This window comes from Aegilops tauschii, chromosome 7, assembly GCF_002575655.3.
Source record: "Aegilops tauschii subsp. strangulata cultivar AL8/78 chromosome 7, Aet v6.0, whole genome shotgun sequence".
Taxonomy (NCBI): Eukaryota; Viridiplantae; Streptophyta; class Magnoliopsida; order Poales; family Poaceae; genus Aegilops; species Aegilops tauschii.
Window position 1 is genome coordinate 90,692,581 of NC_053041.3, and position 72,089 is coordinate 90,764,669.

General features: G+C 44.1%; 3 protein-coding genes across 5 annotated transcripts; all 3 read right to left on the bottom strand.

The window, feature by feature from the left end:
- Positions 1-17,177: 17,177 nt before the first annotated feature.
- LOC109784389 (uncharacterized) lies at positions 17,178-19,082 on the bottom strand. 2 transcript variants are annotated; one of them, XM_020342976.4, is made up of 3 exons: positions 18,939-19,082; positions 17,730-17,828; positions 17,178-17,616 (listed from the first exon to the last, which is right to left on the bottom strand). In XM_020342976.4, exons 2-3 carry the CDS (start codon positions 17,810-17,812, stop codon positions 17,487-17,489), a joined length of 213 nt encoding a protein of 70 aa, XP_020198565.1. In that variant the 5' UTR covers positions 17,813-17,828; positions 18,939-19,082; the 3' UTR covers positions 17,178-17,486. The 2 variants fall into 2 exon arrangements, 1 of the variants encoding a protein (XP_020198565.1); XR_005764559.3 differs by having other exon boundaries at positions 17,421-17,616; positions 17,726-17,828.
- A 2,016-nt stretch (positions 19,083-21,098) lies between these two features.
- Positions 21,099-35,939, bottom strand: LOC109784392 (pullulanase 1, chloroplastic). 2 transcript variants are annotated; one of them, XM_020342981.4, is made up of 27 exons: positions 35,650-35,915; positions 35,318-35,462; positions 35,156-35,208; positions 34,932-35,040; positions 34,688-34,824; positions 34,391-34,587; positions 34,135-34,284; positions 33,970-34,030; positions 33,762-33,882; positions 33,469-33,559; positions 33,244-33,337; positions 32,912-33,007; positions 32,382-32,522; positions 32,083-32,133; positions 31,757-31,827; positions 31,564-31,656; positions 31,123-31,213; positions 30,265-30,336; positions 29,981-30,106; positions 29,733-29,789; positions 29,197-29,271; positions 28,642-28,730; positions 23,154-23,231; positions 22,856-22,994; positions 22,169-22,278; positions 21,887-21,986; positions 21,099-21,534 (listed from the first exon to the last, which is right to left on the bottom strand). In XM_020342981.4, the coding sequence occupies exons 1-27, from the start codon at positions 35,884-35,886 to the stop codon at positions 21,427-21,429; spliced, it is 2,892 nt and encodes a 963-aa protein (XP_020198570.3). In that variant the 5' UTR covers positions 35,887-35,915; the 3' UTR covers positions 21,099-21,426. The 2 variants fall into 2 exon arrangements, with proteins under 2 accessions (XP_020198570.3, XP_045086687.1); XM_045230752.2 differs by having other exon boundaries at positions 33,762-34,030; positions 35,650-35,939.
- LOC141028118 (uncharacterized) lies at positions 26,287-27,964 on the bottom strand. The gene is made up of 2 exons (XM_073506009.1): positions 26,690-27,964; positions 26,287-26,411 (listed from the first exon to the last, which is right to left on the bottom strand). The coding sequence occupies exons 1-2, from the start codon at positions 27,849-27,851 to the stop codon at positions 26,365-26,367; spliced, it is 1,209 nt and encodes a 402-aa protein (XP_073362110.1). The 5' UTR covers positions 27,852-27,964; the 3' UTR covers positions 26,287-26,364.
- Positions 35,940-72,089: the final 36,150 nt, after the last annotated feature.

The window sequence follows — 72,089 nt, forward strand, 5'->3', positions numbered from 1 at the left end:
TTCCTATGACTATGAGATTATGCAACCCCCGTTTACCGGAGGAACACTTTGTGTGCTATCAAACGTCACAATGTAACTGGGTGATTATAAAGGTGCTCTACAGGTGTCTCCGAAGGTACTTGTTGGGTTCGCGTATTTCGAGATTAGGATTTGTCACTCCGATTGTCGGAGAGGTATCTCCGGGCCCACTCGGTAATGCACATCACTATAAGCCTTGCAAGCATTGTAACTAATGAGTTAGTTGCAGGATGATGTATTATGGAATGAGTAAAGAGACTTGCCGGTAACGAGATTGAACTAGGTATTGAGATGCCGACGATAGAATCTCGGGCAAGCAACATACCGATGACAAAGGGACCAACATATGTTGTTATGCGGTTTGACCGATAAAGATCTTCGTAGAATGTGTGGGAGCCAATATAAGCATCCAGGTTCTGCTATTGTTATTGATCGGAGACGTGTATCGATCATGTCTACATAGTTCTCGAACCCGTAGGGTCCGCACTTAAAGTTCGATGACGGTTATATTATGAGTTTATGTGTTTTGATGTACCGAAGGTAGTTCGGGGTCCCGGATATGATCACGGACATGACGAGGAGTCTCGAAATGGTCGAGACATAAAGATCAATATATTGGACGACTATATTTGGACACCGGAATGGTTCCGAGTGAGATTGGGATAATACCGCAGCATCGAGAGGTTATCGGAACCCCCCGGGAGGTATATGGGCCTTAATGGGCTTTAGTGGAAAGGAGGGGAAAGGAGCAAGGGAGGGGGCACGCCGCCCCTTGCCCCAATCCGAACTGGGAAAGGGAAGGGGGCGGCGGCCCCCCTTCTCCTTCCTTCTCTCCACCTCCTCCTTCCCCCTTCTCCTAGTTGGAATAGGAAAGGGGGGCAAAACCTACTTGGAGTAGGATTGCCCCCCCTTGGGCGCGCCTCCTCCCCTTGGCCGACCCCCTCCTCCTCCCCCCCCCTTTATATACGGAGGAGGGGGGCACCCCATAGACACAACAATTGATCCCTTGGATCTCTTAGCCGTGTGCGGTGGCCCCCCTCCACCATAATCCACCTCGATAATATCGTAGCGGTGCTTAGGCGAAGCCCTGCGTCGGTAGAACATCATCATCGTCACCACGCCGTCGTGCTGACGGAACTCTCCCTCAAAGCTCGGCAGGATCGGAGTTCGAGGGACGTCATCGAGTTGAACGTGTGCTGAACTCGGAGGTGCCGTGCATTCGGTACTTGATTGGTCGGATCGTGAAGACGTACGACTACATCAACCACGTTGTGATAACGCTTTCGCTTTCGGTCTACGAGGGTACGTGGACACACTCTCCCATCTCGTTGCTATGCATCACCATGATCCTGTGTGTGCATAGAAAAACTGTTGAAATTACTACGTTCCCCAACAGTGGCATCCGAGCCAGGTTTTATGCGTAGATGCTATATGCACGAGTAGAACACAAGTGAGTTGTGATCGATACAAGTCATACTGCTTACCAGCATGTCATATTTTGGTTCGGCGGTATTGTTGGATGAAGCGGCCCGGACCGACATTACGCGTACGCTTACGCGAGACTGGTTCTACCGACGTGCTTTGCACACAGGTGGCTGGCGGGTGTCAGTTTCTCCAACTTTAGTTGAACCAAGTGTGGCTACGCCCGGTCCTTGAGAAGGTTAAAACAACACTAACTTGACGAACTATCGTTGTGGTTCTGATGCGTAGGTAAGAACGGTTCTTGCTAAGCCCGTAGCAGCCACGTAAAACTTGCTACAACAAAGTAGAGGACGTCTAACTTGTTTTTGCAGGGCATGTTGTGATGTGATATGGTCAAGGCATGATGCTAAATTTTATTGTATGAGATGATCATGTTTTGTAACCGAGTTATCGACAACTGGCAGGAGTCATATGGTTGTCGCTTTATTGTATGCAATGCAATCACCCTGTAATGCTTTACTTTATCACTAAGCGGTAGCGATAGTCGTAGAAGCATAAGTTGGCGAGACGACAACGATGCTACGATGGAGATCAAGGTGTCGCGCCGGTGACGATGGTGATCATGATGGTGCTTCGGAGATGGAGATCACAAGCACAAGATGATTATGGCCATATCATATCACTTATATTGATTGCATGTGATGTTTATCTTTTATGCATCTTATCTTGCTTTGATTGACGGTAGCATTATAAGATGATCTCTCACTAAATTTCAAGAAAAAAGTGTTCTCTCTGAGTATGCACCGTTGCGAAAGTTCTTCATGCTGAGACACCACGTGATGATCGGGTGTGATAGGCTCTACATTCATATACAACGGGTGCAAAACAGTTGCACACGCGAAATACTCAGGTTAAACTTGACGAGCCTAGCATATGCATATATGGCCTCGGAACACTGAGACCGAAAGGTCGAGCGTGAATCATATACTAGATATGATCAACATAGTGATGTTCACCATTGAAACTACTCCATCTCACGTGATGATCGGACATGGTTTAGTTGATTTGGATCATGTGATCACTTAGATGATTAGAGGGATGTCTATCTAAATGGGAGTTCTTAAGTAATATGATTAATTGAACTTAAATTTATCATGAACTTAGTACCTGATAGTATTTTGCATGTCTATGTTTGTTGTAGATAGATGGCTCGTGCTGTTGTTCCGTTGAATTTTAATGCGTTCCTTGAGAAAGCAAAGTTGAAAGATGATGGTAGCAATTACACAGACTGGGTCCGTAACTTGAGGATTATCCTCATTGCTGCACAGAAGAATTGCGTCTTGGAAGCACCGCTAGGTGCCAAACCTGCTGCAGGAGCAACACCAGATGTTATGAACGTCTGGCAGAGCAAAGCTGATGACTACTCGATAGTTCAGTGTGCCATGCTTTACGGCTTAGAACCGGGACTTCAACGACGTTTTGAACGTCATGGAGCATATGAGATGTTCCAGGAGTTGAAGTTAATATTTCAAGCAAATGCCCGGATTGAGAGATATGAAGTCTCCAACAAGTTCTACAGTTGCAAGATGGAGGAGAATAGTTCTGTCAGTGAGCATATACTCAGAATGTCTGGGTATAACAATCACTTGATTCAACTGGGAGTTAATCTTCCGGATGATAGCGTCATTGACAAAATTCTTCAATCACTGCCACCAAGCTACAAGAGCTTCGTGATGAACTATAACATGCAAGGGATGGATAAGACGATTCCCGAGTTCTTCGCAATGCTAAAGGCTGCGGAGGTAGAAATCAAGAAGGAGCATCAAGTGTTGATGGTCAATAAGACCACCAGTTTCAAGAAAAAGGGCAAAGGGAAGAAGAAGGGGAACTTCAAGAAGAACATCAAACAAGTTGCTGCTCAAGAGAAGAAACCCAAGTCTGGACCTAAGCCTGAGTGCTTCTACTGCAAGCAGACTGGTCACTAGAAGCGGAACTGCCCCAAGTATTTGGCGGATAAGAAGGACGGCAAGGTGAATAAAGGTATATGTGATATACATATTATTGATGTGTACCTTACTAATGCTCGCAGTAGCACCTGGGTATTTGATACTGGTTCTGTTGCTAATATTTGCAACTCGAAACAGGGACTACAGATTAAGCGAAGATTAGCTAAGGATGAGGTGACGATGCGCGTGCGAAATGGTTCCAAAGTCGATGTGATCGCGGTCAGCACGCTACCTCTACATCTACCTTCGGGATTAGTTTTAGACCTAAATAATTGTTATTTGGTGCCAGCGTTAAGCATGAACATTATATCTGGATCTTGTTTGATGCGAGACGGTTATTCATTTAAATCAGAGAATAATGGTTGTTCTATTTATATGAGTAATATCTTTTATGGTCATGCACCCTTGAGGAGTGGTCTATTTATATTAAATCTCGATAGTAGTGATACACATATTCATAATATTGAGGCCAAAAGATGCAGAGTTGATAATGATAGTGCAACTTATTTGTGGCACTGCCGTTTAGGTCATATCGGTGTAAAGCGTATGAAGAAACTCCATACTGATGGAATTTTGGAACCACTTGATTATGAATCACTTGGTACTTGCGAACCGTGCCTCATGGGCAAGATGACTAAAACGCCGTTCTCCGGAACTATGGAGCGAGCAACAGATTTGTTGGAAATCATACATACAGATGTATGTGGTCCAATGAATGTTGAGGCTCGCGGCGGGTATCGTAATTTTCTCACCTTCACAGATGATTTAAACAGATATGGGTATATCTACTTAATGAAACATAAGTCTGAAATATTTGAAAAGTTCAAAGAATTTCAGAGTGAAGTGGAAAATCATCGTAACAAGAAAACAAATTTTCTACGATCTGATCGTGGAGGAAAATATTTGAGTTACGAGTTTGGTCTTCATTTGAAACAATGCGGAATAGTTTCGCAACTCACGCCACCCGAAACACCACAGCGTAATGGTGTGTCCGAACGTCGTAATCGTACTTTACTAGATATGGTGCGATCTATGATGTCTCTTACTGATTTACCGCTATCGTTTTGGGGTTATGCTTTAGAGACAGCTGCCTTCATGTTAAATAGGGCACCATCGAAATCCATTGAGACGACGCCTTATGAACTATGGTTTGGCAAGAAACCAAAGTTGTCGTTTCTTAAAGTTTGGGGCTGCGATGCTTATGTGAAAAAGCTTCAACCTGATAAGCTCGAACCCAAATCGGAGAAATGTGTCTTCATAGGATACCCAAAGGAAACTGTTGGGTACACCTTCTATCACAGATCTGAAGGCAAGACTTTTGTTGCTAAATTTGGATCCTTTCTAGAGGAGTTTCTCTTGAAAGAAGTGAGTGGGAGGAAAGTAGAACTTGATGAGGTAACAGTACCTGCTCCCTTATTGGAAAATAGTTCATCACAGAAACCGGTTCCTGTGATGTCTACACCAATTAGTGAGGAAGTTAATGATGATGATCATGAAACTTCAGATCAAGTTGTTACTGAACCTCGTAGGTCAACCAGAGTAAGATCCGCACCAGAGTGGTACGGTAATCTTGTTCTGGAGGTTATGTTACTAGACCATGACGAACCTACGAACTATGAAGAAGCGATGGTGAGCCCAGATTCCGCAAAATGGCTTGAAGCCATGAAATCCGAGATGGGATCCATGTATGAGAACAAAGTATGGACTTTGGTGGACTTGCCTGATGATCGTCAAGCCATCAAGAATAAATGGATCTTCAAGAAGAAGACTGACGCTGACGGTAGTGTTACTGTCTATAAAGCTCGACTTGTTGCAAAAGGTTTTCGACAAGTTCAAGGGATTGACTACGATGATCTTCTCACCCGTAGCAATGCTTAAGTCTGTCCGAATCATGTTAGCAATTGCCGTATTTTATGATTATGAAATTTGGCAAATGGATGTCAAAACTGCATTCCTGAATGGATTTCTGGAAGAAGAGTTGTATATGATGCAACCGGAAGGTTTTGTCGATCCAAAGGGAGCTAACAAAGTGTGCAAGCTCCAGCGATCCATTTATGGACTGGTGCAAGCCTCTCGGAGTTGGAATAAACGTTTTGATATTGTGATCAAAGCATATGGTTTTATACAGACTTTTGGAGAAGCCTGTATTTACAAGAAAGTGAGTGGGAGCTCTGTAGCATTTCTAATATTATATGTGGATGACATATTATTGATTGGAAATGATATAGAATTTCTGGATAGCATAAAAGGATATTTGAATAAGAGTTTTTCAATGAAGGACCTCGGTGAAGCTGCTTACATATTGGGCATCAAGATCTATAGAGATAGATCAAGACGCTTAATTGGACTTTCATAAAGCACATACCTTGACAAAGTTTTGAAGAAGTTCAAAATGGATCAAGCAAAGAAAGGGTTCTTGCCTGTGTTACAAGGTGTGAAGTTGAGTAAGACTCAATGCCCGACCACTGCAGACGATAGAGAGAAAATGAAAGATGTTCCCTATGCTTCAGCCATAGGCTCTATCATGTATGCAATGTTGTGTACCAGACCTGATGTGTGCCTTGCTATTAGTTTAGCAGGGAGGTACCAAAGTAATCCAGGAGTGGATCACCGGACAGTGGTCAAGAACATCCTGAAATACCTGAAAAGGACTAAGGATATGTTTCTCGTTTATGGAGGTGACAAAGAGCTCATCGTAAATGGTTACGTTGATGCAAGCTTTGACACTGATCCGGACGATTCTAAATCGCAAATCGGATACGTGTTTATATTAAACGGTGGAGCTGTCAGTTGGTGCAGTTCTAAACAAAGCGTTGTGGCGGGATCTACGTGTGAAGCGGAGTACATTGCTGCTTCGGAAGCAGCAAATGAAGGAGTCTGGATGAAGGAGTTCATATCCGATCTAGGTGTCATACCTAGTGCATCGGGTCCAATGAAAATCTTCTGTGACAATACTGGTGCAATTGCCTTGGCAAAGGTATCCAGATTTCACAAGAGGACCAAGCACATCAAGAGACGCTTCAATTCCATCCGGAACCAAGTCTAAGTGGGAGACATAGAGATTTGCAAAATACATACGGATTTGAATGTTGCAGACCCGTTGACCAAGCCTCTTCCACGAGCAAAACATGATCAGCACCAAGACTCCATGGGTGTTAGAATCATTACTGTGTAATCTAGATTATTGACTCTAGTGCAAGTGGGAGACTGAAGAAAATATTCCCTAGAGGCAATAATAAAGCTATTATTTATTTCCTTATATCATGATAAATGTTTATTATTCATGCTAGAATTGTATTAACCGGAAACATAATACATGTGTGAATACATAGACAAACAGAGTGTCACTAGTATGCCTCTACTTGACTAGCTCGTTAATCCAAGATGGTTATGTTTCCTGACCATAGACAAAGAGTTGTCATTTGATTAACGGGATCACATCATTAGGAGAATGTGTGATTGACTTGACCCATTCCGTTAGCTTAGCACTTGATCGTTTAATATGTTGCTATTGCTTTCTTCATGACTTATACATGTCCCTATGACTATGAGATTATGCAACTCCCGTTTACCGAAGGAACACTTTGTGTGCTACCAAACGTCACAACGTAACTGGGTGATTCTAAAGGTGCTCTACAGGTGTCTCCGAAGGTACTTGTTGGGTTGGTGTATTTCGAGATTTGGATTTGTCACTCCGATTGTCGGAGAGGTATCTTTGGGCCCACTCGGTAATGCACATCACTATAAGCCTTGCAAGCATTGTAACTAATGAGTTAGTTGCAGGATGATGTATTACGGAACGAGTAAAGAGACTTGTCGGTAACGAGATTGAACTAGGTATTGAGATACCGACGATCGAATCTCGGGCAAGTAACATACCGATGACAAAGGGACCAACGTATGTTGTTATGCGGTTTGACCGATAAAGATCTTCGTAGAATGTGTGGGAGCCAATATGAGCATCCAGGTTCCGCTATTGGTTATTGACCGGAGTCGTGTCTCGGTCATGTCTACATAGTTCTCGAACCCGTAAGGTCCGCATGCTTAAAGTTCGATGACGGTTATATTATGAGTTTATGTGTTTTGATGTACCGAAGGTAGTTCGGGGTCCCGGATATGATCACAGACATGACGAGGAGTCTCGAAATGGTCGAGACATAAAGATCGATATATTGGACGACTTTGGAAACCGGAATGGTTCCGAGTGAGATTGGGATAATACCGGAGCACCGAGAGGTTATCGGAACCCCCCCCCCCCCGGAGGTATATGGGCCTTAATGGGCTTTAGTGGAAAGGAGGGGAAAGGAGCAAGGGAGGGGGCGCCCCCCTTACCCCAATCCGAATTGGGAAAGGGAAGGGGGCGGCGGCCCCCCTTCTCCTTCCTTCTCTCCACCTCCTCCTTCCCCCTTCTCCTATTTGGAATAGGAAAGGGGGGCAAAACCTACTTGGAGTAGGATTGCCCCCCCTTGGGCGCGCCTCCTCCGGCCGCCGCCTCCCCCCCCCCTTTATATACGGAGGAGGGGGGCACCCCATAGACACAACAATTGATCCCTTGGATCTCTTAGCCGTGTGCGGTGCCCCCCTCCACCATAATCCACCTCGATAATATCGTAGCGGTGCTTAGGCGAAGCCCTGCGTCGGTAGAACATCATCATCGTCACCACGCCGTCGTGCTGGCGGAACTCTCCCTCAAAGCTCGGCTGGATCGGAGTTCGAGGGACGTCATCGAGTTGAACGTGTGCTGAACTCGGAGGTGCCGTGCGTTCGGTACTTGATCGGTCGGATCGTGAAGACGTACGACTACATCAACCGCGTTGTGCTAACGCTTCCGCTTTCGGTCTACGAGGGTACGTGGACACACTCTCCCCTCTCGTTGCTATGCATCACCATGATCCTGTGTGTGCGTAGAAAAACTGTTGAAATTACTATGTTCCCCAACAGTGCTCCTGTGCATTTTCCGCGAAACAAGCATTATAGATACTTACCTGGCGACCATTCGCTTGTTGGCAAGGTTTTTCATGGCAATTTTAGTTGTAGGGAGGTGACAATTTCTTCAGACTAGCATGGCAATTTCCTCTAAGAGAAGGTTTTTTTTTCCTTAAAACTGTCATGGGAGGTGACATTTCTTCAGACTTGCATGACAATGCCTACCTAGAGAAGACATTTTTTACAGAACTGTCATGGTTTGATCTTGACCAAACGACTGTGAGGGCGTTCGCTGGGGGTTCCTCCCCAGCAAACGTTTGCCAGATTCTTTTGGCCAACTAGAGCCGGCTGATCCCCCTCACAACATTGGTTAGCTTTATCTATGTCTACCATAATCTGACCAATGGTAGAAGAAGAGGAGGAAATAGTTCACTTGTTGAGCACGTGGACTCCCTATTGGTAGATTCACGGATATCAATTGATCTGAGTTCTATACATGAAGATAGTTCTGTTTAATTCAATTTTAGTTCACAGAAAGAAAAAAAGTGCTCAAGATCCATGCCGCATGCACATATCTGAAATTCATATTTTTAGAGCATGGCTACTATTTTTCCTCAAAGAGAACAAAATGTGTCATTCCTTAATGAAAATCTGCATGCATACAAAAGGCATGAACATGTGTAATATCAATTATTTAGAGTGTTGTGTTCAGAATAAAATAAAATTATTCAAGTTTTTTAATATTAAAATCGTATTTAAACGATTTATATTGCTTGCAAAAAAAATCATAGGCTCACATGCCTTTAGATTAAGGATATGCTATGCAACAGTAAGCTATAAGCGATAGTTAGGAGAACAGTGCTATCCCTAGTTCACCAGGGTTCAAGATCTAAACTTGACATTGGTGCTTGCATTTTTCTGGATTTATTTCAGGCATCTTTACGATGTGTGTTCAGTGGGAGGAGACGTTCCTGTCGACTACAAAGACGTGTGTGTCGACTTCGTCAATCTCAAGATGATGTGCCGGCTCAGTCTCTCGGAGGTGTTCATAGAGATAGAGTGTGATGTGTGTGTGTTTATAGAGTGAGTGTATGTGCGTATGTATGAGCGTCTGTGTTTGTAATATGTTAGAAAATCAATACACATATAAAATTGGCTCCTATGATCATACAAATAATAGCCATGGTTCAACCGAAAAAGACTAATGGAGGGCGCGCTCCATGGAGCCCGTATTCAATTCATTACATATACATTGTAAGAAGACAATATTATGCACACTCATATACACATATACTAACTACTTGCAAAATTTTATAATAATATATTTTCATATGTGGCATACCAAAAAAATACAAATATGTATATCAAAATGGCCGGTTTATTTTTGTTGTTGGGCTGAGATTTTGCTTTTTTTTTGCGTAGCTTACAAATGACCATAGTTTTGAACGGAATTTTACAGACCCGTAATGAATATGTACAAGTTTCGGAGTTGTTTTAAACTTTTAAATACATTCTAAAATTTTCAGGGAAAAAGGGCTCCATGCAGTCCGTCTGCTGAAACTTTGCACTCTGGTTCAGCCAGCTACTCCATCTGTAAAGTAATATAAGACGTTTTAGATTTAGTCATCTAAAACGTCTTATATTACTTTACAGAGGGAGCATTTCTCAAAGTTAATTGCCAATATAGATCGCCGAGTTGGCGAGTCTGATTTTCTTGCGAAAAGCAAAATTAACAACCCTTGAGGGACGACAATTTCGCCGCCGGTGCGATCATTGCGAGTCCCGTGGAAAATCCATATCTGATTTTAGAACATTCAAGAGGCAATCTTTGCTTTGGATCCTGCACAAAATTATTTGCAAATTGTCATTGCTTTCTGCCCCCCACTTGTAAACTGCTGGGTTAATTAAGCTGTGATCGACTGCCATGGATGCAGAAAGGCTCCATCTTTCCCCTGCTTTCAGCAAGCATTGTCCCTCCCGAGCACGCATGTTTTGTGCCTCCACCTCCAAGCCACCAAGAGAAAGAAAACAAAAGCAAATGCCCGGTTTTGCTAGCTAGGCAGCCTGGCCGGTGGCTCATCTCCCCCAAGTGTCACATAAAGTATTTGGGCCTTGTCCCCTCCCTCATCTACAACCTCCCTTGGATTAGTTGGATTGTTCTGCCCAAAAAGTCTCCCCCTTCACCACTCCTCCTCCTCCTCCAGAAGAGAGAGAAAGTGAAGTGAGATGAGAGAGAGTGAAGAGAGAGAAGAGAGAGGAGAGAGGGGGAAGAGAGAGAGAGAGAGAGGAAAATGAGGAGGGGAAGGGGCTTGGAGTAGTGTTGAGGGCAGGCTCTATATTCTTCTTGGGATTGGGTCCTTAACCTCTCATGCACCAACCACATCTCTCCTCCCCACCCCCGCTGGTATAAATAAACCCTCAGGCTCCCCTCTTCTTCCTCCACCCCCCACACTCACCCATGCCCCCAAGCCTAGGTAGAAGAACCACCTGCTAGTATCTCCTTGCAGCTCTCCCGTAACCCCACACTGTGTCTGTATGGCTCTGAAGCCTAGCAGGAAGAAACAAGTGAAGAACCCTAGCCTCCTCCCCTTTGTCTCTAGCATCCCTAGTCAGTTTTGGATGCTAAATTTCCTTGTGAGATGTGTGTGGCCCTCTTTGCTGTCTTCCACAGCTTTCTTGAACTGCATCTGCAATTGGTGGATGCTAGCTTCTGCTCGCAAGATCTGCAGTTCAATAAAGCTGTGGGAAATTGCAGAGAGAGACCAATTGGACAGCTTCATTGGCGGATCATTCACCAGCTTCTTCAGGTTTGTAGATGCACGGTGGTTCTTTTAAGATAATTCCACATCATGATGGAGAAAGTAGGTATATACAGCCAGGATTGTTGAAAAGGGTATTTTGATTTGACAGCGAGATGCATGTGTTTGTTAGTCATGGCTACCTGCCTGTGATCTATGTGCCACTAGATTCAGTTTCCTGTGGTTAAGTTTCTTAATTACTAGTGTGTCTTGTCCGTGCCCGTAAACTGCCGTTTCTTGCTAATTTTGCTCCATTTCTCCATGTCGCCTTTTTAATTGTGATCTCCTCCGGAAAGTTTGGCATCATCAATTCCCTTTGCAGATGCTTCAGATTTTTTTTGAAGGCCTCCTTACTTTACTGTGAATAATAATATTAAGGTGTCATCAGTTCCTTTTGGAGGATCCTGTTAATTTCCTTTTCTTCTTGCCGATGACATGACACTTGTGTTGATGCATCATGATGTGGAACTTCTAATCAGCCTGAAGCTGATGAATAATCCACCTTCTCCATCATGATCTGGAGTTTAGCCAAGTTATTTGAAATCATGCGCTTATACTTGTGGTGATGCATAAAACTTCTAATCAGCCTCCTTAGAAAAATAAATCCTTATCTTCACACACACGTCTCAAAATTAACCGCCAATTGTTGATGCATAAGCTTGTAACCACAAATTGTTAGAATTAACAGTTTACTGATCTTTTCCACTATTTTCTGAATTTACCTCAGTAAGTACACATTTTGTCAAGCAATTTAAAAGGGAAAAAATGGAGAGAAAGAAAGAAAGAAAGCGGCTTTCTGAAACCAAAAAACTGTTGGCCGCCGTGCATGCATGTTGGGCCGGTGAAACTTGAATAAAGGGGCTTTGCAATGAGTAGTTCTTTTGCCCGGGTGAAAGGAAAAAGGTGCTGCAAAACAGCATGAAACCTCAAATCACAGCAGCGCTTTTCTTTTCTTTTCATTTCTCTCGAGAAACAATCACAGCAGCATTGCAGCAGTACGCTTGTTCTCCCCATCCTCCGCTGCTGCTGTCCGCACTGCACCGCAAGAGAAGAGAGAGGCCAATCATACTGCTGCTGCTCTACCCAGTGGGCAAGCAAGCAAGGCCAGGCCAGTACTGATACTGACACTGACGGATGGGACCTGCATTCCTGGTGGAAGTTCCATGGCGAGCTAGGTCAAGGAGGCTTCCTTAAATGGCCATGCCCTGCATCCCCTTCCCATTGATTCTTCTTTTCACTGCCCCCCCTCCCTGTGGCTGTGGTTGTGTGAGTGAGTGTTCATGCATGCTGTGGCTGTGGCTGTGGCTGTGGTGGCGTGTGGCTTTGTGTGTGGTGCTGGGCGACGCCACTGGCTGACAGACACGGCCTCTGAATCTTGCCGCCCCTCAACAGTCCTCCTCCAGTCCAGGGCCAGGGCCAGGCCGGCCATGAGGAGATCCGATGCCGCTGGGGAGATCTTTCACTGTGGATGGCGCAGGGCAAAAAAGGCTAGTGGCTACATACACATATTCACTCACTTATTCAGTCAGCAGAGAATGGCCAATTATTCAGGGTTTGTGCTGAGCCGCTGCATTTGCTTTGGCTCAATTATTGCAGTAATGTAATATGGGAAAAAATGCAGGCACAGTGGGGCACTGTGTTTGCATGAGGGCCACTGAGGTGCATCAATGGATACAGGTTAGCATTTGGTGCCTTGTGGTGATTAGTTGCCACTTTGGCCTCGGCATTGCTCTAAGAAACAGAAGCCTGAACATGGCATGCGTGCTTCCTTGCGGTGTTAAGGACCCCAGCACAGCTGCAGGGAGCACTGCACTGATCAGCACAGCTTGTCCTCACAAGCACATAGAATTATTTTCTCTATATCCCATAAATGTAAGTAAGGTTATAGAGGTGCTAAAATTGGGAGGGCGAAGAAGAAAGAGGTGTATGTATAAACACAGCAAGGTGTAAATACATACATAATTCAGGCTCATCATACATAATTGGGTTGAGATGGATGTGACAAATGATGAGCTTCTCTTCCTGGCCTAAACTGTGCAGACACAAAGCATCCGCCCCAGGCCCAGCTGATTAATTAACCCACCGCACGCCACATCCCATCACACGCCACTGTGCACACACACATACACATCTATCTAATCCCGGAATTCTTTTACTGAAATTAAAGAACTACCACTGCTCTGAAGAAAGAAGTTTCTACAGAGGTCTTGCGGACCAAAATTACCTCGTCATGGAAATATTCTCTGTCTGTCTTGCATCAGCCATCTCCTTCTGCCTTCGAATCCCTGCAAATGTCTCTCCGCAGGACCATCGATCACTGTCAAACTCAAGCAAGCATGCACATGTAATCTTTTACTGAACCTCCGGCGTACGTACGCACGCACGGCATATTCCTCCCTCCCTTCCTTCCTCCACAGGGAAACCGGCTGAAGTCACGGCCTGTCTTCTTCCCCGACGCAGCAGCCCGCCATTGCCACTGCCGGAGGTTCTTTTCCGTGGAAACCGACGTCGAGGAAACCACCGGGCTGACAGCGACGAGATGGATCCGTCCGTCCGGCGGTACAAAACCGAAAGGCGAAGGCGGGCGGAACTAACCTCTGACCCGACGAAGGGGCTGGCTGAACCTGGCGCGCGCGCGCGCGTGCGTGCGCGCGTGCAAAAGCTGTTGGCTGATGAGAGGGAAAGCGGGAGGCTGTCAGAGGGAGGGACGGGGCAGGGCGTGCACGAGCGGGCGGGGAGGGAGGAGGACCCCAGCTTTCCGGGCTGCTCCTTGTACCGGCCTGCTCATCGCTGCTGTTTGTTTCTGGCGCTTGGATGGACGCCATTGATTTCCTCTGGCTCTGGGACAAGTGCACGAGCGGCTTCGCAGGATCGCAGTGGACGGCTGACGGAGAGGATGCGTGGATCGATCGTGCGCTCGTGGAGCAGCACATCTCGACGGATCGGCGGGAACAAAAATTTCATCTCACTTTTTTTTAACCGGCGGCAAAAGATTTGCCTCATTACAATGGTCTCCAATTTTTTTGCACTCGCGGCGATCCAAAGGCGAGCTTTTCCTTTGATGGCGTTGAGCAAGATTGGTGGCGGAGTGCTCTTGTGACGAGACACACGGGCATTCCTCTTGTTTCATATGGACCAACTAATGAGCATTGCGAGGGATGGCATGGCCTTTCGATTGGCAGTGTGAATGTCGGAACGGTTAATCCACCAATCCTTCACGGATCTCTCAAGGTGCCAAGTGGAGGTGTCGATGCTCTCGAGGTGTAGCCATTCGTTTGCTAAGTTCCGAAGACGGATGGTGAAGCGACACAATAGGTGTGCTCCGGATTCTTGTTCCCGCTTACAAAGAGGACAAAGACCACAATTTGGCCATCCTCGCTTTGCCAATCTATCGGTGATTCAAATCTTATCTTGAGTGGCCGACCAAGTAAAGAACTTGACTTTTGGGGGCGCCCAAGCCTTCCAAACAGAGTTCTCCCTGTGAGAGTAGAAAGTTCTTCTGAAGGATTGTGCCACATAGGCAGAGGCCGCGAAGCATTGCCCATTGCTTGTGTGCTCCGGCATGATGTCGTCCTCGGCATGCTCATCAAGGTGGAAGTCATGAATGGATGTCCATAAGGCCACAAATTGGTGGATGTGCTCCAAAGTAAAGTTGGCTGATATCTTGTCCTTGGAGACCCAAGCATCCTCGAAGAGAGCCTCCTTTATCTTCCAATTCTTTCTAGTAGAAGCTTCGGATATGAGAGGGGCAATCTTTTAGGCTTCCGGCCAGTGATCCAAGGTGCATCCCAAAAAGGCGCCTTGGCAACCTTCCCGATGGTGATTGATGTGGAGGCATAGAAGAGGTTAAGGTCTTGCTTGTCACAAGGGTTATCCATGCCGACCCATAGATTTGATGACTCCTTCCACTCATACCACAACCATAATTTTCACCTCACTTGAGTTTGCTTAACTACCATGTTGTTATTACTAGCTAATTGCTCACGCGTTGCAACTGGGGCACACATACTCCAATGATTCAACACTAATCGTTTCCCATATATACTTTAAACCCTCCATATTCTAGATTTTGGTAAGATTTGATTTGAGTATGGGTAGGGAAATACAATAAAAGTTTTGATTTAGGTGAGGTTATGGTAAGATTTGAATTTGATTTGGGTATAGGTAGGGAAAGACAAGGAAATTTTTGATCCAGTTGATGTTTTCATGAGATTTGCTTCGATTTGATTGAGTTAATGTAGGACATAGTTTTGACAAAATCTGATTGAGTTAATGTAGGACATGATTTTTAGTAGGACAAGAAAAGAAAAAAATACCGGTTTCGTTTAGATTATTCCAAACCAGGGGCACGGAGAGAAAAAACAAGTAGAGGGATGTGGAAAAAACAACCAGGAGGGTCGAACGAACCGATCGGTTTTTAGTAAGAGGGGAGAAAAACTAGTGTGGAGGAGGTGGTGGGAGGTGAGGCGAACCTACCAACTCCTCTTTTACAATAGATATTTTATATAGTAATCTCAATTAAAACCACGATAATAATTTCAAAACGAAGGGAGTAGTGTAAACGAAACAAAGGCAAGTCAAACAAATACTCTCTTCGTCCCAAAATAAGTGACTCAACTTTGTACTAACTTATTTTGGGACGGAGGGAGTAACAAAAATAGACAAATTCTTTACTTTGAGGGGAGAAATATATAAAACCTAGTTGAGCAAATGAGATTACTCCAATCCACCGTAGTGTGAAACGGAGCCATCCCATTTCATACAGCCACAACTCGAAGGAGCTGCTGCAGGCTGCTATCCTTCTGTAAAGCTTGGAGGCTAGCCGGGGGTTCTGGGCCCGGGAGGCTCCAGGTAACTCCGAAGGATCCCGTAAATTTTTCCGGCTTTACGAGAGCTGTTGAAGGCTATTTTTGCATCAACTTTTCATAAACAATAGTTTATTTAGGGATACAGTAGCTGGGGTTGTTCTAACCTTGATTCATTGGATAACACCGCAAGGCTCTGGGCATCAGTGTAAAACCTAGCTCCCCTGTCCAAACTAAATTAAGAAAAAAAAATAAGAGCAACAAAATAGTACTGTTAACAAACCTTCTTAGTCTTGATTATGATCATTTTACTTTTTACCGTACTCCATCCGTTTCATATTTTCACATATTAGTTTTGTTGTAGTTCAAAATTAGTGAAGTTTGACTAGGTTTAAAGAAACAACATTCACAATACCAAAAATATCATTAGATACGTTGTGGAACATTTTTTCATATTCCTGCAAAAAACATAATCATACTGTATTTATTGGTACTTTAGATGTTGATGTTCATACTTTCATATTCCTGCAAAAAACATTTTGTATTAATTCACAAAGTTTGAATTAATACGAAATTAATATACTCCCTCCATTCCTAAATGTACGACGTTTTGATAGTTCAGTTTGAACTACCAAAACATCATATATTTAGAAAAGGAGGGAGTAGTATGAAACGGAGGGAGTATCATCTATGGCCTCACACCTTCAGCAACGCAAACCCAACATTTTTTTTATTGCCTAACATAGGTATAGCCTATAGCGGCACAACGCTTTGGAAGGAATAGTCACTGGAGCACAGGAAACGATCAAAAGAGCCTACAATTCATGAAGAACTGCGTACACATGTATGTGTTCTGCACATAACACCTGAAACCGAAGCTAATGCACTGCAATCGCGTTGCCCAGCATCACGAGCCGATTATCACCACCTCGCTATTAAATCAGCATTACAGGGTTCCACTCACTGGTTTTCTGCATGCTCGCTGAAAACACAAGAGAAAACAAGATGGAAATACATATCACTTCTTGGGGTATACGTATATGAAAAAACCAACATTCACAATACCAATCAATATCGGTAGATCCATTATGGGATATATATTTTCATCTTGTATTTATTTTGTATTTTAGATGTTGATTTATTTCCTATAAATTTGGTCTCACAAGTTTGACTTAAAAACAAAACTATAATGTGCGAAGTAATATGAAACGGAGGGTGAGCACCTTCGACATTTTATTTATTTATTATTGCCTAAAACAAAGGTACAGCGGCACAGCGCTTTGCAAGTAGTAGTCACTGGAGCACAAGAAATGATCAAAAGCGCTTACAGTTCATGAAGAACTACGCACATATGCATGTGTTCTGCACATAACACCTCAAACCGAAGCTAATCTACCACTGCAATCGCGTTGCCCGGCATCACGAGCCGGTTATCAACATTACAGGGTTCCACTCACCGGCTTTCTGCATGCCCGTTGAAAAACAAAGAGAAAACAAGATGGAAATACATATCACTTCTTGGGGTACTCGGTGTGATCAGGCCCTATGTCGCGCGATCCAGTGTTCACATACGGTCCTCGGAAAGTAGCCTGCGGCGGCAGGGGCTTCGTTGAATCGATAATAGGCCTGTTCTTTGATTTCCTGGGGGTAAGAAATGGATAAAGGTTACAGAAAGAAACGCCAGCCAATGCACACGACATGTCTATCTACGTTTCTCAACCAGTGTTAGAAAGATGAGAAACAAACTCACTTACACAAAGTAGAAGGGAAATGCTAGGCCAGTACCAGCAAAGATCACCAACCCAGTGACAACTAAGGCGTTGCGTGCCTTGGACATGTGATTGTTTTAGAAACTGCCAAGATAAAAACAAGAGAAATTAATTCAGGATAGGTAATGCCACAAAACCTCTGTTTTTCTTTGAACGTGATATAGAAAAGTATTGGCACATTAGGCCGTTAGAAGGTAACTTAGCAACAGGCATCTCACCAGATTTTCCCCATTTCCGTTAAGTAAATGATAATAAGGAAAAGCTGATTTTAAATTTCGCTTTTACGCCTTGAATCAAACTTAAACTGAATCCTGCTACCAGACTCTGAAACCCAGAAAGCAACAAGAGAAAGAATTCAAATATTGAACCTGCTACTCTTTCTCTTAATGAAATCAGTAGAGGGCCTGCCTGCCTTTGTCCCAAAAATGGAGTAAACAAACTAGTTGAAAAAAGTTATGTTATCACCATACAGATCAGTATGGTTACATGCTAGCATCCTAGGATACTCCATAACAGTAGTAACTAATAACAGATCGGCAGAAGGACAGTAGCAAGTATTAGCAAGCAGGGTGCTAAATTGCCAGCTTCATCACTATACATCCAGACCCCAGATCGCATAGATGAATAATTAACAGAGATCGAACCCTGCAAGTCTGCAACGAACTACAAAGACCGCACCGACGTCAACATGAAAGCTTCACCATCGCTCGAAACAAAGTCTTGTAACTGTAAGAAGTAAAGTAACTTGCTTAGTCTGAAGAAACGTTTCTTCAGACACCGGGTTCCTAAACTTTCATAGGGAAGAAAATTGGATCTCAACAATTCTAACTGAACTTTTTTTTTCTTTTTCAAGAAAACCCAAAGGAGCACAGGCCCCGAATTTCGTTTTCATGAGTGGAACTGATCACACAACATTCTAACTGAACTATGCAATCTCTGAATCCCACATCTGCAGTGACCTCCTCCAACCGGTGCCTGGAGCAGGGGCCCGGCGGCGGCGCCGTTGTGGCGGCCGGCGCTGCAGCAAGCAAAGGCGATCTGTATACGGCGCTTCCCCTCTTTCCCCCACCTGCTGCTGTAGCTCTCTATCCCCTTCCCCCGGCCTAGGAAACCCTAGCTAGCGGTCGGCGGCAGAGGTGTACGTCTCGGGCGAATGAACAGAGAGGAGGTGGGGAATCGCTGGAGGGAGCTCACCTTGACTGGGCGAAGGTGGAGGCTGCAGGCCGCGCCTCCTTCGAGGTCGATCGATGGCCGCGGCGGCGCCGAGACAGGGAGGGAGAGAGAGCAGCGAGGCCGAGCGCCGAGCGGGGCGTCGTGGAGACACCGATTCGATTAGAGAGAGTTTTTTTTTGTTAGAGACCCTCAAGGCCTCAAAGAGATCTTATCACTAGATATTACTCCCTCCGTTTCGAAATATTTGAACTTCTGGAGTTTGTGGTCAAAACATTTTTAAGTTTGATCATAGTATGAAAATAATACATTATGGTGAGTGTAACGAGGCTAATTTGTTGTTTTAGATATTAGTACTCTTTTAGAGGCTTGGTCAAACTTAAGAAATGTTTAACTTAGGACAAACCCCTAGAACTTTAAAAAAATTGTAACCGAGGAAGTATCATGAAAAACAGTAGATAGTATAATCAAAAGACAAAAAGACACAAAACAACCAGCAAAACATAAAGTTAAATTGTATACTTTAAACGGCAAGTAGCTAATGTAAAATTTATCTGATATAGAAAACACATTGGATATCTTCTTCCTTCGGCTTGAAAAATGAATTGAACCAATAGTAAGCTGAAGCGATACCCGCCAGCGCCTCACCGTATCAGGTGTTGAAGACCATAGTAATCATCACAACTAAAAGAGATTTAGTAATCGCTCAAGGTATATTGGTTGGGGCATCACCCCACACAACGAAGGGCTTGCAATCCTTCACCACCAATCCAGAGGGTTGGAGAAACCGAGACATGCTGTATAACAACTCAAGAGAGGAGGTCAAAGTCACCGCATTAATACCGAGCCAAATGTTTCCCTTGATAGACACACTAGCTATCAAGATATAAAGAGATCCAACAAATCTAGCAACACCTACCCTCAATGCCCTTCGTCGGCGTTGGATTGGACGTCGTCGAGGCAGGGAGAGCATGCAGAGACCTTATTCCAACGCGACCATCACCGTCACCGCCTCATCTCCAGGGAAACAACTAAGGGAAACAAGAACTAAGAAGAAAATGAAAGGGACAAGTCCCCAGTTCTCTGACCGCCGATGAACTGCCAGATACAGAGGAAGTGGACCGCATCGTCAGTGTGGATGAGACTTGGTGGCGGCTAGAGTTAGGGTACGTTGGTTGACTCGGAACTCGGTGTAACCAATTGATCATGGTAGTAGCCGATCAAGACAGCGGCGAAGCCAGCCTAAAAATCTGTGGGTTCATTGTTCATTTTCTGAATTTTTTCTTCACAATGAACAGTGACTATACAGTATTTTTAGGCTATTTTGCTGAAAAGCTGTGGGGTCGGCCGACCCCACAGCTAACACGTAGCTCCGCCACTGGATCAAGAGACAACAATTTTAATGCAACGTAACACAAAAATGTTGAAATCAAATAGAGGTATTTTTCACGAAAAGGCCGAAGGCCATATATTAAATAAAATTAACCCTTACAAGAATAATAAATTATAGTCAAGTCCTTGAAAAACAAGCACCCTTACAAACCTCGTTCATCCTCTGCCTCATTGACGTCGCTCCGAGGAAGGACACCAACGTAGCAACAACCAAGGAAGAATTACTCCCATTGTCATCAATGCCTTAACTTCACTGACGACAAAGAACTTGAATACCCTACGAGACATGGACTGGGACACTCAAATCCGGGGTTCGCTCATTGAGTACGGCGGAGGCCATGGGAAACCATTGCGGCGTCAGTGGCTGGAGAGGATGTGGAAGTTCCCTCCTGATCACCTCCTCTCAAGAAATTGACACTCAATTATTTGTCTTCAATGAAAATATATCTTTCCAACTTATAAAATTTTGAGTTCGCAGTGAGTTCACTTCCCCTACTTTACACTTAGTAGTACGTGTGGCCACAACTTTTGCATGTCTGTGTGTACTCATTTGGCCATTCCATCTCTAAATTCATGCATTGAACTATTATGTTTACTCTACATTCATGCATCAAACCACTGCCTGTTTGTTGGTCGTCGAGCCAAAGTTAATCGGTGTCCTCATTTGACAAATTCCTATCCTCGTTTTTTCCGTTATAGCTATGTAGCAACGCATGGGTACTATGCTAGTATCAGAGAAATTGTGCTTTATTTCTTTAATGAATAATAACAATATACAGAGTAAAAAGGCAGTACAGTACAAATCATTATGCTTTCTTATTTAACCGATGCATGTTATACAATACTTATAACACGATATACATGTTTTCCTTTTGATATATAAAATCAAAATGGATCAGAAAACAAAGCCATGACTTGGCAGCTTGGGCACTATACATACATATACATAAGCCAAGCTTCTTATTCTTGGGTTTGTTCCTTCAGCAGTGTAATCCGGCAGGCAGCAGCGCCTCTCCTCTCTTATTCTTCAGTTATTATTTACTTCAACACGAAAACAGAAAGATCTTCGGTTGCTTCGACAACTTGTAGAACAGAGCCTCGTGTTGAAACCAAGGAGGCATCAACACCGAGGTTCAACAAAGACTGACACGGTTCTTCTGGGCACAGTGAACCTGCCCGTCGCGGCCTCGTACACAGATTTCCCCACCAAAGCATCTGATGAATTCACCTGAAAAAGTCCAGAATAGCCATTGCATATTCAGAAAATTGCTCTCCCAGTTCCACAACTTTTTGGGTTGATGATTAATTGTGTTTTAGGATACTGAAACTCTGGACTATCAGGCTCAGACATGGTCAGCTGTTATAGGGTGTGCAATGTTTCACTCTAAGCATGAAACGCTAGCAAGCAAAACCACAACAAGAAAAGTGTGTCAACTTGCTTCTAAAAAGTTTGTCAGTTGTCAGTTTCCCCAATGTTAAAGTTCAACACTTGCAAAAAGAGAAAAATGTGAAAGGTCTAGCAACGATGTCAGGGTACAGAACCAACAAACCTAAAGTCGAAAACAGCTCAGAACAGTTACCTGCACAGGATGCAATTCAAGCCGCATTGAAGCGAGGGCTGGAATATCCATGGATACTTCGTGCGGACACACATTGAAGACAGTTACAACATAAGAGAAGCTGCACAGAGTGACAGTTAGTTAGTTAGCTACAGCACATAACATTGAGAGCTTCTCTTGCCCCACACTGAGCTACGGACGGACACTACTGCTCTTTTACCGAGTAATAATACAGAGTGGCATGTTTCTCAAGACTACACTATGTTCATCTTGCAAAACATAAATACATCAAGTGTGACTTACTTCGCATCTAACTGAGCCACCTCGGGCTTCTCATCTCGTGCATCTTCAATGCCCATGACAATAACACCTGGGACTGAGGAGGGCCCTGTGTTGTGAAAGCGAACCCTTTGCTGAAATACGACAGGAATACAGTCAGATCTACGGAACAGATCAATTCGATAGATATTACTCACTCCTCTTCCACAATATCTACCGTGTGAGCATTTCCACCCCTCCCCCAATGTGTGCGTGCACGATAGATATTGTGGAACTGAGGTAATACTGAATAAAAAGTCATAGCTTTCTTGCGCGAGTTGCTTGCAGCTACTAGATCATTTGTTGTAGTACAGGGTGGAGCTGTGTCCACATGTTCCAGCAGGATTATCTTTGTCTCTAGTTTCCAGGTGATCATTCATTTTCAACTGTGGGATCAATGTAAACATACATTTGTTTCACACTCTCAGTTATATAGCTCCCACAGTAAATTACATTCATGTCATATAATTTCACCATGATATCAATAAAAAAAAAAAACTTTTGTTTCACACTCTCAGTTAGATAGCTCCCACAGTAAATTACATTCATGTCATATAATTTCACCATGATATCAATAAAAAGAAAAAAGAAACTTTGTCTACACTAGCACTTCAGCGGTCTGAAAGGAAGTTCAAACTAATTTGCTGGCAAAGAAATGAAGAATACATGTACCTTAATGTCACTTGCTGTACTAAGACGAAAAAGCGGAGATGAGTATCTGATCTTCAAGATATCAACAAAACTGTCTAGGGAAGCAAGAATGTGTCCTTTTGCAGGTTTGAAAGATGGATTTTCCAATCTTGGTTTCATCCTGCAAAATAGTTTCCATTTGAAATTTTGAACTATCAAATGCATGTTTAGAACTTGAAAGGAAATGCTCATTTAAGTTCTTCACTTTATCAAAAGGACATGGCCAAATACATAATAAAACCATGATGGTAACAAAAGATGTAAAAGTTCAAAAACTTACAGGGGCCAATTATCTTCGTTCTTTTCACTTGGAGGAAGCCCAACACCCCAATTGTTTGTTTCATAGGTAAAATCAAGCCTTAGCAAAAAGAAAACAGAACATTACCGCGCAGTTAAAGATGCTACAGAACTACTATTTGTTAGGGAAATATGCAACTTGTATTCCCATGAGGCCATAGGCCGATATATATACATGTACAGGTGTGGAACATATGCAGGAAACCCCTTATACAACGGGATAAATACAAAGGGGTACATGACTTATATTATAACTCTAACACCCCCCCTCAAACTCATGGTGGATGAACAACACTGAGTTTGGAGAGATAAAAGCCATGTTGTGCTCTAGTCTGGGCCTTCGTCAGGAAATCTGGGCCTTCGTCAGGAAATCTGCCAACTGTAACTCGGAAGGCACATACTGAAGAGCAATAACCTGATCCTGCACAGCAGCGCGCACATAGAAAGCATCAACACCAATATGCTTGGTGAGCTCATGCTTCACAGGATCGCGCGCAATGCTAATAGCATCTGTACTGTGAGATAAGAGCAGAGTCGGTGTAGTGATAGAAACACCAAAATCCTGAAGTAACCACCGTAACCAAGTCACCTCTGCCGTCAAAAGAGCCATGGCTCGCAACTCAGCTTCAGCACTCGAACGGGAAACTGCAATCTGTTTCTTCGTCTTCCAGGCAATGAGAGAACCACCAAGAAAAACACAGTAAGCAGAAAGTGAACGGCGATCAGAAGGATCACTAGCCCACGTAGCATCCGAATAGGCCTGAAGCTGTAAAGAACTGGAGCTAGGAAAGAATAGACGGTGAGAGATCGTGCCCCGAAGATATCGGAGAACACGAAGGAGATGACTATAGTGAACCGATGTGGGAGCAGAGACAAACTGACTCGGAATATGAACCGGATAAGAGATGTCCGGACGAGTGACAGCTAGATAGACAAGACTGCCAACAAGATGACGATAACGCGTCGGGTCAGGAAGAGGATCACCATCAGTAGCCCGGAGGTGAACATTGAGCTCCATAGGAGTCTCAACAATGCGCTCGTCAGTAAGAGCAGCACGAGCAAGAAGATCCTGGATATACTTTTCCTGGGATATAAAAAAACCATCAGAGGTAGAAGAGACTTCAATCCCAAGAAAGTAGCGAAGAGGTCCAAGATCAGACATAAGAAACTGCTCATTAAGACGGGCCTTTACAAAGGCAATATACTCGGGGTCATCCCCAGTGATGACCATGTCATCAACATAAAGAAGAAGAAGAGTCCGACCACGAGGAGAAAGGTGAATAAACAAGGCTGGATCATGATCACTTGCTGAAAAACCAGCAGTAGTGACCACAGAGGCAAAGCGCTCAAACCAGGCGCGAGGGGCTTGCTTAAGGCCATAGAGAGAGCGACGAAGACGACAGACCATGCCATCAGGAACAGAATACCCAGGGGGTGGCTGCATGTACACCTCCTCACGCAGCTCACCATTAAGAAAGGCATTCTTAACATCAAGCTGAGATATAGACCAGTGGCGTGCAGATGCAACGGCAAGAAGTGTACGAATAGTGGTCATATGGGCCACAGGAGCAAAAGTCTCGTCATAATCACGACCATGCTCCTGCTGAAAACCACGAGCCACGAGACGAGCTTTGTGACGCTCAAGAGAACCATCGGAGCGAGTCTTAACCTTGTAGACCCACTTACAAGTGATGCGACGGACTCCGGGAGGAAGAGAAACAAGATCCCAGGTGCCAGTGCGTTCAAGAGCAGCAATCTCCTCTGCCATCGCAAACTGCCATTCAGGATGAACAACAGCCTGACGGTAAGAAGTCGGCTCAAGAACAGCAGCACCAGCGGTGGGAAATCCAAAGCGATCAACAGGCGGACGAGGACGAGGACGCAAGCCATAAGTAGGCTGAGAGGAAGAAGACGACTCATCCAAGGAAGCATCCACAGGTCGTGAACGACGAGTGTAATGCTGAGGAAAAGATGGAACAATAGAAGGAGGAATCGCCAAGGTAGAATCGGGGGGTGGCGACGAAGAAGTCACCGGAGATGAAGGTGTAGAATCCGGGGACATGCTAGGTGAGGAGACCGGGGAAGATGGTGGCTGCAAATCGACGAGGGGAGGAGAAGCAGAGGGAGTGGAACGAATAGGCACAGGCGCGACGGGGGTGATAGGTGAGTCAGGAAAAGTGAGGAAAGAGATATCCTCCACAGAAAAAATCGATGAAGACGGGCGTGGGTAGAAAGGACGAGACTCATCAAAAGTCACGTCTCGAGAGATACGCATCCGACGACCGATAGGATCCCAACAACGATAGCCTTTATGTTCATCACTGTAGCCTAAGAAGACACACTCAACAGACTGAGCAGTCAGTTTGGTGCGTTCGCGAGGTGCAAGAAGAACATAGCAAACACAACCAAACAAGCGAAGCATCGAATAATCGGGAGAACGATCAAAAAGATGCTCAAAAGGAACACCACCCTGCAAAGCAGCGGACGGCTGAAGGTTGATGAGATAGGCAGAAGTGGAGATAGCCTCGGCCCAAAAATGAGGCGGAAGAGAGGCGGCGATCATCATCGCACGAGCCGTCTCAAGAAGGTGACGATGCTTGCGCTCAGACACGCCATTCTGAGCATGAGCACCAGGACAAGAGAACTGGGCAAGAGTACCCTGCTCAGCAAGGACACCACGCAACATCTTAGAAATATACTCGCCAGCGGAGTCAGCATGAAAAACACGAATGGGTGAAGAGAACTGAGTATGAACCATGGCAGCAAAACGCTTATAAATAGACAACACCTCACTACGAGAAGTCATGAAATAAAGCCATGTGTAACGAGAAAAATCATCGATGAAAATAATATAGTATTTATGACCACCTTTCGAAGCGAAAGGAGCCGGACCCCATACATTAGAATGGACTAAATCAAAAGGACGCTTAGACACTGACTCACTATGTGAATATGGTAACTGAATCTGCTTGCCAAGACGACAACCCTGACACTCTAAAGAGACATCTCCTGAGACAGACCCCAGAAGACCTCGACGAACTAAAGACGATAACCGAGAACCACACAGATGACCAAGTCGATGATGCCACTGCTTGAAGGAACCAGTAACAGAGGCGACAGCAGCGGAGGGACTGGCGATGGTGGTGGCAGCGGAAGGAACATGAAGCCAGTCCAACTCCCAAAGACCCTGAGAATCACGGCGGCGAGGGCCAGCCCCAACCAGAGTGTGCGTGCGACGATCCTGGACAGAACAAGAGTCAACATCAAGGATGACACGACAACCAGAATCAGTAAGTTGACCGACAGAAAACAGATTCATGGTAAGTCGAGGAACATGAGCAACATCAGGAACAGAATAAGAAGGAGTGGAAAGATGGCCTCTACTAGCAACAGAAAGTGGAGTACCATCAGCAGTGAAAACATGAACAGGAGAATCCAGCGATCGAAGAGAGGACAAAGCGGAAGAATGAGAAGACATATGAAAAGAAGCTCCAGAGTCCAGAACCCATGGGGATGTACCTGACTGTGTAGAGGGCGGGTGCTCAGTGCGGGAAGCATCAGTCACAGAACCAGCAGTACCCGTCGAGGAAGAACCTGAAGCCGCGAGCAGACGCTTAAGTCTCAGAATATCCTGCTCAGTCAAAGCAATGGCTGAAGCTGGCGAGGGAGATGACGAAGTCCCTGATGATCGCGCCTTGCGCAGGTGTTTCCGCTTGGTGTAGCACTGGGACTCAATATGACCATCATTGTTGCAGTAGTCACAATGTGAACGGGGGCGACCTGAGCCTCCAGAAGGAGTGGGCAAGAGCGGCGGAGCACTCGAGCGAGAATGGGGCGGTGCAGCAGGTGGAGTGGAAGAAACCCGAGTAGCGAGCACAGAGGGAACCTCCAGCAAACCAGCACCACGTAGGCGAGTCTCCTCAGCACGAATCTCTGAAAGCGCCTCCATGAGAGAAATACGGCCACGAGCAAGCAACTGAGCACGCCGGGGCTCAAACTCCTTACGGAGCCGAGACAGGAACTCGTAGACGCGATGAAATTCCAAATCGGCCTGGACAGCCTGGCAGCAGGGGCAAGTACGACAACCAGCACTGCGGAGAGAATCAAGCTGGCGCCAGATGGCAGAACTCTGTGCATAAAAGTCATCAACAGTAGAGTCACCCTGCTGAAGAGCATGCTCCTGACGAACCACAGAAAGGTATAAGGCATCACCAGAGGGCTCATAGCGCTGACGAAGACAGGTCCACATCTGAAAGACAGTAGGAAGACCCAGAAACTCAGAAGCAAACTGAGGCAGAACACTAGCAGTGAGAACAGCTGCAGCACGAGCATCATCATCAAGCCACTGGGTGTAAACAGACAAAGCACCATGATACGTCTGAAGAGCCTCCTCATAAGCCAAAGCCCTCTCATCATAGGCACGATCAGCAGCCTCATCAGCAATCTTAGCCGCATCCTTGGCGGCCTGATTAGCATCCGTAGGAAGAACCAGGGGAGTCGGCGGAGTAGGGGCCACCGGAGGAACCGGACGTGGCGGACAGCAGACCTCGCCAGAAAGAACGCCCCAGAGACGGATGCCACGCATGTGAATGCGCATGAAGCCAGCGAACTCGGTGTAGTTAGTACCATCGAAGATCACCGGACAGCGAGGGACAGCAACATAGCCCGATGCAGCAGACATTTTTTTTTTAGCAAAGATCCGAAATCAACAGAGGCCGGACGAGGACGGCGGCTGGGAGCAGGATCCGGCACAGGAAACCGGCGAGACCCAGCGAGAAGGGCAGCTGGGGGCGGGATCTGGTGCGGCAACCTCAGACGGCAGCAACCTGGCACGATCGGGAGGAGGCGGACAGCAGCCCAGCTTGGCAATCCACTCGGCGGCCGATCGGGAGGAGAGGCAGGAGGCGGAGTCGATCGGGAGGAGAGGCGAGCAGCAGCCCAGCCCGGCGATCCAATCCACTCGGCGGCCGATCGGGAGGAGAGGCAGGAGGCGGACAGCAGCTTGGCGATCCACACGGCAGCCTAGCGGGAGGAGAGGCAGCAGCCCAGTCGATCGGGAGGAGAGGCAGCGACGACGGGAACACAGAGCGGCGGCCACAGAGGACAATGGCGTCGCGGGGCGGATCAATCAGCACGAGTTGCAGCGTGCAAAAAAATTGACCTAGCTCTAATACCATGTTAGGGAAATATGCAACTTGTATTCCCATGAGGCCATAGGCCGATATATATACATGTACAGGTGTGGAACATATGCAGGAAACCCCTTATACAACGGGATAAATACAAAGGGGTACATGACTTATATTATAACTCTAACACTATTGTCCTCTACTTCATATATGGTAAAGAAGGCGGCAAGAATAATTATTTTTCAAGAACATTTAATTAGTTTTCTCTCTATAAAAATTCAATCATTTTAGTTCATGGGAAGAACTGCTGTTTTCAGTAAGGTAGAAAGGGCAGCTTATTACTTGTTAAACCAATCACCAGAGTTGTATGAATCTCGATCAATGGACTTAGATCTTAGTATCTCGTCACCAGCATGGAAAAAGGGTATTCCCTGAAAGCACAAGCTGAAAAAATTGAGGACTCTACTCCAAAAGTTCAAGTTATAGAACATGTATGAAAGTACAGAATACTTTTTCTTTAAAATAGACACTACCATATTCTTCCATATGGGAAAAATGACTTGGTCAGAAGAAAGGAGAAGATGACAAAAGCAGAAAAATACAAAATCACGTGAAATCATGGTGTCATTTGTCGGTTGGATTATCACAATGCAGATTACTTGTAAACATCCTAGCAAAAGAGTCCAAGTGCTGAATTTATTAATTATGCTAAGAAAACAAATGAAACTAAGATTAGACAACCTGATCATTAGTAAGTTCACACATGAGACAAGTTCAAGATTGAGCTTACTGAGCTACTAGATCGGTCTTGCCATATTACTCATTTTACTTTAATTTAGCAACTTATTTCTGGGGAGTTTATAAGTTCTATGATCCATATACCGTTTACATACAAACCTGGGATAATGCCATCATGCTGGAGGCCAAATGATTTATCCTGCATCTCTCATCAACTGAAAGGTTCATTGGGGTCTGCAGAAACAAACAAAAGAAACAATTCGAGAATTTAAGATTGTGAGAGAGAGGTTTTGAAAATGAAATTTTGAGTTCATCTTGCGAAAGAAGAATCAATGAGCAACTTCCTTTCTTCTGAAAAGTATATCAACGCATGAAATTTTGAGTTCATCTTACTACATTGTTGCTTTATATATGTAAAGTTTAATTTCCAAAGAATTAACTAATTTTAGCAACCAGTATTAGCGATAGAAAACATCATTGCATTATATATATATATATATATATATATATATATATATATATAAATGTAAAGATATTCATGCTAATCTGTCTTGTTTCCTGATTTGCAAAACATAAAAAGGAAAATTATGATCACTAGACAGTAATAATTGATGGAAGAAGTATAATACAAGTTAGTTACTCCCTCCGTTCCATAAAAAGTAAGGGAGTATTTATATACAGGATACAAGCCATACCTTTACACTGATAACATCAAACAGAGTCTCATTGTCATGAGCAGAAACATAGTTTATCTGAAATGGACAAAACAGTAAGGTATGTGAGTAAATAATGACTGGTAGCAGTGTTTAAAGAGGAAAATTCAAACACGTACAGAACCAATAGCCATACTGTTTCTATTGAGTAAATTATGCTATTCCTGTGAGCAAATGAAAGTGTTACAAGTACAATTAATTTTTGGAAGTTCAAAGACCAATAGCCATACTATTTCTATCGGGGACGAAGTATAGCCGACTGGTAATCCATCGAAAGTGTGAATTTCTGATCCCTCCTTAGCTTCTCCAGTATGAGTTATTAGTACATAATCCCTCAGATTACCAGCTAGTCCAATCTGAAAGAAAAGGAAAAGAAAATTATTGAATCTTGCCTGGCAAACTTATTAAGCAGAACACTAATAACATTCAATTTTGCATTAAATTGATAGGTAAAAAGCAAATTAATATTCAACCAGTGGGAAAATTTATAGGAACATGAATACTGATAGCCTACCTGTATTTGGTCAGCGTAAGTAGCGAGCGAGCGCCTGGTATCTGCTTCATTGCCCTGATAAAACCCATTCGGCTGCACGAAAGGGCAAATACCAAATAATTAACACTATGTAATTCTGGGAGCTTATCTAGAAATATTTTAAACACAATGTAGTAAAGTGCATCTCTGCATCACAGCTCCAGTTCAGACTTTGAGACCTCGAAGTCCCAGCTAGGGCACACCAAATAGTAGCTAACTAGTTCAATAAACGTCCAAAATACTCCATAACTGAGGATGCATGCCCAGCCCTAGCAGAGACCATAACAAAACATGTGGCTGAAAAATGAAAGGCCCAGAGTTGCCAGCTTGCTCGCCACTATCCAGGTTGAGGCCAGACAGTGGGCATTAGCAGGGGTGGTTGGGCTGGCGGTGCTCCTCCTGCAGTGCCTAGTACTTAGGGTGTTGTGTTGACTTATGGAGTGTTGCCCTCTTGGGCTTGTACACAACTTTTTCTTCTATCGGGCATCTAGAAGCAAGGCTTTTGCATTTTTTCGCAAAAAAATAGACGACAATTGAGTACATGGCCTCTGAGGTACAGGTCCTGAGGTCTAATGGTGCACAACACGAATTAATAGAAAGTTAGGAACCTTAATGTAGCTACAGTCAGGGACTTGTTTACAGAAAAAGGAACCTCTATGAGTTTGAGAAAATGGCTTAACCCAAGAGAATTACCCAAATTTAGGAAAACTGTATTAAGAGAGGAAAATAGGTAACTGCTGCATTCTTATGAATTATGAAAGCAAGAAACTGGTTACTGAAATGTCATATCATAACTTTCATTTCCAGGAAGGGCACCAGCATAAAGGATACAAATATTACCTCTAAGAACAGACCAGTATTAAAGCCTTGCTGTAGTGGGTTACCAAATGGATTACCCCCATTAACAGCATCCCGGATTCTATCATTGAAGCTGCAACGTATGACAGTATGGATTTTACTATGTTGCATAGAAAAAATAATTGATGTAGAACAAACACCAAAATAAATTACCCATACTGGCTATTTACTAGAATAAAACTGTGCTCCGGTTTTTTGTGTCATAGCTTCAAAATTCTGACAATACAGGAGACTGCTAAGACATAAATTTGACTCTTATTTTATCGTTCAATGTAAAATCTAGTTATAGTTTGGAGGTATGTTCCAAAATTGACCAATTGGTTAATTTAAATGTAAATACGATAAGCAACAAGTTGCTGATGAGCACCGAAAGGTACTCACTTCTGATGGGAGATAGTCAGTTGATAATAAATTAAGACTTACCTACCAATCCCCGTTCCACTCATATTAAGCTGGGATCCATTTATTCCACGTTGATTGCGTGCAACTTCAGCGAAGTCCCATCCTTCACCATACCTGTGGCAATGTAATTGTCCTTATTAGCCCGATACAAGGAGAATGTGTGCTGCTACCATAGAAACTGGTTGCTATGATACTGAGCAATCTCATTCCTTACAAGTATATTTTTGAACCATCAACTCCATGTGCATCCCTTGTAAGGCTTTGGAGAGCAGATTTTGCTCTCATCTGTGTTTATTAAACAAAAAGGTCATCCAGCAGGCAGTGCGATGCTCTTAACAAAAATGAAAAATAAACAGGGAGCCAGATGCGTGCAATCATTGTGATCATATGGGCCACGTAGTCACAACAAGGAAATTGCTATGTTCTTTCTAGTGGAAGTGATGATGAGCAATACTTTACTAAATCATGGGGGTCAAAAAATTGTATTTAAGCAGAAAATCAACATGATATTTAATTCATCGAGGATATGAGCTTACTTACCATGGTGTGTTTCATGATATGGCCCATAAGATCAAATCTGAACCCATCAATCTAAGGCAACAATTATATGGTGATTAGTAAGCATTATGAGAACGAACATCATGTAAACAACATGAAACTGTCCAGACAATATGAAAGGGAAGAAGTAAATTCTGTCATGAATGCATGCATTTTCCTGTGCATAACGTGGCTGATGGCACTAAGCCACCAAGTCTGATGATCTCACTTAGAACCAGTAAGTCTGAAATGAATGGTATTACCGTAACATAAGTAGAATACTGTTACCACAGCCAACTCACTTTGTAGTTTACTGCCCAGTTCAAAAGGTCATCCACGATTAACCTATCAACCATGAAATGCTCACTTGCTGTATTGTTCATAGCTGCACTGTTCTCAATCTGGCCATTAGTATCTCTTCTAACATAGTACCCAGGAACGATCTGTAAATATCCCATACAAAGAAAAAGAAAGAATAGACATAAGAAAGGTCAAAACATGTCAAAGCAGATCAATTGACATGTATTTTGTTAGATCTACAAGCACATTTCTGGAACAATGAACACAGGAGGGTAAGCATTTTATTACTTGCCATTTCTTTGGAACAAGAATTTTATATATTTCTATCACTTCGTACACAATGTAGCATGACTGGTGGTACTTAAATATGTGATAAAAATGCTCTTGGGTGGACCAGTTCGAATGGAATAATAGTTTAAGTTGACTTCTAACATGACCAAGAAATGTTGTAAACTTTATTGGAAGAAAACCAATGGATGTAATTTAAGCTGCAATAATTATGAATAAAAATATTATTTTCAAAGGTAACAACCTTGTCAAGCACTGAGCTGATACCGCAGGGGCCACTTGAGTCTAGATGATTGTATACAACATCCATGACAACACGAAGGCCTATGCGATTGAGGGCCTGCAGTATAAAATTTATCAGAGAAGTAACATGTATCCTGCATCGAGCTAACCACATTTACCACCTTCAATTACTACAAAAGGCTGAGCGCTCCAAGTTAGCACGTATTCGAGTTGGTGGTCTTATATAGAATACATGAATTTTCTGGGAAGTAGTCCAAATGCACCGTAGTTCCTTTTGGAATCCTATCTTACAAGCAGGGTCACATATTCACAGGGTTAAAAAGGAAAACACACCTGAACCATCTGACGGTATTCAATAATGCGACTCGGGCCATCAGGGTCACTTGCATAGCTTCCTTTTGGAACCCCCCAGAGTACAGGGTTATACCTTTAGCATGCATATGACCATATGTAAGAATATTTTACCAGCAAGAACATAACTAACTTTCCTATATTAACACCATCACGATACATTAGTATCTGGAATGTTTGAGAGAAAAAGAAGTGCGAAATGAATACCCCCAATTATAAGGGTCCTCTTCCTGAATAGCTACTACTGCTGCTTGTTGCTTATCTGATCCTGGAGGGAATGTTGCCAGTTCACACTCATCTGCCAGAGTAAATGAAGTTCCATATAACCAAATAAGTCATTCTGAAGTAAATAAGACGAAAATGAAGAAGTGCAGTTTAAACCATTAAGTACTTATAAATAGTCGTCACTCATTGCTATCCAACAAAAAAATGATAGATATCTAGTAAAAGCTCAACAGTGCCTTGTTGTCTGGTGAAATATAGAGAAAGTATTTCCTTACCGACAAATTTCCAGTTGCTCTTAATGTCGTCAACGCCAGCAAAATGAAAGCTTGGCAACAAATGCACATGCGTCAAACCAGCATCAGACAATTTCCGTAGGTGCTGCATTCCTGCCGAGGCCTGTACCACAGGTTCCAAAATGCAATCAGCTTGGGACACTGATGAAAAGAGGCAATGCAATACATCTAGTAAATCAACTCTGAGGACCTGATATGCAAATGCACGAAATCCTCCACGAGAGTCACTGTCCACTGTGCCATCATGGGCGCTGTAATTGAAAAGCACAGGAAACAGACAGGTAGGAAACAGACAGGTAAGTTCTAAAGATGAATCACCAGATTTGTAGTTGTGTAAATAAGCAGCTAAATTTACCTAAAATCACGAATGTGCAATTCGTAGATGGTTATGTCAGAGAAGGAATCAAGTTTTGGCTTCTCATCGGCCAATTCATCCCAGGAAGCTGGCTTCAGTGTTTCATTGTTAATGTCAACCAACCAGGTCCGCGCGCCATTTGCGGAAAGGCTGATCAAATAAGCAACACGTTAATTTCTTCCTCTCCCTGAACTTTTTTTCATAAAAAAAAAGGTTTCCCCCTGAACACATAACTGAACTGCGCATAGCCACATACCCTCTAGCATACGGGTCACCAGCTAAACATTTCAGAACTTGCGCCTTGGTTGGATGATACACGTCGACTTCATACAAATAATACCGGTTTTCCCACTCTCTTGGTCCAGTAACACTCCAAACTCCATTTGACTCCTCGAGCTGAACCGTCTCCAGCACAGGGCCCGCTGGACCATCAAAGAAGCACACACTCACACCCTGCAAGATATATTGGGGACATTTTACATATAAGTGGGAACAGTACAGAACTGGAGCCGACACTTGAGATGGTAAAACGCGTCCTCTTTAGCAGCCAAACCTGTGCTGTAGGAGCCCAAAGGTGGAGGCTCACGGATTCCTCGCTGAAAACCGCACCAAGCGGTCCTGTGTACGCGAACATGTCATCCAGTACGCCGGGTAACTGCAGTCCTGTAACATCTACGTGTTTCCCGTCAGCTGCACACAAGAAGTATGTCAGGATCTTGCTTTGTTTCTTAACTTCTCTGGAGAATTTGACACTCATCTCTGAATCTGCAAGTAAGGGTGCAAAGAGTAAGAATTACCACCAAAAGAAGCCACGACCAGTTGGCATTTCACGAGGCTGGCGACGTCGACAGAGCTCGGGACACTGAACGCTCTGTAACTGCTGATGAAGGGGAACTTCTGGGTCACCTGAAACATGTCGCAAATAGCACTCTAGGTTCAACAAACTGAACTTTATCAGTGGACACTGATGAAGCACAATCAAGAGATGATCACAGCGAAGGGAACCCATAGCACGTCTTACGGTTTCCGGGAGCCCGGCGCTCTCCGGTTGCAGCTCAACCTTGGAGTCGTAGCCTGCCACATCATCACACCAGCGACGGGTGTCAGTCACAACCATCAGGTTCAGGGCAGCCTGAGAGCCGGCATCTGACACGAGCTTAATTGGCCTGCCTAAAGAACGTACCTTGGATGCCGCCATTCGACGGCGAGAGGCCCATCTCGGCGGCTCTGCTGGCGTACAGGCAGACGGACGCCGCTTCCTGCTCGCCGACGTTCCAAGCGATGAGGTCGCTCGTCACCCAGTACGCCCTGGCGTCCGGCATGAACGCCTGCGCGGTACAGCCCAACATCAGGACATCATCATTTTGTCAGAGCAGCAGCGGGCCAAGGCCGACCGTGTGGTGTGGCTGCCATGCGGGGGCGGCCATGTGATTCGGCGGGAATGGATGGGGGCGAAAGCGGGGGGCGGTTCGGAATGGAAAGAGAGAGGCGGGGAGGGGGGAGGAGGATGGGCACCTGGGTGGACTCGGCCTCGGCCTCGGCGGCGGAGACGGAGACGGAGGCGCCGGTCTCGCCGGCCGCCATGGGCGTCCTCCGGGCCCGGAGCGCGGTGGTGCGGGCGGAATGCAGCGGCGGTGGCCGGGCCCTCGCAGGTATCCGCTGCGGCGAGGAGGCGGGGGAGCGCCGGGGATTGGGTAGGGCGGAGGCGGGACTGAGGTGACGGAGCAGCATCGTTCGCATCGGCATTGGCATTTTGTATGCAAGGAAGGAAGGAAGGAAGGAGGAAGAGAGAGATTTTTTTTCCCTTTGTGCTTTTTGCGGCCAACAAATTCTGTTCAGTCCATGATGCGGCAGAAAACCGTATTAGCTTTTCTGTTTTCTTTTCTTATTTTTCCAACTCAACAAAGCTCTTTTTTCCCGTTATATCTCGCAAGAAAAGGTTTCATTTCTTTCTTTTTATACTTTTTGACAAAACTTGCAATGTCGTTCTAAGAGTTGCGTAAAGAAAGGGGTGGCCAACAACAAGCTGGCTCATATGTCAGTCACCCATGATCGTTAGACATCACATGCTATGATGCTAGCTACGAGCTTCCGACCTTCTGATAGGCGCCGATGCTAGCATGTTCATCCTTTAATGGAACACATCACAACACGTCTGAGATGTTTTGACTTCTTTTTCATTTCATCAAAGTTTCTCTTTCTCCCATCTCTCTTTCATGTGAAGGAGTATTATTAAATTGTTGTTTTCAGCCATTTTAGGCCCATCTTTGTTTTCAGTGTGTTTCATATGTGGTTGGTTGAATACAAAAACATGACAATGGCTGAAACAGAAAAAACGACACTATCCATATCTTGGAGCCAACAAAGAGAATTAAATATGTGGCATCTTTTTTCCTTGTGCTTTTCTGGACAATAGTTCACTTCAATTCTATCTAGATGCAGCAGAAAAAATGTTTTAGCTTGTTTTTTTCCCTTATTTTTCAAACTCAACAAAGTACCTTTTCTATTGTATCTCGGGAGAAAGAATTTACTTTGTTTCTTGAAAGAAAAACACACCTCTTTCGGTTAGAAGAGTTGCGAAAGAAATGAGTAACTGACAACAAGCTGGTCAACATGCCAGCTGCCCAGAATCACAACGGTCTTCATTGCAAAATATAACAACCCTAATTTCTATTCGATGCGATGGGAGCGAGAGAATACTTATAGACTCTATCATTATTGGGTTGTCAATTCAACCACATATAAAAACAAGTACTTGCTCGAAGAAAATATTAGTACCAATGATAATCTACTGAATGGAGCGGTGTATGTGGCAGTAGAGTTACACAAAGTAGTAAATACCCGATAGTTGTTTGAAAGAAAGCAAGCAATAGTGAAAAATGCAGGCATATGTGTATAGAGTTCTTTGGGTATTTTACTACTTTGTGTAACACGCTGAAAGAGCACAAGGAAAACAATTCTCATCACATGGTTGGAGAGAGCATGTTGGCGATGATAGAGAAGGGGTTGACGGAGGTGATGGTGAAGTTTCCCCTCTTCGAAGGCAGGGTGAAGTCTCCAACAGGCTTCCGAGAAGAAGATCAACAGTGGCGGCCCGCCTCAAGAAAAACTTTGTGATAAATATGCAGAGCGTTTCCATCAAAATATATAGTCGGGTTACCAGAGAGGAGGCAGAAGGTGCATGGTGGGCCCATGCGCCCACCTAGATGTTGAAGGCCACCAGGCACCTGGGTTGGGTGCCTTGGCCCCACGTTGTTCCATGTCCATGTACTCTACTGTCTTTTTGGTCCAAATCTTCCTATGGCACTTTTACATATTTTTTTCATCATGGTTTCTACACAAATAGATAATACCAAATAAATCTTTTTGGAAAGAGTGTCATCCCTAATTAGCTTTTATTCATTAGGGCAAGTTTCAAGAGAAAAATTATCCAAAAATGTTGAAAAAAGTAGACATGTTTGAGCCGTATCATCAACCAACCAAAATCACCTAACTCGTCAACCACCATATGAGAGTTACAAACTTACAATACAAGCTTATGATAGGTACCAAAGGCTAGGATTGCCCATATGCTTTAACAAAACACATGACAACATGCTGATATGTTTTGCCTTACTCCTCCCCCCCCCCCCCCCCCCCCCCCCCCGCGCGCGCATTTCAGCAATTAATCTTGATTTACCTCATACTGGAGGTGATGCCAGGGGAGAAATTTGGAGCTTTGTGAAGAAAGTGCATTTCCATGATCCTAGAAAATGAAACAAAAATATGTCGTTGATTTTTGGAAGAAAATAAATCACGAGCCAAAATGGGCTACTGGAGGAGGCCTGAGGGGCCTAGGCGCCCACCTTATAGGGTCCCATATGGCCCACAGGCACCCCAGGTGTCATTTACTCTTTCTCGAGGAGAAAACTCCATAACAATTTTTTCACTACTGCTACGAGGCGGAAACCTAGTTCTTCTCTTGAAGGGATGTTTTGGGTCAGATATGCCCCCTCTGACCAGGGCGAATTCAAAGCAATTGTCATCACCAACTCCAGGGCATCAAGGCGAACATCTTAATCCAAGCTATCTTCACCATCTCCATCAACAACATCATCACCCTATTCCCATCTCATTCATCTTTGTACAATTGATGCGAATCAATTACTGTTACCACTTACCAGTATTAATTGATGTGTTGGTAGTTGATCTTTTGTGTTTTATTGGTGAAAGAGTGATACTTTTCAGATTGTTAAAATTATCATTATCATATTGAACATGTTCACCATGATGCATTGTGAGTAGTCCCATGGTGTTCTTGAGGACATGGGAGTAAGCTAGTTGTTAAGTGCCATATATGTTACAGTTAAGATTGTTGGTTGATCATGTTGTAGTCCGATTTTCTAGTGGTGCATATAACTGACGAGCGAGCAACTGAACGAGCCGGTCCATCTTTTTTGCTTTCTTTGTTTATTTACCTTCTTTTTGGTTTTTTATTTTTAAAATTTCAAATATCTCATAAAATGTTTCAAAAATATCCATTTTTTATTTTACTGCAAATTTTTAAAAAATTAAATGTTCACAAAATTGAGAAAATATCCATGTTTAAAAAATGTTCTTAAAATTTTAAATAAATAAATTTCATGTTTTCCTATAAGAAAACATGAAGTAAAAAGAAAAAAGAAGATAAACCAGAGCGCTTGCTAGAGTGCATTGTTACATGGGCCGGCCCACCCAGGTGCATACCAGTGTGATTGCCCGCCTTACAGATTCATGTATGAAAATTGTCTAAAAGAACATTCATGTGTGAAAGTAGTTGCTGTTGTCGATGGAAAATCTTAATCTCAAAGGGCCGGCACAACCTACCTCTCATGTGAAACAAGCTATTCGAAGAGGGAAATCAATTTCAATTAGTAGTTATGAAATATTATCTATATCTATATTTTTATACCAACATAAAAAGATATAAATGTGGGGATCCAACAAATCTCACCCCTTCAGACGCATTAATCCAATGGTCTACGCCACTTCGATGTTTAGCGTTAAACCTGTTTAACACCCTTCATCACTAATTAATATCATGCATTCAAGCCTAATAGAAACCAACATTAACTAAGTAATTATATCATACCTAATATTAACATGTGATTTATATTTTGCCTGATATTGATGTGCAATGTAGTTAATATCTTACCTGATATTAACATGCATTGCACTCACACAATTACTAAAATATATAGTAGGGAAGATGTTTTAGGAAAACTGCTGGGGTTGAACATCTTCGAGGGGAGAATCATTTTAGTGGAGTATTTGGTTTTGAGATTTTTGAGATATAGGGAGAAATTCTAGGGAAAATGCTAGACTTGCCCTAAGCGTCAAATAGGGGCTCCCCGCAGCTAAGCATAGACACCACATGAGCGAGGAACCCTAGCGATTAGGCGACTAATGGCAGCGGCGGGGCAGGAGGACAACGGTCGGCAGCTGGCGGACATACAACACAGGCTAGGCATGGCACAAAGCGGAGCTGAGCAGCACCAACGCCGGGTGGCCGGATGGTGTCATGGTTGTTGATGCTTTGGTGGACTACCGGTGAAGAGGACAAGTAGAAGTCATGGATAGGAAGGGTAAGAGGCTTCCAAAGGCAAAATGGGAGAACTTCACAGTCAAAAAAAGGAGAAGTACAAATTTCTGTAATTTCTGCATGTTTTATGTTGTGAATTTGTAATGTGGATTTTTATATAATAGCTTGGCGATCTATAATATAGGTCTTAGGTTGTTAGTAGCAAATTCATGATGTGATTGCAAATTTGACAAAATATTTCGAGGTACTTGGTTATGGTTGTTCTTCTATTTGAAACTCATTTATCGGTATGTTTTTAGGTAGTTCTTTGATGACCCACAAGTATAGGGGATCTATCGTAGTCCTTTCGATAAGTAAGAGTGTCGAACCCAACAAGGAGCAGAAGGAAATGATAAGCGGTTTTCAGCAAGGTATTCTCTGCAAGCACTGAAATTATAGGTAACAGATAGTTTTGTGATAAGATAATTGGTAACAAGCAACAAGTAACAAAAATAAATAAAGTGCAGCAAGGTGGCCCAATCCTTTTTGTAGCAAAGGACAAGCCTGGAGAAACTCTTATATAGATAAAAGCGCTCCCGAGGACACATGGGAATTATCGTCAAGCTAGTTTTCACCACGTTCATATGATTCGCGTTCGGTACTTTGATAATTTGATATGTGGGTGGACCGGTGCTTGGGTGCTGCCCTTACTTGGACAAGCATCCCACTTATGATTAATCTCTATTGCAAGCATCCACAACTACAACAAAAGTATTAAGGTAAACCTAACCATAGCATGAAACATATGGATCCAAATCAGCCCCTTACGAAGCAACGCACAAACTAGGGTTTAAGCTTCTGTCACTCTAGCAACCCATCATCTACTTATTACTTCCCAATGCCTTCCTCTAGGCCCAAATAATGGTGAAGTGTTATGTAGTCGACGTTCACATAACACCACTAAAGGATAGACAACATACATCTCATCAAAATATCGAACGAATACCAAATTCACATGACCACTAATAGCAAGACTTCTCCCATGTCCTCAGGAACAAACGTAACTACTCACAAAGCATATTCATATTCATAATCAAAGGGGTATTAATATGCATAAAGGATCTGAACATATGATCTTCCACCAAATAAACCAACTAGCATCAACTACAAGGAGTAATCAACACTACTAGCAACCTACAGGTACCAATCCCAGACTTAGAGACAAGAATTGGGTACAAGAGATGAACTAGGGTTTGAGAGGAGATGGTGCTGGTGAAGATGTTTATGGAGATTGCCCTCTCCCGATGAGAGGAGCGTTGGTATTGACGATGGCGATGATTTCCCCCTCCCGGAGGGAAGTGTCCCCGGCAGAACAGCTCTGCGGGAGCCCTAGATTGGTTCCGCCAAGGTTCCGCCTCGTGGCGGCGGAGTCTCGTCCCGAAAGCTTGCTTATGATTTTTCTTCGGACGAAAGACTTCATATACCAGAAGATGGGCATCGGAGAGCCAACAGGGGGCCCATGAGGCAGGGGGGCGCGCCCAGGGGGGTAGGGCGCGCCCCCCACCCTCGTGGACAGGTGGAGGCCCCCCTGACGTAGATTCTTCTTCCAGTATTTTTTATTATTTCCAAAAATAACTTTTGTGGAGTTTCAGGACTTTTGGAGTTGTGCAGAATAGGTCTCTAATATTTGCTCCTTTTCCAGCCCAGAATTCCAGCTGCCGGCATTCTCTCTCCTTATGTAAACCTTGTAAAGTAAGAGAGAATAGGCATAAGTATTGTGACATAATATGTAATAACAGTCCATAGTGCAATAAATATCGATATAAAAGCATGATGCAAAATGGACGTATCATTCTTCTATGTTTGCATTTCTCTTTTATTTGGTTATTCTGATTACGATCACATAAAAGTATAAGTGTGCATTGTTAGTATGTACGGTCTACTATGGTTTTGCATCAAACTATTTTGTGCTTTAGTGTCCATCCCATCTTAAATTTTTTACTCCTCCACCACTGGATGTGTACTCATTGACTTGCGACCTATACATACATATTGCCTCGGTAACATGCCTCCACCATCATCGCTGATTGGCGATCGATAAAAAATGTTATGTATCCATTTCAGTTTTACTTGCCGACCGATATCACGTTCAAACTTCAAAGGAGGGATGAGCAGCTAGCTAGTTTTTGTTTGTGTGTGGATAAAACTAGGGCTTGTATTACTCAGAACCAGAAAGTGTAATACAGCCACACATGGCTAGGCGGCGCGCAAGTCGACATTGTTCCGTGCAACGCACCCCCATTCGACTCTCCACAACCTAATTGAGCTAGCTCATGCGCCACCAAGAAAAGCGATTCTACCTTGCACAAGAGGTCCCATGGATGGGTCCTTTGCATGGGTCAATCTCTCTCGTCCTTTCCCTCTCACACTACAGATATAATATACACCACCCATCTATGCATATTTCATTTGATCTCAAAGTTTGAATCTACTTTATCCATTGAGTCAAACGTCTAATTTATGATTCATCTGCATCTTTGTTCTTTGCGATGAGTACTTTGAAACGAGACCACTCATGAGTACATTTTGACAAGTTTAAAAAATTCAAATACGATACACGATGAAACTCTATGAAACATAGTGAAATAGTATTGTTCCATGTGAAGTGTATATTTAGTTTTCATCAAGTTCTATACCAATGAACATTATGATGCACCAGCTTTCTCGAAGTTTCAGCAACTTCCCTATCCATCATTTTGACACACAATTCAACGACATGATACACTATGGTACACGACGAAATATGATATAACAAATTAAAATGCCATGGAACGATATTTTCAAGTTTTATTAGGTTATTTTGTGTTGTGTCATGTATCACTTAGTTTCATAAAGTTTCATCATGTTTTCGAATTCAAATTTTAAATCTTGTGAAAATATATTCAAGATTGGCTTTGTTTGGAAGACTTCATTGCCAGAAACACAAATGCGCAAACAGATCACAAATCCGACTCGGTGTTCAAAAAATAAAATTGATACAATCTTTGAATCATATGAAAAAAGGGTGAGTTACATTGTACTAGGGTTGTACAACATGTCGTTTCACCCATGAATAGTGGCGCAACAATCAACGGGTGAACCGTGCACAGTAGTTAACCAGTCTCATGGGCCACCTGAGTGTCTTGACGATGAATCTTTTCAATACGGACCTCTGGAGCACTGGCCTTTAGTTAGTGATGAAAATCAGTGGCAATATTGCGGAGGTGTGACCTGCCTCTGACAATTGTGTGATTGCAGAAATGACCTCCTGACTGAAGCTTGTACGCAGTTGTTCATGGTATCCCATGCCGAGAGAAGAACTTCGCCACTTTGATCCCTAAAATCATTGTTCCCCAAACACAGTGAGAGACATATACCTGTATAATGGCCTCATGTGCACTCGTCCTTATGACCAATGTTCTCCTCGCGTTGTTATTGCGCTTGTGGGCAATTAGCTCATGCGCACACGCTTCACGCCTTCGAGAAGAAGACCAGCACTGAGTGACTATATTAACCCTAAAGGACAAGGACTGATGGTTAACCGATGTCATGTACTACTACAACACCCCATATCCTTGTAGTTTTCTTTTCTTTCGAAACTACACCTTTAGGGTTGTAATTGTTTGTGATGATCACGTCATGGAGCCGTGCATGGAATACCTTTCTATGATGATCACTCCGCTTGTAATCGCCTGTGATGCACTTTGTAATTTGATATACCCATTCACTGGCATGACTAATGTTCACGAGGAGGACATGATATAGGTGCTCGGCGAGAAGGCATAGCAAAGGGGCGTCGACGGTGAACGGAGAATCTTCCCGTTTCAGAATGTGATAGTGGGTAGCTTTTCTATGTATATCGTTTGGCTTGTTGGACTTTTGAGTCAACATTTGTCTTCTAGACATGTTCATTATTTTTCTTAAAAAGGGTAAAATTAATACCTGCGAAATTCAGAATCCTCCATACCATTTTCCTGATTTATGTAAGGCATCACGTTTTCTATTTCAACCATGACCACACTGTTTATTTTATTCGCAGTTAGAACTTGGAGTAAAGCAATGGCCAAAATGAAAAGTGCTTTCACTTGCTTTTACAAGCAAGACCGTTCCAGCCGGTGTCGAAGCACATAGTCGTTGTGAAGATCACAAGCACATTCCCTCCAAGGAAACACATATGGCGTCACCTTACCAAAGACAAAGCACTACAAGAGGGCGAGACCCACTGAGAGCAACTAAGAAATGGATGTTAATGCACTCAAGACCGATGTGCCCCATCATGAACTGAGGGACCTTGTGACCGAAATTCATAACCCTGTCCCCTTAAAACAAACTTGCTACTACTAGGAGGCATGTCTGGTGGGCTATGTAGAGTTGAAGAACAAGTCCTAGGCTGCAGGATTAGCCGAGGAATGGTCGCTTCTCTCCCGGTGTGTCCGATTCCCTCGTATTCCCCGTACATCTTAGGTTTGACCTGTTTGATATGCTAGCATGCCAACTAGAAGATGCGACGGATAACAGCGGAGATTGCTGAAAATTGAGTAGTATATATAGCTAGAAAATATTATTCGCTCGAATAAATGTTGGACTATTTATGTTATTCACGTGGTGAATGTCCAAGAGTACAGCCTCACTCCATGTGTTGGTACTGACACGTGTTGTCTACTTTTTTGTGGATACATATTACTTCCTCCGTTCCTAAATATAAGTCTTTCTAGAGATTTCAATAGAAACTACATACGGATGTATATAGACATATTTTAGAGTGTAGATTCACATATTTTACTCCATATGTAGTCTTTTTTGAAATCTCTAAAAGGACTTATATTTAGGAACGAAGGGAGTATAACCCAAAAGATCCGATGGTGAAACCTCTATCTTGTACTACTAGTACCGCATGTCTTCATGTAGCTTTTCTCCAAACTGTCTTTCTGCGATGATCCTATATTAGTACTATCAATCTACAAGTCAGACAGTTTGTAATTATCTTTGGTGACACTACTAGAGAAAACTTTATACACAGCATCTTAGTAGTAGCGCTGGACAAAACAGGGCGCTACTGCTACTTAATAGTAGCGTTTTTAAATAAACCGCGCTACTGCTACTACTTTAGCAGTAGCACGTTCGGCGAAATCGCGCTGTTGCTATATTTGTACTGGGCGCAGATGGCTAGCCCCACTTAGCAGTAGCGTGTACCACTGACCAGCGCTACTGCTACGGCCCGTAGTAGTAGCGCGTTTCTCTGAAACGCGCTACTACTTACTTACCTTATCCTGAAGCGGTTCACCCTCTCACACTCACTCCTTCTCACTCGCTCTCGCCCGCGCCGAACCCGTACATCGTCCGCCGCCGCCGCGCTGCTTCTCGCCGAGGTACTCCCTCCTCCCCTCCCTCCTCCCCCCTCCTCCTCCGGCCGCCCTCCTCCCACCGCCCCTCTCCCTCCTCCTCCTCCGGCCACCCCCTCCCTCCTCCTCCTCCGGTCGTCCCCTCCTCCTCCTCCGGCCGCCCCCGCCCCCTCCTCCCCCCGCCCCCTCCCTCCTCCGATCCCACCGGCCTCCTCCCCCTCCTCCTCTCTCCTTCCTTCTCCCTTCCCCTCCTCCCTCCATCTCTTTTTTTTCTGTTTTTCACTGTAATTTTTTACTATTGTATAATGTAGTTTTTTTTTACTATTTTTAGTAAGTGTTTAAAATAATTAGTAAGTAAATTAATAAACTAGTTGAACTAGTTTAGTTTTAGTAATAACTAGTTGAATTAATAGAACTAATGTATTTTTAGTAAGAAAAATAATATAACTAGTTGAACTAGTTTATTTTTAGAAAGAACTAGTTTATTTCTATTTATAATAAGTTTATATTTAGTAAGAACTAGTTGAATTAATAGAACTAGTTGAACACATCACATTTGTTGTTATTTTTTAGTTGAAGCAATTATTCCCGCATCGACGTCGACGATGCCTATCCCGCATCCTCGTCGTCGATACCCGTCGTTCGCTAGGGTTTTAGTTGTATTAGTGATGTTATATGTATGATACTATTCGGGATGTATTAGTGATAACTTATAGGGTTTTTGTTTTTGCAGAAATCAAGGAGCCCCTCCATCATCCCCGCCGTCGTCCCCGTCACCGACCCCCTCCGACCTCGAGGTGAGACCAGCCAAATCTCCATGTCAATATGAGTCCTATAAGATATGATGTAGATAAAAACATGTATATCTTGTGTTGCTCAAATAGGATATGTGGTTGCCCAAGTGGCCGGTCATGTTCAGGTTACACCTCCGAGTGGCCTATGTTTTACCGGAGTGTTGATTAATTTCCGTTCCGGCAAATTTCAGGCGCTTGATATGTCCTGTTTTAGCAAAGGTCATGCCGGAATTTTCCGTGAATTTTGGCATGACTTGTGCTAGAATATGTAGGAAATATCGAGTGTCCTGGATTTTCTAGAAATATAATTAAATGATATTTCGGGTTGACTTTAAGTCTGTCGAGGCCGAAGAATCCTGACTATTGTCGTGGAGGTCGTTTCTCCTTCTTCTCCGGGTGCTAGACAATTTGGTGTAATGCACTAGGGGAAGGAGGAGTAACGACCATCACCGACGGTCGCAAATGTCAGAGAGGAATCAGTGAGGGAGAGTCTCCACCATATATGAGAGGACGAAGAATCCCGACTGTTGTCGTGGGGGTAGCTTCTCTTTCGTTCCCGTGTGCTAGACAATTTGGTGTAATGCACTCGGGAACGAAAGGAGGAGCTACTATCACCGACGGTAGAATATATACACCACGTGAGCTGAAAGTTTTCAAAAAAAGACTCGACAGACCGATAGTCAACCCATGATGAATAATAATGTTCTAATTTAGTTTTTGTGTACATATATTTAATTGTACAAGTTTAATCTTTGAATTATGAACATAGGAAATGTCGTACTCGGACAACAAAGTCTCCCGGGGGAGTGCGACTGGTGCCACGACGACCGAGGTATGTGCGACAGGTTCCTTCACCTGGACAAAGATCGGCGCTTCAGCATTAAGCTCGAGGAGACCTTCGATGTTGAAACGGTACGCAACGACGACAAGTGTTTTTTTTCGTAATTAAGCACGACTTCAACTATTTCAACGTGTACTTTTCATCTTTTACAATTCGACTAGCTTATCCCATGCTATGCAAGACGCTATGTCTTGGAGAGGATGGGTTTTGAGGACCATGAAAGTATGGAAACAAAGAAAATTCACCTAAGGACCCATCATGGTACGGACTTTGAAATAAATATGTACAATTCTGAGAGCGTAACCCATTTTGGTTGCAAGAATTGGGAAGCACTTTGCGAGTTGTATGGTTTCTATGAGAGTATGCTTGTCACTATGGATCTTGGTGATCCTGACACCGCCGAAGATAATTTGGACATTTGGGTCCTTGTTGATACGCTTCCAATTCTTCCCCTATGTGAGCTTCTCAAATATAGTTATTAAGTAATTTATATTGTTTATTTCAAAATAGTTGACAGCTTATTTCCATTGATAGCTTACTTTCATTCTTCAAAGAATGTGCGGAAGATGGTAGACAGGACCAACTACACCGATGGCTCTGAGTTAACTTATCAGGAGAAAAGTCATCTGGTCGCATATTGTACTGATCTTGAGAATTACAATGCCTTTTATCGAAATCCTCCAAATTATGGTCAATATGTGCCACTAGTGCACGTGTTGAACCACGATAACTTCCATGGAGATATCCTGGTAAATTTTTTTACTATTACGACATCTGTGCATCTTTTGCATATTTCTAAAACTGAACTACATTGCTAACTACAAAGTTATTACTATGTTTTTCAACAGAAAATCCCGATGGATTGTGTGCCTCATTTGATCTAACAGAATGGTCGCCTTGATGTTTTGAACATACAGCCAAGTCATCCTACGAATCCCACCTATCCATACCGGATTTCTAAAACCGGTGAACACATGATAATCAAAGAATGGAAAAAATATATGGACAGTCGTAAGGAGGTTCTTGGAAGCAACATTGTGCGAAAGGCAAGAATTGGAGATAGGATAATCTCCATTCTCCATAATGGAGAGTCAGGGGCTATCTTGTTTTATGCTATTTTACCTAAGATAATATAGTAGGTCCTAAGAGAATGTAGTAGGTCCTATGAGGTACAATATGTTTATGAGAGTTGATGATGATGAGTAGTTGTGATTATGTCTAGTGACCAACTTGTATGTGATGTCTCATTGATGAAAACGATGATCATGAGGAGGTGTTATATGACAATGATGTATTATGATGATAAGTTGTTAATGATATGATGATGATATATTATATCATTGGGTGAAAGAACCGCGGATTAGTTTCAAGTGGATGTCCACTTGAAACTAGTCCACGGTTCTTTCTCCCAGTGATGTAATAACTCATTATGATGTAAAATCATTCTCTAAATTGCTGCGGTATGAAAACTTGTATAAAGGTGTATGAATACAACATGAAATAAAAAAGAAATACGGAATAATAGTAGTAGCGCGTGCTAGGAGAAGCGCTACTACTAATTACCAGTAGCGCTCATAGTAGAAAGCGCTGCTACTAAGTCGATATAGCAGTAGCGTGGTCCAACCCACACTGCTGCTAACCTTTAGCTGTAGCGCCTTACTAGTAGCGCTGCACCCCGCGCTACTGATAGGCTTTAAACACGCGCTACTGCTAGGATTTTCCCTAGTAGTGTGTGATCTGTATAAAGCTCCAGGGCCGGATGATTTTCCGGCGGAGTTTCATAAAAAGTGCTGGCATATTATTAAAGGGGGTTTGATACCGATGTTCCATGACTTATTCTCTGGGCAGCTTCAGTTGTTTCATTTGAATTTTGGAACGATAACTTTGCTTCCTAAGAAAACACAGTCCGTGAGAATTGAGCAGTCCAGGCCGATCTATTCTCTTAATGTAAGTTTCAAAATTTTCACCAAGGTTGGGACTAATAGACTTACGCAGATTGCGCACTTTGTGGTGCAGCCGTCCCAATTTGCTTTCATGCCGGACAGTAACATCCTAGAAGGGGTTGTGGTCCTTCATGAAACGCTCCATGAAATTCACACGAAAAAACTAGACGGGGTTGTTTTCAAAGTGGATTTCGAGAAAGCGTACGATAAAGTCAAATGGCCATTTCTTCAACAGGCCTTGCGTATGAAAGGTTTCGATCAGGCCTGGAGAGACCAGGTAGAATCTTTCATGCAAAAAGGGAGTGTTGGAATTAAAGTCAATGACGACATAGGTCACTACTTCCAAACACAGAAGGGCCTGAGACAAGGAGATCCGATGTCACCTATTCTGTTCAACATAGTAGTCGACATGTTGACGATTCTAACACTAGTAGAAAAAGGGTCTGAGACACATTAGAGCCGGTTTGCATTTGAGCCGGCACTAATGTGTCCATTAGTGTCGGTTCAAACGGCTAGGCGGGAGGAGATCTTTAGTACCGGTTCGGGGCGAACCTTTAGTACGGTTCATGCCACGAACCGGTACTAAAGAGAATGGGGCCCAGCCAGCACCTTTAGTACCGGTTCGTGCCACGAACCGGTAGTAAAGAGGTTGTGGCAGGCTGTTTTTAGTCCCACCTCGTTCCCCTAGCAAGATTTTTACCACCTTAAATATGTTACTTCTCAAACTATCACAAGCACTTGGTCTTCATAGAACTCTATGTGTAGAATTTGTGGTCGCAATATGAGTCTTCACCGGTTTCTAAACCGTTGAGGACTCATATTGACAATTCAGATTGTACACAAATAGATCATTGATAATCAATGTATTTTTATGATAATCAATGTTTTTTAAACTTATTTGAACTCCAGCCTATTTTTGCGTTCAATATGCATCATTTAAAGCGATGTCATCAATTTCCAACACGTTCTGACATCATTTGCTGTTTTTCAGTCATTTACCGATTTGTTTAGAGAACTAAATGACGGTGAAATGGAAAATCACTACAAAATGAACTCTGAAAATGTTGGAACTTGGCATGGTATCATCATTTCACCCACATAGCATGTGCAAAAGAGTAGAGAGGGTCACGGCGAAAACTGCACGCACCTTGTGTACAAACTGGACAATCTCTTTCGGAGTATCAGGGTTTCGGACGAGAACTCATCTGTTACACGGGCACTTCAATGTTTTTTAAACTTATTTGAACTCCAGCCTATTTTTGCGTTCAGTATGCATCATTCAAAGCGACGTCATCAATTTCCAACACGTTCTGACATCATTTGCTGTTTTTCAGTCATTTACCGATTTGTTTAGAGAGCTAAATGATGGTGAAATTGAAAATCACTACAAAATGAACTCTGAAAATGTTGGAACTTGGCATGGTATCATCATTTCACCCGCATAGCATGTGCAAAAGAGTAGAGAGGGTCACGGCGAAAACTGCACGCACCTCGTGTACAAACTGGACAATCTCTTTCGGAGTATCAGGGTTTCGGACGAGAACTCATCTGTTACACGGGCACTTCAATGTTTTTTAAACTTATTTGAACTCCAGCCTATTTTTGCATTCAGTATGCATCATTCAAAGCGACGTCATCAATTTTCAACACGTTCTGACATCATTTGCTGTTTTTCAGTCATTTACCGATTTGTTTAGAGAGCTAAATGATGGTGAAATTGAAAATCACTACAAAATGAACTCTGAAAATGTTGGAACTTGGCATGGTATCATCATTTCACCCGCATAGCATGTGCAAAAGAGTAGAGAGGGTCACGGCGAAAACTGCACGCACCTCGTGTACAAACTGGACAATTTCTTTCGGAGTATCAGTGTTTCGGACGAGAACTCATCTGTTACACGGGCACTTCAATGTTTTTTAAACTTATTTGAACTCCAGCCTATTTTTGCATTCAGTATGCATCATTCAAAGCGACGTCATCAATTTTCAACACGTTCTGACATCATTTGCTGTTTTTCAGTCATTTACCGATTTGTTTAGAGAGCTAAATGATGGTGAAATTGAAAATCACTACAAAATGAACTCTGAAAATGTTGGAACTTGGCATGGTATCATCATTTCACCCGCATAGCACGTGCAAAAGAGTAGAGAGGGTCACGGCGAAAACTGCACGCACCTCGTGTACAAACTGGACAATCTCTTTCGGAGTATCAGGGTTTCGGACGAGAACTCATCTGTTACACGGGCACTTCAATGTTTTTTAAACTTATTTGAACTCCAGCCTATTTTTGCATTCAGTATGCATCATTCAAAGCGACATCATCAATTTCCAATACGTTCTGACATCATTTGCTGTTTTCAGTCATTTACCGATTTGTTTAGAGAGCTAAATGATGGTGAAATTGAAAATCACTACAAAATAAACTCTGAAAATGTTGGAACTTGGCATGGTATCATCATTTCACCCGCATAGCATGTGCAAAAGAGTAGAGAGGGTCACGGCGAAAACTGCACGCACCTCGTGTACAAACTGGACAATCTCTTTCGGAGTATCAGGGTTTCGGACGAGAACTCATCTGTTACACGGGCACTTCAATGTTTTTTAAACTTATTTGAACTCCAGCCTATTTTTGCATTCAGTATGCATCATTCAAACCGACGTCATCAATTTCCAACACGTTCTGACATCATTTGTTATTTTTCAGTCATTTACCGATTTGTTTAGAGAGCTAAATGACGGTGAAATTGAAAATCACTACAAAATGAACTCTGAAAATGTTGGAACTTGGCATGGTATCATGAGGGTTTCGGACGAGAACTCATCTGTTATACGGGCACTTTAATATTTTTAAAACTTATTTGAACTCCAGCCTATTTTTGCGTTCAATATGCATCATAATAAAACCGAAAAGACAAAAACTATATAAAAAATTACTCAAAAATAAATAGCAGAAAATAAATAATGCAGAAAAGAAAAAACTATATTTTTTTATATTCACAAAGAAACTAAATACAGCAAAAAAATTATTTAGAAATAAATAGAAGAAAATTATATAAAAAATTGTTGGGGCGCTGCCCAGTGGGCCTGCCAGACCTAGGGTTTGCAAATACAGGCTCAGAAGGGCCAGCAGGCTCACAGGGCAGCGTGCCGAAGTTAGGCCCAGAAGCCTGCTATAAAGAGAAGTTCGAAGGAGCAGCCGCGGCTGGGTTTATAAACCAGTGTGGCTGCCCTTCGCTTGGCGAGGTGGGTCTAAACATTGTGCACCGCCGGTGGCAGCGCACAACCATTAGTATCGGTTGGTGGCTCCAACCGGTACTAATGAGTGGGCCTTTAGTACCGGTTGGAGCCACGAACCGGTACTAAAGGGGCAGTTTCCCGCCCCTTGGCCTGGCAAAAATTGGCTTTTAGTACCGGTTGGTGGCTCCAACCGGTATTAAAGGCCCCTCCTATATATATGACACTTACGAAAAATTCAGTTTCATCGACCACCACTTCTTCTCCAACTACTTCGCGCGACATCGCCGCCGCCGCCGCGCCGCCGCCCATCGCGCGCCGCCCTCGCAGGCCCCGCGGTCCTTGCCGCCCCCGCCGCCCGTCGTCGCCGTCACCGCCGTCGCCCCCGCCGCCCGTCGTCGCCGTCACCGTCGTCGCCCCCGCCGCCCGTCGCCGCCGCCCCGTACTACGTCGCCGTCTCGATCACGCCGTCGCCCCCGGCCCGCCGCTCGTCGTCGCGCCGTCCCTGTCGCATCGCCGTCTCGCGCCGCCGCCCGTACGCCGCCGCCCCCCGCTCGTACACACACACATACACACACACACATATTGTTTTTACTTATTTTCTGTTTTCTGTTGTTTAGATTAATGTTAGACAAATTACGTAGATAAAAATCTTAGAATGTTAGTGTTAGATGAATTATATGGAAAAGATGTTAAATATTAATATCAATTTTAGATGAATTAGATAGATATTAATTAGGTATATATATGAGATTTGAACTAGTTGAATTAATATAACTAGTTTATTTTTAGTACAAAAATTAATAGAACAAGTTTATTTTTAGTAAGAAAATTTAGGTATATGAGATTATTTGAACTAGTTGAATTAATATAACTAGTTTATTTTTAGTAAATGCTTAGTTGAACTAGTTGAATTAGTAGAACTAGTTTATTTTTAGTAAGAAAATTTAGGTATATGAGATTTGATGATCTAATTAAAATATTACTATATATAGCTACTTTATATATTTTAGTAAGAAAATTAATAGAACTAGTTTATTTTTAGTAAATTCTTAGTTGAATTAGTTGAATTAATAGAAATAGTTTATTTTTAGTAAGAAAATTTAGATATTTGAGATTTGATGATCTAATTAAAATATTACTATATAGAACTAGCTACTTTATTTTAGTAAGAAAATTAATAGAACAAGTTTATTTTATTAAATGCTTAGTTGAATTAATAGAACTAGTTGAACTAATAGAAGTAGTTGAATTAGTTGAATTAATAGAACTAGTAAGTGTTTAATGTTTCACCTATATGAACATAGGAAATGTCGTCTGACGACGAAAAAGATTTCATTAAGTGCGAATACCGTGAAGACCAGCGCGGCCTGTGCGACAGAAATTTCCTTGTTGATGATAGGCGCTTCAGCATCAAGCTGGATGAGACCTTCGAAGTGGATACAGTAAGTCACAACGACAAGTCTTTTTTCGTAATTAAGCATGACTTATATATGCTTCATTTGCTTCAACTTATAATTTTAAATTTTCACTATTCTACTAGCGCATCCCCTGCCATGCAAGAATTTTTGTCTTGGATAAGATAGGTTTCAGTGCTATGGAAACTATGGAGCTAAAGAGAGTTTACCTGAAGACCGAGCATGGTTATACTTTCAACGTCAAATTATACAATGCAGACACGTACACCTATTTTGAATGCAAAACTTGGCAAGCACTATGCAAGGCTTATGCATTTGAGCCTGATATGGTTATCACCTTTGATATTCGTCCAGAAGATGATATTGATGGTAATAGAGACATCTGGGTCGATGTGCAGACGCCTCCAGTTCTACCATTATGTGAGTTTCTCAACCATATTTATGTCTTTGATATTGTTTATTCAAAAATAGTTGACAACTAATTTCTATTGACAGCTTATTTCCATTCAAGCAAACATGTCCGGCGCTTGGTAGACAGGACCTACTACTGTCCCGGAGCTGAACTAAACTGCGAGGAGATAATTCATTATGTTTCATGGCTTGAGGATCTTCATATTGTTAAGACAAATTTTCTTCCTGCACTTAGAAATTTTCTTCCTGCACTTAGAAACGTGCGACCAATAGTGATCGTATTAAACTACGGTCACATCTATTTACGAAAGATGGTAATATTTTTACTATTTGTCCTCAGTGCATCTTTTGCATACATTATTTTTTTTGCTAAACTTTCATTGCTAAGTATATTAATTACTATATGATGTTCTTCAACAGGGACTCCCGATGACAATTGTGCCTCAGTGGATCGAGACTAAAGGTCACATGTCAATGGTTAGCTTACGGCCAAGATATCCTACATTGCACATGAGTGCATTCAGGATTTCTAAAAGCAATGAATGCTTAATAGTGAAAGATTGGAGCAAAATTGTTAACGATCCCAGCAGAGAAGTAGTAGGGGGCAGCAATGAGAAGCGCAACCCACGATTAGGAGACAGGTTCATCTGCATGCTCCAGTATGATGAATCAGGAGAGCTATACATGTTCTATGCTATTTTACCTGAGAGAGAGCAGCAGGAGTGATTTAGCTACTTCATGCTCTTAGTACTTTTGTCCTCTCATGTCCGTGTTCTTCATCCTGAACTTAATCTCAAAGGGTGATTTGCTTTTGTAGTGTTATGAACGCTTATAATATGATGACCATGTTGAACTCGATGATATCTTTGCTTCTGGTACAAGTGAATGTTTTTTCTTTAAGCTAGTGTTGGTGCTGATTAGATAGCGGTAATGACTATGATGATTAAACAGTGGTAATGACGACTATGATGATTTTTAGCTAGCTAATTTACTGTTGTTGATGATATGATGCAAGAGTTTTTCATATTAATATGATGATGAGTTATTATATCATTTATAAAAGAAACCGCAGATTAGTTTCAGCTGGATGGATCCTAGCTAAGTGATCAAGTATATATCATATCCATATTATACTTGATCACTTAATTATAGGTGATCAAGTATAATATGGATATGGCATATACTTGATCACTTAGCTAGGATCCACATGCATCCAGTCGAAACTAATCTGCGGTACTTTCACCTAATGATTTAACAACTAAAATAATCACTAAATTAAATTGAAAAGACAAAATTAAAGGAAAAATAAAAAATAATACCAAAACACACCCAAACATTTAGTACCGGTTGGTGTTACCAACCGGTACTAATGTCCTGCACGCACCCGGGCCTGGCTCGTGCCACGTGGTGGCACTTTAGCTCCGGTTCGTGATGAACCGGTACTAAAGGGGAGGGGGGCCTTTAGTCTCCACTCTTTAGTGTCGGTTGCAGAACCGGCACTAAAGGCCCTTACGAACCGACGCTAAAGCCCGGTTTTGCACTAGTGTAATAGGAAGGGCTAAGGATGCTGGTCAGGTAGGTGGCCTGGTTCCTCATCTAGTTGATGGAGGTGTGTCTACCCTACAGTACGCCGATGATACTATCATCTTCATGGAGCATGACTTGGCAAAAGCGCGAAACATGAAGCTGGTGCTATGCTTATTCGAACAATTGACCGGGTTAAAGATTAACTTCCATAAAAGCGAATTGTTCTGTTTTGGAAGAGCTAATGAGGAACAAGATGCTTACAAACAATTGTTCGGGTGCGAATTGGGGGCTTTACCTTTCACGTATTTGGGTATACCAATCCACCATCGTAAGCTGACAAACAGAGAATGGAAGTGCATTCAGGACCATTCTGAGAAGAAACTGAGCTGCTGGAAGGGCAAGCTGATGTCATACGGAGGCCGATTAATTCTCATTAATTCGGTTCTCACGAGTATGCCCATGTTTCTCTTGTCCTTTTTCGAGGTACCAGTTGGAGATCGAAAAAGGCTTGACTTCTATCGACCACGCTTCTTCTGGCAGAGTGATGAACTTAAGCGAAAATACAAACTCGCTAAATGGGATATTATTTGTCGACCGAAAGACCAAGGAGGTCTAGGTATTGAAAATCTTGAGGTGAAGAACAGATGTCTTCTCAGCAAGTGGCTGTATAAGCTATCTGTAGAGACGGAGGCCACATGGGCGCAGATTATGCGTAATAAGTACCTTCACTCCAAAACTTTGTCCCAGGTGACAGTGAGGCCGACCAAGAACAACTTGGCAAAACGCAACTGGACATGATCTACAGATGTATTTTTTGTGATCGGGATGAATGCATCAAACACCTCTTTCTTGACTGCCCTTTGGCAAAAAAATTGTGCGGACGGTTCACATAGCCTTTAATATTACTCCTCCGAATACTATCAGCACGTTATTTGGGACGTGGCTTGACGGGATAGATTCCGAAACAGCGAGACACATTCGTGTAGGAGTATGTGCTTTATTATGGGCAGTCTGGAACTGCAGAAATGATTTGGTCTTTAACAGAACAACAAACATTCATTTTTTGCAGGTTATTTCCCGAGCCACTGCGTTGATCCGAATGTGGTCGCTACTCACTCCAACGGAGGCCAGGGAGCGTATGGTTACTGGATCTATCCGATGGGAGATGGTAGCACGGACTATTTTCAACCGGGTTGGATGGCGGTTATGTAATAGGATATGCAATTAGTTTTCCTATCTTTTTTATGCCAGCCGATTGTGGCTTTACTTTTATTTTTTCTGCTCTTTGTGAGCATTTTTCGTTCTTTTGTTTGAGACATGATGACTTGTGTTGAACCTATTTATTTATTAATAAGTATGACTGTATGCATCATTCTGATGCAGAGGCCGGGGAGCTCCCCTTTTCGAAAAAAAATACGTACCTACTTCCTCCGTTCCATAATATAAGATTGGTTTTATGCTATGTTAGCTTGAAAAATGATCTTATGTTGTGGGATGGATGGAGTATAGATTAGCTATCGTTCATGAGAACAAGAAATGTCAAAAAAAAATAATATATATATATATATATATATATATGCGAAACTCGACCTAGATGAGATGTGTCCTCGTAGACGCAGTACGGGAAGAGCGTGGGAACATAAAGTAACCAAGATTTGGAAAATCGAGAGCTCCGCTGGCACCTTAAGTGAGCCCAATTGCTCTGCCGGCTTGGCAGTGCTACTGAACAAGATGAAGGTACATAGTGAAACCTATACGTTGTAATGGCCTCGTTCATCCCAGTGGCTGCGGTTCTCGTCGCGCTGTTGTCCCTCTTGCTAGCAGCTTCCCACGCAGACACCGCCGGCAATCGTACGACCTCCGTGACAACCGTTGGCTTGTACAGTAGTGAGAAGAAGATCAGCAAGTATCCTAATTGCATTTCCATTGAGCTAGACGCAATGATCAGCACCGATGTTGCCGTCTCTCAATTTTACGCTGATGCGCCTGCCCCATCAGAGAAATCATGCTATAGGTTACGGCAAGAGAGAACAAACCGATAACAATCATTATCCAGATCTGGACTGGGGGGCTGCATGCCTGCATCCTCCCTTCCCAAAGCTCCAAAACGTCTCGGAGACCATGTCGGTTGATATCTGCACTCAAGAATGTATCTACTTTTTTTTGTTGAGCTTGAACTTTACGCCTTTAAAATGAGCTCTCCGAAGCTCTTCACGGCGAAGCTCACATGGACTGTTCTCGGGTGCTCCGTGGTTCATTTCGTATTCTATGCATACTCTGCAGTGAGCAACTCACCAGCAAAACGGGAAAGTTCAGCATGCGCCGATCACTGAAATGTTTACAGACAAACCAGGAAATTCATCGTCAGAGAATGGTCACATCCTCCCTCTGTCCATATTTATATGGCGTCGGTTTTTCTACTTATACAAGTTTTATTGTGATCGGAAAAATCAAGACACGTCAATCGAAATGAATCGAACGATGAAAAAAATAGGAGGTACCAAAATAGGAGTCTTGAAAAGTACCAAATAGATGAGGCCAATACCAAAAACATGGGACTAGTAGCCATATTTATTTTATTTTATTTTTTCATTAAATGGTACTCCCTCTGTCCCAAAATAAGTGTCTCAAGCTTAGTACAACTTTGTACTAGCTCTAGTACAAAGTTGAGACGCTTATTTCGGGACGGAGGGAGTAGATCTGTAATTTCATAATTGTGGAGATGATCACATCTTATGTTATCCATCAAACCTCTTTAACATGAAGAAGCACATTTCGAAAGATGTCCTATGGACCAACTCTACTCTTGAATGATGCATCAAACATTTTGTTATCCATGTGGGTGCTTTAACATGAAGCAACACATTTTAAAGGGAACATTGCTACACGTACGACAGAATATGTACGATTTTTGTACGAAGTAGTATGGGCACCGTTGATCAATGCTGGCTCAAGGTGGGTTCACGGTGGATTGCACTATCGTACCAAATCGTACCAGCTTTCATCGTACGTGAGGCACTTCCGTTTTAAAGGGGGACCACCTATGCTGTTCAATACTGCATTGACTATTGTACAAATGTACCACCTAGAAAATAAGTGATGTCCATGGGGTTCCACATGCGAAAACTAGCCCTCAAACTGAAGAAGCACAAAATAAAGGGAAATCACGACATGAAAACCTAACCATTCAATGACCCCATGAGGATTTAAGTTTCCATCACCCATGGACTTCAAAAGGCACACATGACCCTCTTTCATCACATGTACAATACTGATCATGCACAAACACAACAAGCAAACGACACTCCCCTTCCTGCCACCACCATCTATCAATCGAAAGCTCTTGGTCTCTCGGGAGTTCAAGACTTAAGACCAGTTCGCAACCAATTTGATTTGATATGTTGCTATTGTGACGTCAATTACCTAAGCATTCTGGTTGGTCTCAATATTTGAGGATCTATTTGATCGCATGTTCACTTAATGTCTAGGTTTCGTTAAGCATCAGTGTCTTGTTTGATGGTGGTCTTGAATCTTGAACCATTTGTTTGAGTTTTGTTTTGTTGGTGGTAAGGCTATCTCATATCAACAAGTTCAACCGAGATGCAAGATTGCTCCAGAGTTGTTGGAACCAATATTCAAGTAGAACTAGATGTTGAAGGCATCCAGAAAGATTTATGAGCAGAATATCAGTGATCATCTTGCATGGTTCTACACACAAGTAGTTGGTAACCAACCGGTTGTAAGAGCTATTAAGTTTCATGCACCAACCAGTAGAGCCAAAGTCTGAGCTGGGCAGTCAACATATAATTCAACACCCTCTCTCATGTCTGGCTCAATAAGGCTTAAACGTGGACAGGCAATTTTTTATTTGAATTTTGGAAGGCATGACTTAAACCCAAGACCTCGGGATTCTGATACCATATTAAGTTTCATGTACCAACCGGTAGAACCAAAAGTCTGAGCTAATGAAGAAGATTCGACAATCCATGTATGCTTCAACAAGAGCCAAGTCGAGGGTTGGAAGATCTTAGTCTAAAAATAGATTTATAATAATGTTAATAGCATTACAATATTCAAATTAACTTTGCAAAAATGTTTATGATATGTTAGTGTAACTAACACCTATTTCATTATGTAATAGCATCATTTGAAATTTCCTTAAACTATTACTCCCTCCGTCCCAAATAAGTTTTTCAACTTTGTACTTACTTTAGTACAAAGTTGTACTAAAGTTAGCACACTTATTTTGGGATGGAGAGAGTATGAAAATGCGAAAAATTTCTTTAACTTATTTTGATCAAGTCATTAAAAAAACTTAACGTTACTAACACCACAAAGTGGATTTTGCATGTGTTTCCAACAATACCAGAAAATGCACCCATGCTCAGGAGCATCGAGGAAAGAAAAAAGTGGGCGGGGTGGAATGAAAATAAAAATGAGGTAGTGTGGCACTAACATGCATGGAGATAACGAACGTGGAAGGATTTGCCAGTTACAGACATAGCACTGAAAGCTACATGTTCCGTCAAACAACTATAAACAACTTCCTAGTTGTGATCTTGTGCTAGCTTTTACCTCAATTTTGAAATTGCCACAATTTACCTATTAGTTGTGACAATGCTATGATTTTTCCCTATTTATATCATTGTTACCGAACTAACAAGCCTGGGTTCTATGTCAAGATTGACAAACCGGGGTTGTATCCAGCGTGGCGCAAGAGCAACACAGGGCAACTAGCCGCACCTATTTGGGACAGTTGCAATTTAATAGAGTGAGATGAAATTTAAGGGAATTCAACATATTTTAGTATGCTCCTGGCAAACACACGTCTGAGTTGTTTGCCCATCAGGTGACAGAAAATCGTAACAGGTAGGTATAGTTTCTCAATTTGAGAAATATATAATAAGAGGTTTTTTAACATGCTCCTTCTTACCTCTTCCTTTCACATTAGCGGTAAAAGTATAAAATAGATCTATGCTATTGATTACATTAAGTAGTGGGTTTAATTAACTCTTACCTTCTTACCTCCCATGTGAAAATGGGGGTAAGAGAGCGCATGTTAAAATTGCTCGTATAATAAAGAGATATAAAAGCTGCCATGTGTCAAAGATATAAAAGCTGTCATAGAATCATGACCAGGGTAAGCAGTGAATTATACTCACTGATTAATGCCCTCATATGTGTTTCTCCCTTGTAAGTGTAGTGTTGTTCTGCAGCCAATAGGGTTGTGTTTTTCTTTTTATTTGATCTTCGGATCCTTCCCATGTTGTTCTTCCACTGCTTTCTGCTAAATCTAATTGAAACCAACAATTTGCTGGATCTTTCAAAAAAATATGTGTTTCTCCCTCCCATCAATTGATTCAAAAATCATATGAAGTCTCCATCCACCTCCAAGGCAGGATCTCGGCAGCCATCTCTGGATTTATGTATGCTAATACCCATTAGATAGATTACCAAGGGGTGGATATAAAATGGACAAAACTGACGACAAGAAACCATTCTGCAGTGTAGCAATGTGTTTCATTCAGATCAGGGACCGAATGGCTGCATCCTCCCTTCCAAAGCACCTCACAGAGGTGAAATATTTTTCCGCTTACCGTTGCTCGTTGTAAGTAGGTACTCGAGCTGGAAGGTTCGTCCGAGAACCATGTCGGCAGGCACTCACACACACACACACACACAAAATAACATAAACACATCTTCGCAAAAAAATAAAAAACATACACACAGACATATTAGTGGTAACACCGAACGTCACTTGTTCAGTTCAGAGTTCAAGCAACTTGCAGCGGCAGATTAACCAATTCACTCAAATGCTTAACGTGTCCGTATGTTCTTCCCTCCCTCAATTGAATCAAGAATCACATGGATCGTCAGGCACCATATCCTGAGCAAATTCCAATCACCAACGCGCTAATTATCACTCGTAAATCGTAGTGACAGTGTGCGTTCTTCCCCTGCGGGCACACCATCTGGCGTACTTGGGCTCCGGCGAAATGCAAGCTGCACGTTTGGCAGGCCAGGCAGCGGCGCATCTGGATTGTCGGTCGAAGGCTGTGTCACGGCATGGAATCCCATGTTGTTTGCCCGCTTTGCCATCAGGAAGACGACACCGCCGATCATCTCGCTGTCGGATGCGGCTTCCACCCTCTCCCGATACGGCCTCGCCAACCTCGGCCCGGCCCTGGAGTCCACCCTAATCAACTGGTGGCCGTCGTCCTGCGTGCTGGTCCCACCGCAGGCAAGGAAAGGTTTCGGCTCCACCGTACTGCTCACGGTCTGGATGCTGTGGAAGGAGAGAAACAATTGTGTCTTCGAGTGCTCTGCCGTAGTAGCTCGGGAACTCTGTCGGCTGGCCGCCGCTGAGGCAGAGTTGTGGATGCTCTTTGGGGCATCATGGCTGATTCGTATCTGGCGATAGCTAGCTTACTTTTGTACCGGGCGTTGTCCTGTTTGGTGTGCTAATCATGCGAGACCACGCATGAGCGCCGAGGGCATTGATTGCCGCTGTTTGTAGCTACTCTATTTGTTTTTCTCCCCTACCTTTCACGTGTTCGCAAAAAAAAAAAGTACCAGTGTGCATGCTGAAACATAGTCATACACCATGGGCGTGTATGGCAGCCGTAGTAACCGGCCCTGCCTTAGCTCAGCCTGGCTCAATGGAGGCTGGTTGAGCAAATGTAGACTATAATGCAACATCTGAACATTGTTTGGTTGTCCGCATCTAGTTCTCTCACATTAGGGAATAGCTTAGCGCACAGTGTTTGGTTGGCCGCATTGTCTGAACTCACACATAAGCACAGTGTTTGGTTGCACACACGGTGTGAGGTGTGCTAACCATGTACCCTATGTGGTGAGGTTATCTTACACATGATCACATCTAGCACACCAACGCCACAACACTGCAATGGCGACGAACTGCACAATGATGATAAAGTTCTTCACTACAAGGCGTGGCGCCGCCTTGGCAACTGCAATGTTGCCAACTTCAACCACGCTAGCTCTATGCTTTCGCATGTAGTTGGCGTGAGCTTCTTCCGCCGCCTGCCTTGTCTTAAACCCTCTACGGCTGTGGCTGTTGTTGCCGTAAGATGCCAGTTGTTCACTGCAGGCTTCCCATGAACTGTAAACCCCTGGTGCCCTCCCGACGAACACCACATACCATTTTGTCCTAGCAGTGCACAAGAGCAGCAGTTGAAGGAGCAAGCAAAAGAATAATCAAGAAGCAAGCAATGGAGAGGAAGTGGTAAGCATGCATGATCATATGGCATAGCAAGTTCTAACCTAGCACTACTGTCGGGGATATACCCGCGGTATGACCCGGCTGGAAGTATCACCCGGCCGGACTTGGCGCTTCATCAATGACCCGCCGGAGGACACGGGTCTGGCGGCTCACTGGTCTGACGACTCACAAGCCTGGCGACTCGATCACTAATGGCCCCGACGGCGGGTCAGATAGAGGACTAGGCCTAAGGCCCAAAAGGCCGGCTCATGTTATGGTGTGCCGGCTTAAGAGGAAAGCGTAAGGAATATTCCCTTACAAAGGAAGTAAGACTAGGACTCCACTTGTAATAGAGTAATTCTAATCCTACTAGGACTAGTCATGTAACCCGCCCCTTCAACTTATATAAGGAGGGGCAGGGCACCCCAAGAGGGACAAGAAATAATCTTTAAGGCTAGACATAACTAGGAGAGCCGGTGATACGACGACTCCCTCATGAGCATAATGAGATCTAGCCACAAACAGCATGTAGGGCTATTATCGGATGATGTTTCCCGGGGCCCGGAGCTGTCTAAATCCTTGTCTTGTGTGTTGATCCGCCTTGCGTCTCTCATCCCGATCAACCCCTCTCAAGCTACCACGTAGATGCGTTGGCCTCACGACTAAGTCCTCACACTAGGACATCTGCTGTGACAAATCCACGACAGTTGGCGTCCACCGTGGGGCCTGCGCACGGTGGTGTTGAGTTCTTGGAGGGACTTTTCCAGGGTTCGAGAAGTTCGGAGTTGTTTGGATGAAGGAAATCCAGTTTTGGAAAGATCCGCATCAACTATGCGTTCGCTCGATCAAGATTAGAAATTTCTTTTTTGGCAGCTGGCATCAATTGTCATCAGAGGTCAAGGCCAAATTTGATCAATCAAAAAACAGTTGTACATCAGATACGCCGCTGGCGAAGTCGCCGAGTCGACAAAAACGGATAGGTGATCCGATCCAAAGTGAGATTAAAATTCTTGGAGCAGTCACGTGTTGGACTGGTTTTCCATCAAGCATGTTCTGTGCCCGTGTCCCAACACAATCACGCGGTGACCCCGCAGCAACAAAACTAATCGAGGCAATTTGGAAAAAAGAGAGGAAAACGATTAAAAACAACCGACTGATTTCTCGTAATGTAAACCGTGTGTGTCGCGTGACACGTGTCCCCTAAATCCATGGGACCACCCACCGCCCACCGCCCATGCCTTATCCTTTCTTCTTGCTTCGGTCTTCTTCTTCTCCCCTCCACCAAATCAGCCGAGTCCCCTTCTCTCCTCCACCAAATCGTCCAGCCTCTCGCACCTTGCTCTCACTCCTACCCCCCGAAGCATCCCCTTTCTCTGTCTTTCCGTTGGAGCAGCGTCGCCGGCGGCCCCGACGCACCGCTGGGGCGCCCCTTTGCAGCAAGTAGGTTGCGGCCCGCCTTGCAGCACCGGCTGGCGTCGATCTTGCCGGGGCGGCGATGCTCGTGCTGCTGCAAATCGGCGTCCGGCGCGACGTGGCGACACTCGTGCTGCTGCAAATCGGCGTCCGGCGCCACATGCTCGTGCTGCTCCGCCGGCATCCTGACGCAACGTGCTTCACTGACGGTGCCGCAGTGAAGCGCGAGGGGCTGCAATGGAGCGCTGTCGGAAGCTGCGCGCCTGAGCTGCATTGAAGCACGCCGGAGCTGCAATGAAGCTTCGCCGCGGTTGTATTGAAGTGCCACCGGAGCTGCATCGCAGCTCCCGCCGCCGCCGGCCGTGTTGCAATGGAGCGTGACAGGGGGCTGCAATGGACCACGCCAGCTGCAATGGAGCTCCGCCGCGGCTGCAGTGGAGCGCGGCCGGGGATGCAATGGAGCTTCGTCGGAACGCCGCGCGCCGGTGGCTGCAATGGAGCTTCGTCGGAACGCCGCGCGCCGGTGGCTGCAATGAAGCTCCGCCGCGGCTGCAATGGAGCACGGCGGGGGCGGCACCGGGACGCCGGCGGTGCTGCGTCGGAGCTTTTTTTTCGTGCCGCGGTGCTGCGATGGATCTGCAGTGGAGCTTCCCCGGTGGTCATCGGCGTTGCGTTGAGCTTGTTTTCCATCGTCTCCGGTGCGGCTGCATTGGAGCTCTGCCTGTGGCTCCGGTACTGTGAGGTCGCCGACGCAGGCGCCACGGTGAGGTGGGATTGATGGCGAGCACCATTGTTGTGTTCACTGTAGAGGAGGCACGGTGGGATTGATGGCAAGCTGCTGCGTGTGATTTTTTTGTGTTGACCTGATCTAAGGATATGAGGCAATCTGACGGCCACGCGACGGCTCATCCAACGGCTCGCGAGGCGGTTTACAATTGCCTCGCGTCAGCCGGATGACGCCTAGCACTGGCCAAAAAGAGAAGGGGAAGAGAAGGTTAGCAATGTAACGCCAAGGAGCAAAGGCAAAAAAAGTTCCAAAGTTGACCACGACCCGTGGTTTCTGGTTTGTCTAGACTCCGCGTCGGCCTCCAATGCGTCTCTGCTGAGACGCCGTTTCCGTCTGTGAGCCGCCCCAGCCGCTGTCGCCTCGGTCTCGTTTCCTCCCTGGTCGTGTCTGAGCCATTGCCGACCTGCCGCCCCTGCATCACCAAGCTACTGTTCTTCGTCCGGGCCGAGCCGCCCATGCATCACCAAGTCGCCAAAGTCGCCGCCGCCGCTCCGGCCGGCTCCGGCCTCGGATTTTGGCTCGCCACCCCTTCAGCCGTTAAGCTCGCCCCCCGGCGCCGAGCCGCCGATATTCGAGGGCCCCGTCCGTCGTCGTCCCGCCTTGAGCCGCCCTCACGCGAGCTCGCGCCCACGGCCCTAAGCCGCCGCGTCGTGCCCCTGTTGGCTTGAGCCGCTACTGGGGGCCCTTCGTCAAACGGCGCCTTGCCGTTTTTGCTTCTTCGCAGAGCTGCCCTGGCCCTGCCTCCGGGCTGCTGCCGTGGATCGACGGCCGGTTCGACCCCCGCTTGGCTTCTGTTTCTGAGTCGTCGCTGCAGCTTCGAAGCGCCTCTGAAGCTGCTATTCCTTCAAGCCGCCTCGGCTCCGGGTCACTTTGCTTCCACACACTGCTACTAGTCGCCGTCGTCTTCATCTCCGAGCCGCCCCGGTCGCGCCCCGCGATTTGGTAGCGCCGCCTCGCGCGGTTCTGCACCGCCGGGTCACGACCCGCGGATCCGTCAGCAAGCCGGCCTCCTCTGCGCAGAGCCGGCCTCGTTGCCTGCTGCGCCGGACTCCGCACCTGCTTGCTTCTGCTGAGCCGCCGTGCCCGCGTCTAAGTTGTCCGCACAAGCCGTTTTTTGAGCGCTCCTGCTGCAGCTGTTTACCAGAGCAGAACAGAAAGAAGAAAGAGGAGAGTGAGTCGGAGACATGAATATGATAGCGATACGAGAACTCCATGAAACCACTACCAGCTGGTGACAATCGTTACGCATGGCAAAAGTAAACCTGGCCGAAACCATCTGAGCAGAAGAAATACAGAGAAGAAGCGGCCAAGCTAGCCATGTGACGTCAAGCAAATGTGCTTCTCACGTCCCATCAGATTGGCGTATACATATGCTGTTTTTGCGTCGTGGCTGTGTCCAGCATTATTCAAAATCAGCATCCATGGTCATCCAACAAATCACCAGGTGCTATCCTTTCTATGTACTCCCTCCGTTCCTAAATATAAGTCTTTTTAGAGATTTCAATGCGAACTACATACGGATGTATATAGACGCACTTTAGAGTGTAGATTCATTCATTTTGCTCCGTATGTAGTCCGTAGTGAAATCTCTAGAAAGACTTATATTTAGGAACGGAGGGAGTATTTTATTAGTACATATTAAATTGTTTGAGAACAATTACTTTGGTTTATAATATTTTTTCGCGGGACCATTATTCCTTGCAAAAATGTGTCGCATAAGGGGTACGCGCCAACATCACTTTTGCACTAGTGCTTGTCCGTGCCGTGATGCTCGATGGATACGTACGCGAGTTGCCGCCCTTGCTACATCAACACACGCGACTGACTCGTCCTCCGCGTCCGCGGCCGACGAGCCCGCGTCCGTACCGTTTCCAACACTACGGCCGACTCTCTCGTCCACGCCGACTTACAATGTGGCGGCCGACTCTCCCGTCCGCACCGGCTGACAACACCGCGGTCGACTCATCTGTCTGCTCCCGCGGCTGACTCTCCCGTGATTGATCTCAGTTTCATCGTATTGATCATCAACTCCGCGGCGGATAATTTCCGGCCTAACATATCAGGGCAAGTGCCTACTGCAAAGATGAACGTCTTGTCACGGAATTTGTTGCATGACATATACCAGATATATACAAATATCAAGAGGATCATCAACTCACCTCAAACCTCTGGTTTTCATGAATTCCAGCGTTCAACTATTTAACTATATGGCGGTTTATATCACAACTGGGTATGAAGAATCTCAAGACAACTCCTTGAGTCATCTTAAGACTCGGGGGCTACAATGATATGACTCATCAAATGTTGCCAGTTTCTGCAAATTCAGGAATCCCGGGTCATTGGAGGGAAATAACCCGGTCTCGAGAGTTACTGCTACATTGGTGAAAATTTAAAGGCCATCAGAAAAATAACCGGCTTAAAAAGTGTCTGGCAATCAAACAATTCCGGCTCAATGGAAAGTTTATGGGTTATAAGAAGAGATTCCGGTTCAATATCCGGCTCAAGGGAAATCTGTCTCCCACAAAGCGCTGAAGCTCTCAATATCCGGTTTAAAATCCGGCTCAAGGGAAATCTGTCTCTCACAAAGCTTTGAAGCTCTCAATATCCCGTTTAAAATACCGGCTCAAAAAAAATTTATCTCTCGTAAGATTGAGTTCTCAGAAAAATTAAAGGTTGCCAAAGAGAGCTGGCTGCCATGAGGCGTGGTTCAAACATGGGTATCCTGCCTTATGGGCTTATCTTATTATGGTCACTTGGGGGCTTCCTGCTCACTGAGCATATCTATGACTACCCTTGTTGATCCGGCTTGTATGTCTGGAATAAAATATTACTTGGGGGCTCTTTGTTCAACGGACAACAGTTTTTATGACCCTTGTAATAGGCTTAAAAGCCAGGTGTATTCACCTAAAAGCCCGGGTTATCCTGCCTTTTTAAGTCTGCCACTCCGCCCAGGTAATCCTGGAATGACCCGCCGTACTTTTGACAAGTCAATCTTATACAAACCCTGAACTTGTCAAAGTTAAAACAACGATTGGTCATGTGAGGTCCTGCTCATAAGGTTTGCATGAAGGTTTAACCCAGTGGCTGTGCGGCCCATGAAAGCACTTGAGTTTTAGGCTTGGCGGCCTATGAAAGCCTTGTTTTTTCTGATTTGCTTTTTTTCTGAAAAAAATAATTGGATTTATATCCTTTCTCCATATTAACATATGGTTTAAACAATTCAGCCCATGTAGCCTTAATTCTATGACTCATATTTGAGAGTCTTGAGTTAATAACCCGCCCTGATAGCAAACCTTAAGTCACCAGGATATTTTGCCTTAAGCAATCAAAGTCATGATATTTCATGCATACGTTAGTACCCACTCTCGATTATAATTATCAAGGCATTACCATGGTGTCAATCTACAGGTATGTCTTTCAATAATGGTATGAATATTTGGGGTTTTGGTAACCCGCCCTGGCTATGGACTTTAAGTCGCCAGTATATTTTGGATTGCGCCATTGGAATCATGCGCTTATAAATCATTGGATTATTGCCCTCACTGGATATGGTGATATAAGCCGGCAATATGAGCCGATTCTGCAGGTATGTTTTCCTGGTTATATGAGTATGTGAGGTTTGATAACCCGCCCTGGCTTTTAACTTTAAGTTGCCAGTATGGTTAGGCTTGAATGGCCTCAATACTAGTCTTTTCCCATAATTGCATAAGACTATATTATGTTTGGGTTATTACCTGCCCTAGCTTTTGACGTTAAGTTGCCAGGGCATATATTTCTTTAAACTCTGTGCAGGATTTGCAGAGCTATGACTTACATGAATGATTAAGTTCAAGCCCATCATCAAAAATTGAAATTGGTGTTTCAAAAGGGGTTATCAATTATTGATTTTCACAAAGGCTATAAGCCGCCGGGTTACAAAAATCCCGGATTACAATGGATGCGCATTAAGTTGCCTTCGGCCAGGAGCCATTGAGTATTTAAACTCCGGATTTACTTGTCAACCAATGAAGCCAAATTGGCTGGATTTTCATGATGATATTGAATAATTGAGGTTTTCATACCGGATTATTATTCAAAAGCCAATATGGCTGGATTTTATTATGGTTGTCAATAACCAGTATTATGATTGAAGTTTTCAAAGTCGCTTTAGCGCAATGGCTATTATTTCTTTATCAATGGGTATGATTTATTCTGCAATGGAAGGAATAGTCCCGAGTCGCTGCAGGCTTACGACCCGGCACTTGGGGGCTACATTATTCAAATCATGATTATATCAAATAGGGAAGTTCTATGTCGCTGCAAGTATGCACCATGACACTTGGGGGCTAATGCAAAATCATTTTTTGCTCGCCTTATTGAAGACCCGACTCATCACATCGTAATGAGTCGGCCCTTGGGGGCTACCAATTGCTCCTGTCAAAAAATTCAAAGTACACAAGCCTTAATCCATTATATTGAAGGGTCCAATGCTCAGTTGGTAGAGTACAAAGCTCTTAACCTTATGGACGTGGATTCGAGCCCCATGGTGGGGGCTACATCGCATGATGTTATTTTCTATGAAGTATATATATAAAGTCCCAGCTCAATATTATCTTACTGAGCCGGCCCTTGGGGGCTACACGTCGCTGTTCAAAGTCTACATGATCATATCTACAAACTCCCTGCTCATTATTGCATAATGACCCAACCCTTGGGGGCTATACTGGTTGAAGTTTTTATGAGCATAAGGCAATTACAAGTCCCAGGTTGCTGCAAGCATGACAACCCGACACTTGGGGGCTACATATGTGAAATATTCAGTTTTGACTAGTGATTGAGATGAACAACCTGGATTTCTTCAAGGTTACAACATTTATATTGAAGCAAGTCTTAAGCTGTTATTATGCTCCCTTCTTAAGACTTGGGGGCTACATGTGATATGCATATAAGGGAGGTACACTTTCAAGCTTGGTGTTAGCAACAGTTATGACCCGGTGCTATCAATATTTACAAGCCGGCAGTTTTGGCAATTATAACTCGCCAGCCTCTACATCCTTAAATTGGCGGATCACCAGATGAATCTTGAGTCCAATATATTTATTAAGCCGGAGCTTTGGAAACCGACTCAAATGGATTATTTCTTATAATATTTTTCCACAAGAAACTAATGTCAGCAAATTGATTATGAAGCTGGCCTATTGACCCGGATTTTTCAGAAGAAGTGCTCGGATTTTTTGCATTGGTAATGTTTGAACACATCTGCTAAAGGAGATTTGCTATGATAACATGAACACGCATCTAGGAGGAAATGACAAGGACTTAAGGATGATCAGGTGCTAGTTCAGGAAAATATTTAACCCGGAGCACAACCTGTCAAGTTTGTTCTTGTGTTTATTTTACAGGACCAGTTTAACATGGATAAATCCAAATTAAAATGGGCGCTAATGTCGGGAATATACCCCGCAGTATGACCCGACCGGACTTGGCGCTTCATCGATGACCCGCCGGAGGACTGGCGACTCACGGGTTTGGCGGCTCACTGGTCTGACGACTCACAAGCCTGGCGACTCGATCACTAATGGCCCCGACGGCGGGTTAGATAGAGGACTAGGCCCAAGGCCCAGAAGGCCGGCTCATGTTATGGTGGGCCGGCTTAAGAGGAAAGCGTAAGGAATATTCCCTTACAAAGGAAGCAAGACTAGGACTCCACTTGTAATAGAGTAATCCTAATCCTACTAGGACTAGTCATGTAACCCACCCATTCAACTTATATAAGGAGGGGCAGGGCACCCCAAGAGGGACAAGAAAAAATCTTTAAGGCTAGACACAACTAGGAGAGCCGGTGATACGGCGACTCCCTCATGAGCATAATGAGATCTAGCCACAAACAACATGTAGGACTATTACCGGATGATGTTTCCCGGGGCCCGAAGCTGTCTAAATCCTTGTCTTGTGTGTTGATCCGCCTTGCGTCTCTCATCCCGATCAACCCCTCTCAAGCTACCACATAGATGCGTTGGCCTCACGACTAAGTCCTCACAGTAGGACATCTGCCGTGACAAATCCACGACAACTACTATGGTGTCATCCTACCACCACCACATCCAAAAGAGGGTGTCATCCTATCACCGCAAGTTCGTGAGGGGTTAGTATATACCACATCACCAAAATATACAGACCATCTGATTGTTTTCAAGCCCTAGCTACACAAAATATACATCGTCATCGTCATTGTCGTCCTTGTCGCCATCGTCGTCGAGGATCATGCACGCGGTAACCAACAGCAAGCTCTAGTAGTAGTGCTTGCCCAGCCAGCTCCTGAGCCACAGCACCCTGTCAGCGTCTGCTATGGCAACAAACCCAACACCTTGGGCCTTATTGTCCAGCAGGTGGCTGAGAGCTATCATGAGAGCCTCATCGCTGAAGCCACCTCGCTCCATGATGGCGCTGTACATGCCAGGGTGGATGTCGACGGCCTTGCTCTCCCTAATGGCGGTTGCCACCTCCTTCACTGCCTCAATCATGTTGCTGAAGACACTGATCTCCTCCTCCATCAGGCCGCCCCTCTTCCTCTTCCTATCGAGCACATGGACATGCTGAAATGGCTTGTGAGGGCCATCAAGGACTGCCTCTATGTCCAGGGTGCCTGGGAACTCCGGCATGGGAGAACCGAGAGGCTCACCGGAGCCCATGGCATGCTTGCAGTTGCTAGGTCGAAGGAGAAGATGTGCTGCATCTGGTTGTTGTTCTGGATGGGTGTGTTAAGGAGCTCAGCGTCCTTGGAGTGGTCCTAAGATAGAAGTAGAAGGGTTGTTAGTTGCTACAAGGAAATGACAGTGTGCAAAACAAGGGGGCAGTGAGCTAACCGTGACATGGCCGGTGTAGTACTCTGCCTCCAGAACGATGGAGCAAGTGTTCTGATCCCTGGAGGCGCCGCTAAGGTCTCTGAGCTTGGACACTTGGATCCATCGAGCTCTCCACTTCCTCAAGTGGTTGTACACCTGGGTAGCGGTCACCTCCTGGCCACAAAACTTGAACACCTGCTTCACAACGGTGTTCAAGTGCACCTCCTTGAAGCCCTTGTCTGTCCTAAACCCACTAGAGATGAGCTTGCACATCTTGTTCAACACGAACGTGAACATGAACGACTGCCACTTCATGTTGTTCCCCCTACCATCCTTCTTGGCCTTCAGTGCAGTGGCAGCAGAATTGGCAGTTGGCTCAATGAGCACAACTGGCACAAGGCAAGAAGGTGAAACCTCGAACACCTCAGAATCAGCAGGCATGTTCTGATCGAGGAGGGGCTGCGAGTCCTCGACATAGGAGGCCGCAAACTGGCTGTCCCGCAGGACAAGGGCCTGAATAAGATCTTGCGTCTGCGTGGTCATGTCCTACAATCATATCACGCATACACAGTAAGCATAACACACACAACATATCAATAGGACGATATATGAAAGTAGGA

Bases quoted from the DNA above. Each gene is read 5' to 3' on its own strand.
- LOC109784389 (XM_020342976.4), bottom strand. From the start codon at position 17,812: ATGTCCAAGGCACGCAACGCCTTAGTTGTCACTGGGTTGGTGATCTTT. The intron at 17,617-17,729 runs GTAAGTGAGTTT...TCTTACCCCCAG, and splicing joins GCATTTCCCTTCTACTTTGT to GAAATCAAAGAACAGGCCTA.
- LOC141028118 (XM_073506009.1), bottom strand. From the start codon at position 27,851: ATGTCTGCTGCATCGGGCTATGTTGCTGTCCCTCGCTGTCCGGTGATC. The intron at 26,412-26,689 runs GTACATCCCCAT...TGTTCTGTCCAG, and splicing joins CCCGCCCTCTACACAGTCAG to GATCGTCGCACGCACACTCT.
- LOC109784392 (XM_045230752.2), bottom strand. From the start codon at position 35,886: ATGCCAATGCCGATGCGAACGATGCTGCTCCGTCACCTCAGTCCCGCC. The intron at 35,463-35,649 runs GTGCCCATCCTC...TGTACCGCGCAG, and splicing joins CCGAGGCCGAGTCCACCCAG to GCGTTCATGCCGGACGCCAG. The intron at 32,134-32,381 runs GTGAGTTGGCTG...TTGTTGCCTTAG, and splicing joins ACTGGGCAGTAAACTACAAA to ATTGATGGGTTCAGATTTGA.